This window comes from Dromiciops gliroides, chromosome 4 (genome assembly GCF_019393635.1).
Source record: "Dromiciops gliroides isolate mDroGli1 chromosome 4, mDroGli1.pri, whole genome shotgun sequence".
Taxonomy (NCBI): Eukaryota; Metazoa; Chordata; class Mammalia; order Microbiotheria; family Microbiotheriidae; genus Dromiciops; species Dromiciops gliroides.
In genome coordinates this window covers 155,686,845-155,758,933 of record NC_057864.1, presented here as the reverse complement: position 1 = coordinate 155,758,933, position 72,089 = coordinate 155,686,845, and the positions used below count along the sequence as shown (strand labels likewise).

Sequence of the window (72,089 nt, the reverse complement as noted above, 5' to 3'; positions counted from 1 at the left end):
CATTCTCCAACTCTTTTTACAGATGAGGAAACTGAGGCAAACAGGCTTAAGTGATTTGCCCAGGGTCACACAGCTAATAAGTATCTGAGGATGGATTAGAACTCATCTTCCTCATTCTATGCCCAGCACTCTATCCATTGTGACACTTAGCTGGGCCCTGTATTGGTATACTTATTATTATATATCTCAAGCCTTCTCTGTCTGAGTTCTTAACCTCCCTGCTTCTTCTACTAGCCCTTTGACTTTTTTTATTAATTTTTATTCCCAGAATTATGTGGTGACCTTTTTTTTTGCGGGGCAAAGGGGGTTAAGTGTTAAGTGTCTGAGGTCGGATTTGAACTCAGGTACTCCTGAATCCAGGGCCAGTGCTTTATCCACTGCACCACCTAGCTGCTCCCCCAGAATTATCTGAACAAGCTGGAGACATGTCTTTCACTTAAGAAACCTCCCAAACTGACCTTCCTTTGGGGTACTCATCCATTCCCCATTTCATAGGAACAGAGTAGTTCACATATTCCTTTATTCCTATTGCCATTTAGAGACCCTTGTTATAGCCAATAGCAATTGTTCTTCCTTTGAAGTTAATAGTATTTAATGATACCACCCTCTCCTTATCCTTTACACTGTCATACATTTAATTACTTCCAGGACACTCTCCCATACAGTACTTGGGATATTGCCTGAGCATGCCAACATTTAAAAGGCATTGGCAGTACTGGTGCTCAGAGACTAGAAGCAGAGTTGTAGTGTGGATTCTTTTTCAAGTAGGGCCACTGAAGTTATTTTCAGCTCCGAAATTCTGTGATTCTGTCTATTACTAGGGGCAGCTAGGTAGTACAGTGGATAGAGTGTATGGTTTAGATTCAGAAAGATTCATCTTCCCGTGTTCAAATCTGGCCTCAGACTTTTAATGGCTGTGTGACCTTGGGCAAGTCACTGAACCTTGTTTTCTTCAGTTTCCTCATCTGTAAAATGAGCTGGAGAAGAAATGGCAAAGTATTCCAGTGTTTTTTCCAAGGAAACCCTGAATGGTGTCATAAAGAGTCAGACACAACTGAAAAATTACTAAACAACAGAATATATTACTAACAAAAACTAGGAAGGTCCCCATTTCAATGAAATCACATGGCAAGGCTAAAATAAAATAGATAAGACAACAGCTCTAATTAAATAAACAAACAAAAAGTTAGGGAACAAAGGAAAGGGAATAAGCATTTATTAAGCATCTCCTATGTACCAGACATTGTCCCAAGCACTTTACAGATGGTGTCTCATTTGATCTTTACGATAATCCTGTGAAGTAGATGCTATTCTGACCCTCCACTTTACAATTCAGGACATTGAAGCTGAATGAAGTTAAATGACTTTCCCATGATCACACAGATAGTAAGAATCTGAAGTCACATTTGAATTTAGGTCTTCCTGACTCCAGGCCACGCACTCTAACAAAAGCACCACTTAGCGTCTTCTAAAAAGGTTTTCCCCAAAGTAAAAATGATGCATTGGTAATAAGAAAAAAAGATAGACTCAGATATATTAAATATTTGCATCAAATATTTTTAAAGCTCCCCTCACAAATACTCCAGCGAAATTATCTAAGAAGAATGTCAGGCCCAGAAGTAAGTTAGAAACACAAGGAGAAAATATAGTGGCCCATTTTTCCCAGGCTAAGATCACAGATTCAACCTAAAGGCAGGAATTATAGAACAAAGGTGAACTGGAATCAAAGACTTAGAAAACAGAACTCCAAGGGAGGACAACAGTGCAGGGGTACTCAGAGTTGATTGCAAATCCTGCTGTCATTCACAGGGGTACCCAGAATTCTAAGGTCAGCTGGCTAGAACATATAATGGAACCAGTACCCTGCCAAAGCCAGCAGCTTGGACTGGGAGCACCCAGTGCACAGAGTTCTAATTTAGTCTAGCAGCCTAGGAATGCCCAGAATTGATCAATCACTCCCATACTCAAGCCAGTAGTGAGGGGTCTCCTAGAAGGACCTAGAGTCAAAACTTAGGTTTCAGAGAACTCATCTTCTTCTTCCCAAAGCTGAGTTTTGACTTATCCTCATCCCAGGTAAACTGCTTGGAGTTTGAAACATGGACTCAAGCTGAATTTAGCCACTAGAGCTCTCTGAGGGAAGAAAGAGATTACTCAGAGCATATCTTGGACGCAGTCCTCCATAATCCCCACCACAATCATCAAAAGCACAGACAAATGGGTCTCTCAGAGAGGCACAGGCTCAGCCCTGAAACAGCTCATTATTAGGTCAGTAACTCTAGGTTGCCGAGAGAAGATCTCTGGAAGAATAACTAAATAAACAAACAAAAAAGATAAAGAGTTATGAAGTGAGAGATACCTAAGACACAAATCCAAAAAAGGAAAATAACTCCAAAATAGCTACAAGCAAAGCTTCACAGAAAAACACAGTCTGGTCACAATTAGAAATACTGGAAGAAATGAACAAAAGTTTAAAATATTATAAATTAAATGAGAGTTACAGGAAAGAATTAGAAATATAAGAGCTATTGTGAAAAGAGTTGGAAAGAGAATAGGTTAACAGGTTATTAAAGAGGTATTGAATCTTATATAAGTAACAGATTTTTCAGAAAATGAGAAGGTACAAAATAAGTTAATGACTCTGTGAGACATGAAATATTAAATTGAAGTAAAAAGATTTTAAAAAGAAGAACTTTATGGTATTTCATGTCAAAAGTAACTTACTTGGAAAATTGATCAATGAGAAACAATTTAAGAATTATGGACTATTGGGGGCAGCTAGGTGGTGCAGTGGATAAAGCACTGGTCCTGGATTCAGGAGGATCTGAGTTCAAATATGGCCTCAGACACTTGACACTTACTAGCCGTGTGACCCTGGTCAAGTCACTTAACCCAAATTATCTCACCCCCCAAAAAAAAAGATAGATTTAGGAACTCTGATCAATGAAATTATTAACCATGATGCAGAGGGCTGATGATTTAGGATGCTGTCCACCTCCTGACAGATAGGTGATAGAATAGATATAGAGTCCAGAGAAAAACATTTTCAGATATGGCCAATGTGGGAATATATTTTGCTAGTCTATGAGTATTTATTTCAGGTGATTTGTTTTTCTTTTTCTTTTTCTCTGTTGAGGTAGGAGGGCAGTCAAAGAGGAATATACTTGTTAAGTGCATTGTCTCATTTGATCCTCACAGCACTACAGAGCAGGTTCCTGGAACCTCCATATAATGAAAAGACCCAGCTCAGATGTTTCCATGTTCTACTTCCATCCAGCTCCGCCTCCAGTCTGTTCCACCTCCATTTTGGCTGGAAAGGTACACTGTTTTCTCCTTCCCCTTTCCAGATTCCTTTTTGGTTGTCTTCCTTTATTAAGCTGTACATTTCTTTTTTTGTATGTTTGTTTTTTGTTTATTTTTTTTGCAGGGCAATGAGGGTTAAGTGACTTGCCCAGGGTCACACAGCCAGTAAGTGTTAAGTTTATCCACTATACCACCTAGCTGCCCCCACTGTGCCACCTTGCTGCCCCTTGTACATTTCTTTGGATAAAGAACTATTTTTTTTTACCTTTGTGTGCCTAGTGCTTAGCATGGTTCCTGACACAGTACTTACTGAATTCTTTATTTATTATCTATCTATATCTATACATAATTTTTTCTGATTACAATGTAATCTCGAGGGCAGAGACATTTTGCCTTTCTTTGTATTCTCTGAGTTTAGGACAGTGCCTAACACACAGTATACACTCTATAAATGTCCTTGATTGGTTGAGTTGGGAATGAGAGTAAGGAGGTAGAACTGAAAGTACAGAGACAAACTGGGAGGGGAAATGGGGGAGGGCAGTGAGGATGGCATGTCTGTTGTATGAGTGAATCTTTTGCCACCCTTGCCTTTAACCCCTATGAGAGATGTGGTAGTCTGAAGTCAATGTGGGGACAACGATGAAGCTTAGAGTCCCAAAGCCATAAAGGGAGTGGATATCATCTAGGCCAAACCCCTCACTTTACATAAGAAGATACTGAGGATTGGAGAGCTTAAGTGAATTATTCAAAGTCATTCAGTGTCTTGAATATTTTAAAAAAATGTCTTTCATTGTGGCTTCTTGAAGGGCAGCTGGAGACATTGCTGATTCACACCATTTATGACATACTGAGCTCAGTTCCAACTGCCACATTTTGATAAGGATGAGCTGCAGAGTTCCCAAAGGAGGACAAGCAGGATGATGAAGAGTCTGAAATCAATGCCAAATGAGGACTGATTGAAGGAACTCAAGATGTTTAGCCTGGAGAAGAGATTTATGAGGGACATAACCATTTTCATGTTCACAGAGCTGCCATATGTAAGGGAGTTCAGATTGACTCTGTTCAGTCCCAGAAGGCAAAATTAGGAGCAATGAGTTGAAGTTGCAAAGTGGCTATTTTAGGTTTGATGTCAGTGAGGGGGAAGAAATGTTTCTATCAACTGAAGCTGTTTAGAGCAGAATGGTCTGCCTCAGAAGGTAGACCCTCAGTGGGTCTGTGTACTTTTAAAAATTATTTTTAAAAATTTTTATATTTTGATTCATATATTTATGAAAGTATTTAAATATTTTGATCCATGTGTTTTAATGGGATTGGTTTTCCCTGTGATCCTAATTGCTTTATTGTATTCATTTTAAGCCATTATTCTGAGAAAAAGGTCAACAGGCATCACCAGACACCAGATCACCATCATGGGCACAGTGTGGTTTATGACACAGAAAAGGTTAAGAAAACCTGGACATGTGATCTATGAGAAAGTGAGGAACAAGGGAAGCAGCACTGAATTTAGAGTGCTGAATGAACTTGGACTTGGGTTTGAATCTTGACTCTTGGCTTTTGCTCGTGGGCTACTCTTTAATATGCTACATTGCCACTCCTTGGACATGACACTCTTTCCCTTATCTCTGTGTCTTTGGACTGGTTGACCCTCATGTCTGAAATGTTTTACCTCCTTGCTTCTGGGTCTTAGAATCTGTCTTCTTTTGAGACACAGCTCAAATCTTACAGGCTGCAGGAAACCTTTTCCTTGATCCTATAGCTGCTAAAGTAATCTCTTGTAATGTCCCTGTCCATCCACTCTGCAGGCATCTTGTACATTGTTGTTGAGTCTTCAGTTCCTGTCCCACTCATTATGACCCCATTTGGAGTTTTCCTGGCAAAGACACTAGATGGCTTTTCCATTTTCTTTCCAGTTTACTTTACAAATTAAGAAGCTGATGAAAACATGGTTAAGTGACTTGCTCAGGGTCATACAACTAGCAAGTCTGTGAGGCTGGATTTAAACTTAGGTGTTCCTGACTTTAAGTGCATCTTCTATGCTATCTAGCTGCCCCTTATATGTGCCTGTTCATTTACATGTTGCATCATCTATTAGAATATAAGCCTCTCTAGGGCAAGGACTATTTTTGCCTTTCTTTGTCAGGACAATGCTTGGCACATAATAAACACCTAAAAATTATTTAACCATTTATAGATCGATTTTATGACTAAGACAAGTCACTTCATCTCTGAGGCCTTATTGTACTCATTTATAAAATGAAAGGTTTGGCCTAGATGACTTATGAGGTTTCTTCTAGCTTGATTCCATGATCCTTTTCATCACTGAGATTTTGTCATTGCATCTTTACTCTTCTCAGTGCTGACCAGAGATCAACAATTCCACAATAGAATATAGGTCATGGTTAGTGGCCTGAACTTTTTTTTCTTCTAAACATTAACAGCTTCAATTGGTGAAGAATGATAGCTAGTCCTCTCATTCCCCTCATCTGGTGTTCACTGTGTAAGCAAATTCCCCTTCTGAGATATGGAGGAGACCAGGAGGGAGGGGAAGAGTTCAATTTTATTTCTGCCCTTCAGGATTTCCTGGATTTAATGGAGAGAAAAAGAACACACCCACAGGACACATGCAGATGTACATGCAATGAAAGTCAGAGACAGATGGAGTAAAGTAATGTAGAACAAATTCTGGAGTCTGTGTAATATAGCACTTATGAGAGTCATATGCAATACACACACATAGATATGCATATATATGCACACACATATACACATAGATGTGTTTGTGTATAATTATATAGAATTTGATATATCTACATAACTACATTTATTATATTATTTTATATTCATATTATATATAATTATGTATTATATATATATATATATATATATTTATATCTGCTCCTGTAAATGTTATTAGTCTAAGGGACATAGTTTTGTAAAGAATTAATTGTTTGAGGTTTTTATGACCCCATCTTTTCGCTAGAATTTAAAAAGCCCAGGCGTGTGCACTGGCCTGAGGTTCAGGTGCAGTGCCTCTGCAAATGGCACGGGGCTCCACCCACTGGTTGTAGCTGTTTCCATGTTGCTGGCACCTAACGTCAAAACCACTCACCAACGCCTACATGGGCCTAGCAAAATTATAATAACTGGAAGCCCAGTGAGGGCAGTCATGTGACTGTCAGTTAGAGCTGCCAGCCAACTGGCTTGGGGCTGTGTGGTCAGCCTGGGGTCTGCTGGCAAAAAGAGAGGTTTTTTGCCATTGTAGCTTGAAGCTGGAAGGTGACAGGATGCAGCCGTGTGTGTTCTCAGCTGATTCCTGGGTGGTGTGTTTATTCAGGTTGTATCATTTTCTGTACCCCATTTTATTTCCTTTCCCTTACTGATCTTGGTTGTGTTTTTTTAAGTTCATTCTTGTTAATAAATCCTGTTCTGTTTTGAGGGAGGCTGTCCGTCTCCTTCCTTGCCCTAATATTGCCGCAAGCTGCATAGCTAACACTCCCCAATTAAAAATTGGTCCCTACAGTTTTCAAGTACAAGCTAAATTTCTGATCACTGTTTATTAATGAAGAAAGAATGATGCAATTTTTATATCCAAGGGTTAACTCCCTTCCCAGGAAATACCAGTTCTACAATGAGCACAAATAGTAGGTAGCCAGGAAACTCATTTATCCAAGCTGACAACAAAACAGAAAATCAGAGAGAGTACACACAGGAGAATATGCACCAGACACAACAGAGTGAAGAAACTCTCCAATTGCAAGTGAAGAAACAGTCAAGAGAGAGGAGTCCCAGATCTCACACAAAGGGGAAATTCCCCAAAGTCTCCAGTGTAGCAAGCTGGAATAGGTACAAAATGGTGACTACTTGGTCTTCTCATGTTGGTTTCTTCCCAGAGTCTTATTTTCCCTTCAGCAGCCTGAAGTGGAATTGGCATTGTCCATCTTTTCTATTGAAGATGGAAGGCAGAAGTGCTCCCCAAAACTTCAGAGTCTGAAGAGACTGACTAAAATCAAGAGACTGGAGTGCTCCTTTCTCTTGTTCTCACCAACTCACTAGAGGCATTGATCTCCATCAATAAATAGAGTCCCAAACCAATGAACTTTGGGGCTTCTGTTACAATAATAAGAGATTGATTGGAGCTGACTGTGCCTCTCATTTTTTGCTGAAATAAACTATCTTGATTTTTGGGGGCCTTTTAAAAATATTACCTTTTTAATAAATATGGTAGGGAAGCAGAGCCAAGATGGCAGAGGAGAGGCTATGACTCCCACAAGCTAGCAATAAACCTATCCACTCACTCCCAAATAATACCATAAAAAAACCAAAGCAGCTTAGTAGTAGTAGTAGTAGTAGTAGTAGTAGTAGTAGTAGTAGTAGTAGTAGGCCTCCACCAGTTGCATATGACCATGGATCAGCACCTTGAAGAGCCACAGACCACAGTGTGGTTGTGCAGTCCTATATGGGAGCCACAGCTCCTGAGTGACTTATAACCGGTAACTGCTGCATCCCGTGTGGTATCTATCCCATAAGGAGGAGCTGGAGTATCCTCTCCAGGGTGCTGGCCTGGGCAGATCAATATGGAAAACAATCTGTTGCCCATGCAGCAGGTTTTCCCTCTCCATGACATTGGTGGATCCAAAGGAGAGGCAGAGCCAATACAGTTTGGCACCAGTGCTGCCACAGGAGTTGCCAGAAAGATGTGATGTCCAATATCCAACTGCCTAAGGGACTCTAAGAATATTTTCTAGAAAAAACAGCAATTGAGATCACCTGCTTATCAGGCTGAAAGAGGAGTTCAGTGTGTGGCCTGGACCCACCCAGGAATAGACACCTACAGTGACCTTTTCTGAGGCTTGGCTCCTGGACCAGTGAGGGGGTTCATTGGTTGGCTAGGGTGAAGTGGCCATAGTCTCTGCTGGAGTACTGGTGGTCCAGTGTGGGAGGGGCACAGGTATGCCAAGTTTCTGACCATAGAGAATCATATTTCAATCAGACATCTACTCATGGCTTCAGATGAGTCGGCAAAGAAAACATCAGAAAATAGCTTCTTTGGAGGATGGGGAAGACCAGAATCCACCCTCAGAAGAAGGTAATAACAAAGTCAAACCTCCAACATCCAAAGGTTCCAAGAAAAATATGAATTGGTGTCAGGCTTTGTAAGCACACAAAAGGGACTTTGAAGAGAAAGTAGGAGAGATAGAAGGAAGATTTAGAGAGGTGGAAGAAAGAATGGAAAGAGAAATGAGAGCAATTTAGGAGAGTCATGAAAAAAAAGTCAACAGCTTGAAAAGCCAAATGGAAAAGGAGATATAAAAGCTCTCAGAAGAAAATAATTGCCTAAGAATTAGGATTAAACAAATGAGAAAACAAGACACAGTAAAGCAAATTCAATTGAATGAAAAAATAGAGGACAATATGAAATATCTCCTTGGAAAAACAGCTCACCTGGAAAATAGATACAGGAGAGATCATTTGAAAATCATTGGTCTACCTGAAAATCATGACCAAAATAAGAACTTAGATATCATCCTCCAAGAGATTGTCAAGGAAAATTGCCTTGATATTCTAGAAGCAGAAGGTAAAATAAAAATTGAAAGAATGCACCAATCACCTCCTGAAATAGATCGAAAAAGGAAAACTTCCAGGAATATTATAGCCACATTCCAGAGATCCCAGGTCACAGAGAATATACTACAAGCAGCTAGAAAAAAAAAAGAATTCAAATACTATGGAGCCACAGTCAAGATAACACAAGATTTAGCATCCTCAACTTTAAAGGACCAGAGTGCATGGAATATGATATTCCAGAGGGCAAAGGAATTGGGACTAAAAACTAGAATAACCTATCCCACAAAACTGATTATAATGTTTCAGAGGGAAAATGGGACTTAAATGAAAAAGAGGAGTTTCAGGCATTTGTGATGAAAAGACCTGAACTGGATAGAAAATTTGACTTTCAAACACAAGAGCCTAGAGAAGCATAAAAAGCTCAAACATTCAGGTCTCTAAGCCATTATAAGCAGATGGTTATTTGGAGAAGATACTAAAGCCATTGTCTGTTGTGGGCATTATAAAGGCTATCAAGTTTTCAAAAATAAATAAATAGATGGATAGATAGATAAATGAGTAAATAAGTTAATAAATAAATGATCGAATAAATAAATAAGTGAATGAATATTGTATAATCTAATATACAAATAAATGAATGAATAAATAAATAAATGGATGAATAAACAAAGAAAAAATAATTAAATAAATAAATAAATAAATAAACAAAGAAATGAATATGTAAAAAAATAAAAAAATAAATGTGGTATGAATCAGGAGAGACCTCAATTCAGATTCCAAATAGACTTTTCCTCACTTTGTCACCAAGTTCCCTAAATGCCTCAGTTTTCTCTCATCTATAAAATGGGTATAATAGTATTTGCACTGTAAATTGAAGACACTCCCAATCATCCCCATTCTAGAGATGGGAGGTCCATAGGTATTATACACTTAAAGAGACTTCTGGGGGCAAAGCCAAGATGGCGGAGAGAAGCTAGGAATGTTCCTGAGCTTTCCCATATTTCCCTCAAAAACAACATTAAATCAAGCCTCTAAACAGATTCTGGAACTACAGAACCTACAAAAAGAGAGACAAAATCCTGCTATGTGAGATAATTCAGAAGACTTTAGAAAAGGTCTGTCTCACCTGGGGTAAAAGGGGAGGGTGGCTCACCTCAGTAAAGCTCAGCTCAGTGTGGCTTAGCACTTTTCATCTCAGCTGGAAGATCACCTTAGCAAAGATTGGCTCAGTGGCAGCTCAACACTGTTGCAACTTGACACAGCTGAGAGTGGGGCAGCTGAGAGAAGGGCAGCTGAGAGCAGTAAGAAACTTTGTAAGTTTAAAAATAGCCTACAACATGAGCAAGAAACTATAAAGGAACCTTACAATTGACAACTTCTATGGTGAAAAGGAAAACCAAATTCAAACACAGATGAGTTAGTCAAAACACCCACAAGTGAAGACTCAAGAGTGAAGATGATCTTGTCTCAAGACCAAAAAGACATCTTTGAAGAGCTCAAAAAGGCTTTTAAAAATCAAATAAGAGAAGTACAAAAAAATGGACAAAGAAGTAAGAGAAATGAGAGTTACACTGCAAAAAGAAGCACAAAAAATTACGGAGAAAAACAATTCCTTAAAAAATATTATTGGCCAAATGAGAAAAAAAAAATTAGCCAAACAGAAAAAGAAGTGCAAAAGATTACTGTGGAAAATAAGGCCTTAAAAATTAAAATTGAGCAGATGGAAGTGGATAACTCCATGAGACAACAAGAATCTGAAAAACAGAATCAAAAGACTGAAAAAATAGAAGAAAATGTAAAATACCTCATTGGAAAAACAACTGACCTGGAAAATAGGTCCTGGAGAGATAATCTGAGAATTATTGGACTACCTGAAAGCCATGATCAAGAAAAGAGTCTAGATATCATATTCCAGGAAATTATTATGGAGAACTGCCCTGAAATTGTAGAATCAGAAGATAAAATCATCGTTGATAGAATCCACCAAACACCTCCTGAAAGAGACCCCAAAAGCAACACTTCAAGGAATATAGTAGCCAAACTCCAGAATTATCAGGTGAAGGAGAAAATAACCCAAGCAGCCAGAAAAAAAGCCATTTAAATACCATGGAGCAACAGTCAGGATTGCACAGGACCTGGCAGCTTCAACATTAAAGGACCACAGTGTTTAGAATATGATATACAGGAAGGCAAAGGAGCTTGGATTACAACCCAGGATCAACTACCCAGTAAAACTGATCATTCTCTTTCAGAGGAAAAGATGGACATCCAATGAACTAGGGGACTTCCAAGGCTTCCTGAGAAAAAGAAAAGAAATGAACAGAAAATTTGATCTCCAAATAGAAGACTAAAGAGGAATATAAAGAGGTAAACAAGGGGGAGAAAAGGGATGTTCAATGATGTTAAACTGTTTGAGTCCATATGAGGGAGGATAATACTTTTAATGCTTGAGATCTGTATCTCTGTAAAGGTATTGTTATTAAATCAACTTTGATGTGATGATATAAAGAAACTTAAGGGACAGAATAAAAGAAGACTAGGGGGAGGAGAGGAAGGGAGAGGTGGAATGGGGTTAATTATATCAAAGGAAGAGGCACAAAAAGAACCCATTACAACACAGGGAAAGAAGGGAGGGGCGGGCATTGCTGTAACCTTACTCTCATCATACTTGGTTCAGGGAGGTAATAAAATAGACTCCCATTTGCATAAAGAAACTTAGCTTACTCTTTAAGGAAATAAAAGGGGAAGGGTAAAAAGGGTGGTATTGACAGAAGTGAGGGAACAATTGGGGTAAAAGGGGCAAGAAAGAGGACAGCTGATGAAGGGGAGGGCAGATGGAGGGAGGCAGTGGTCAGAAGCAAAACACTGGTCAAGTGGAGTAGGGGGAAAGAAGGGGAATAGAGAGTACAAAGGGGAAAAGAAGATGGAGGGAAATAAACAGTTAATAATTTTAACTGTGAATGTGAATGGGATGAACTCTCCCATAAAATGGAAGCAAATTGCAGAGTGGATTAAAAACCAGAATCCTACAATATGCTGTTTACAAGAAACACATTTGAAGCAGAGAGATACACGCAGAGTAAAGGTAAAAGGCTGGAGCAGAATATATTATACATCAGATAAAATCAAAAAAGCAGGGGTAGCAATCCTTATCTCAGTCAAAGCAAAGGCGAAAATAGATCTCATTAAAAGAGATAAGGAAAGAAACTGCATGTTGCTAAAAGGTACTATAGATAATGAAGTAATATCACTATTAAACATGTATGTACCAAGTGGTATAGCATCCAAATTCTTAGAGGAGAAGTTAAATGAGTTACAAGATGAAATAGACAGTAACACTATACTAGTGGGGGATCTGAATCTTCCCCTCTCAGAATTAGATAAATCTAGCCACAAAAGAAATAAGAAGTGAAAGAGTTGAATAGAATACTAGAAAAGTTAGGCATGATAGATATCTTGAGAAAATTGAATGGGAATAGAAAGGAATTTACCTTTTCTCAGCAGTACATGGCACATTTTCAAAAATTGAACATATATTAGGGCACAAAAACATCATAGTCAAATGTAGAAAGGCAGAAATAGTAAATTCATCCTTCCCAGATCATGATGCAATAAAAATTACATGTAATAAAGAGCCATGGAAAGGTAGACTGAAAATCAATTGGAAACTAAATAATTTCATCCTAAAAAATGAGCGGGTCAAACAACAAATCATAGAAACAATCAGTAACTTTATCCAAGAGAATGACAATAATGAGACAAGATACCAAAATCTATGGGATACAGCAAAAGCAGTGCTTAGGGACAATTTTATAGCTCTAACTGCTTACATGTATAAAAAAAGAGAAAGAGGAGATCAATGAAATGGGCATGCAAAATAAAAATGTAGAAAAAGAACAAATAAGAAACCCCCAATTAAATAGTAAATTAGAAATCCTGAAAATTAAAGGAGAAATTAATAAAATTGAAAGTAAGAAAACTATAGAATTAATCAATAAAACAAAGAGCTGTTTTTTATGAAAAAAACAATAAAATAGATAAAATATTGGTGAATTTGATTAAAAAAAAGAAAGAAGAAAACCAAATTACCAGTATCAAAAATGAAAAGGGTGATCTTAACACCAATGAAGTGGAAATTAAAGAAATAATTAGGAACTATTTTTCCCAAATGTATGCCAATAAATTTAACAATCTAAATGAAATGGATAAATATTTACAAAAATACAAACTGCCCAGGTTAACTGAAGAGGAAATAAAATCCTTAAATAAGCCAATATTAGAAAAATAAATTGAACAAGCCATTAATGAACTCCCTAAGAAAAAATCCCCAGGGCCAGATGGGTTTACAGGTGAATTTTACCAAATAATTGGAAAGATATCAATTGTTCATGGATAGGCCAAGCTAATATAATAAAAATGACAATTCTACCTAAATTAATGTACTTATTCAGTGCCAAACCAGTCAGACTACCTAAAAATTATTTTATAGAGCTAGAAAAAATAATAACAAAATTCATCTGGAAAAACAAAAACTCAAGAATATCAAGGGAAATAATGAAAAAATGCACAGGAAGGTGGGTTAGCTGTACCAAATCTGGAGCAATATTATAAAGTGGCAGTCATCAAAACTATCTGGTACTGACTAAGAAATAGAGTGGAGGATCAGTGGAATAGGCTAGACACAGGAGACTCAGTAGTAAATGACATTAGTAATGTACTGTTTGATAAACCCAAAGACCCCAGCTTCTGGGATAGGAATTCAATATTTGACAAAAATTGCTGGGAAGACTGGAAGATAGTATGGCAGAAATTAGTCATAGACCAACATCTGACACCTTATACTAAAATAAGGTCAAAATGGGATAGAGAATATTATAAAATGCAAAATGGATGATTTTGTTTACATTAAATTAAAAAATTTTTGTATAAACAGAAGCAATGCATCCAAAATTAGAAGGGAGGCAGAAAACTGGGAAACAATCTTATGGCCAGTACCACTGATAAAGGCCTCATTTCTAAAATATATAGGGATCTAAATCAAATTTATAAGAATCCAAGTCATTCCCCAATTGAGAAATGGTCAAAGGATATGAACAGGCAGTTTTCTGATAAAGAAATCAAAGCTACCTATTGTCATATGAAAAAATGCTCTAAATCACTACTGATTAGAGAGATGCAAATTAAAACAACTCTAATATACCACCTGACACCTATCATATTGGCTAATATGACAAAAAAGAAAATAATATATGTTGGAGAAGCTGTGGAAAAATTGGAACACTAATGCATTGTTGGTGGAACTGTGAACTGATCCAACCATTCTGGAGAGCAATTTGGAATTATGCCCAAAGGGCTATAAAGCTGTGCGTACCCTTTGACCCAGCAGTACCACTCTTGGGTCTTTTTCCCAAAGAGAAAATAAAAAAGGGAATAAGGACCCACATGTACAAAAATATTTATAGCTGCTCTTTTTGTGGTGGCATGGAATTGGAAATTGGGGGGATGTCCATCGATTGGGGAATGGCTGAACAAGTTGTGGTATATGAATGTCATGGAATTCTATTGTGCTGTAAGAAACAATGAGCAGGTGGAGTTCAGAGAAATCTGGAAGGACTTGGATGAACTGATGATGAGTGAGATGAGCAGAACCTGAAGAACATTATACACAGTATCATCAACATTGTGTGTTGATCAACTGTGATAGACTAGATTCTTCTCACAAATCCAACTGAACAAGAATGCTCCAAAAGACTCATGATGGAAAAGGCTCTCCAAATCTAGGAAAAAAAAGGAACTGTGGAATATGGATGCTGATTAGACCATACTGTTTCTTTTGTTTTTGATGCGGTTGGTTTTCTGATTTAAGGTTTTTCCTTTGTGCTCTGATCCTTCTCATATAACATGACTAATGAAGAAATATGTTTAATGTTATTATATATATATGTATATATATATGTATATATATATATATATATATATATAACCTATATCAGATTGCCTGCTGTCTAGTGGATGGGGGGAGGGGGGGAGGGAGGGGAGGGAGGGAGAAAAATTTGAAATTGGAAATCTTATATAAAAAAATGTTGAAAACTATTTCCATATGTAACTGGAAAATAATAAAATATTTTTATTTACAAAAGAAAAAGAAAAAAATTTATTCATAGATTTTATTTCCAACTTTTATCTCTCCTTTCCTCCCTTTCCTTCCCCCCACCATGAGGTGGTAAGTAATCAGCAGGCTTTTAAAATATATCTATCAGTTATGCTGACTTTTTTCTTCTAAAATAATATTATTTGTTAAATGGGATAACTCTCCTGGAAGAGGAGAGAGTGATACTAAGTATAACTATCATGATCTAAGACAGAGGTATCAAAGTCAAGTAGAAATAGAAACCACTAAACTGTTCATAAGGATTCCTATGGATGACATATTGACGTTGAAAACCACATATGTACAGGTGGTGGTGTGGTTAGAATTCCAGGCCTGGAAACAGGAGGACCTGAGTTCAAATCTAACATCAGCCACTTTTTGCTATGTGACCTTGAATAAGTCACTTACCTTCTGTTTGCCTCAGTTTCCTCATCTGAAAAGTGAGGATAATAATTGGACCTTTCTCCCAGGCTTGTTGTGAGTTTCAAATGAGATTATTATTGTAAAGCACTTAGCACAGTACCTAATACATAGTGGGTACTGTATAAATGTTAGCTACTATTACCATTATGCTATTAATACATCAACACATTAAAATCATATAGGAACTACATTTTAATTTGGTTTTTACATCACCTAAGAGTATTGTGGGTTGCTTGTAATTTTTTAAGCAATGTAATTTTATATTTCTGATCTAAGAAACAGAAGGCATCAGTAAAACTATGAAAAATAATATTTGTAGTACCTGGTTACATATGTGAGGAAAAATACTATATACATCTTAAAGTATTACATATGTATGAGGTATTTTTACTATTAACCTTAATAGATGAGCTACCTTTTTCTGACAATAAGAGCTGAATAATCTGTTTCACATAGTATAAACAGAGGCAGAATGATACAGAGTCAGGAAGTGCTGGGTTCAAGTTTCTCCTCTGACACAAATTAGTTGTAAGATCCTGGGCAAATGATGATTTCTTAGCTTCCCCAGACTATAAGATGCAGAACAGTTGCCTATCTGCATTGGTGGAAATAATTTTTTTCACCTAAAATTCTCTTTACAATGAAATCACAGATTCTAGATTAAAAAACAAAGAAGTAAAAAACAAAAAAAGGGCAACTAGAATGATCCCAATAAGTACCACAGGGAGAAATTTTGCACTAATAAGGACAAAGGAAAAAATGTTGTTTTTAGTTATACCCAACTCTTCATGACCCAGTTTGGCATTTTTTTGGCAAAGGATACTGGCATGATTTACCATTTCTCCACCTCATTTGACAGATGAGGAAACTGAGGCAAATAAGGTTAAGTGTCTTGCTCAAGGTCACACAACTAATAAGTGTCTGAGGCCAGATTGAAACTCAGAAAGATGTCTTCCTGATATCAAGCCCAGTATGGTATCCACTGTGCCACTTAGCTACTCATAAGAACACATAAAAACAGAACTTTGGGCTGCTTAGGTACTGGATTTCTCAAATATCCCATAATTCTTTTTAAAATTTTATTGAAATTTTTTTTCCAGTTACATGTAAAGATATTTTTTGAGTTCCAAATTTTCTCACACTCTGCCCTCCCTCCCCCTCCCAAGGCCAGCAAGCAATCTGATATAGATTATACATTACAATAATGTTAAACATACTTCTACATTAGTTATGTCACAGAAGGATCAGAAAAAAAAGAAAAAAAACACGAGAAAGAATAAACAAGAACAAAAACAAAAAAATCAGCAACAAAAGTGAAAGTAGCGTGCTTCAATCTGCATTCAATTTCTACAGTTCTTTTTCTGGATGTGAAGAGGATTTTCCACCATAATTCTTTTGACATTATCTCGTATTGATGAGAAGAGTTAAGTATCACAGTTGATCATTCCACAAAGTTGTTCGTACTGTGTACCATGTTCTCTTGGTTCTGCTCATTTCATTCGGCATCAATTCATGTAAATCCTTCTAGGTTTTTCTGAAATCCATCTGCTTATCATTTCTTACAGCACAATAGCATTCCATTACATTCATATACCACAACTTGTTTCGCCATTCCCCAATTGATAGGTATCCCCTGAATTTCTAATTCTTTGCTACCACAAAAAGAGCTGCTATAAATATTTTTGTACGTGTGGGTCCTTTTCCCTTTTTTATGATCTCTTTATGATATAGACCTAGTAGTGGTATTGCTAGGTTAAAGAGTATGCTTTTTTTTGGTTGTTATTTTGTGGGGCAATGAGGGTTAAGTGACTTGTCCAAGGTCACTCAGCTAGTGTCAAGTGTCTAAGGCTGGATTTGAACTCAGGTCCTCCTGAATTCAGGGCCAGAGCTTTATCCAACGTGACACCTAGCTGTCCCCATAAGCATAGTTTTAAAGTCTTTTGGGCATAGTTCCAAATTGCTCTTCAGAATGGTTGGATCAGTTCACAGCTACCCCAATTGTGCATTAGTGTTCCAATTTTACTACAGCTTCTCCAACATTTATCATTTTCCTTTTTTTGTCATATTAGCCAATTGGATAGGTGTGATGTGGTACCTCAGAATTGTTTTAATTTGCATTTCTCTAATCAGTAGTAATTGAGAATATCAAATACCCCATCATTCTTTCAATCCCAACAATCCTTTCAAGATATGCTCTTACATTCTGTCCTTTGCTAATCCACTGGTGGTGGAGTTCTGAAAGGATCCAACCATTCTGGAGAGGAATTTGGAATTATGCCAAAGGGCTATAAAATTGTACAAACCCTTCAATTCAGCAATACCATTGCTATGTTTATATCCCAAAGACATCTCCCAAAAGAGAAAAAGGCCTATAGGTACAAAAATATTTTTAACAGCTCTTTTTGTGGTGGCTAAGAATTGGAAATCAAAGGAATGCCCATTAAATGGAAAATGGCTAAGCAAGCTCTAGTATATGATTGTGATGCAATATTATTGTGCTATAAGAAATGACAAATAGGATGATTTCAAAAAGGCCTGGAAAGACTTATATGAGCTGATGTATGGTGAATTGAGCAGAACCAGGAGAATGTTATTCACTGAGACAGCAATATTGTTTGATGAATTGTAAATGACTTAACCATTCTCAGCAATACAATGATCCAAGACAATCCCAAACAACGAATGATAAAGCATATTATCTACCTCTGAAGAAAGAACTGATATTGATTTGAACACAGACTGAAGCATGCCATTTCTACTTTCTTTTATTTTTCCTTTATTCAAGTTTTCTTATACAAAAGGACTAATAGGTAAAGTTTTTCATAATCATGCATGTATAACCTATATCTGATTGCTTACTGTCTCATGGAGGGTGGAGGGGAAGAAGGTAGGAGGGATAGAATTTGAAACTCAAAACTTTAAATAAGAATGTTTGTTATTATTTTAAAAAAAGAGACAGGGGGGCCAACTAGGTGGTACAGTGGATAGAACACTGGCCCTGGAGTCAGGAGGACCTGAGTTCAAATCTGGCCTCAGATACTTGACACTTACTAGCTGTGTGATCCTGGGCAAGTCACTTAACCCCCAATTGCCTCAACAAAGAGAGAGAGAGAGAGAGAGAGAGAGAGAGAGAGAGAGAGAGAGAGAGAGAGAGAGAGAATATAATTTAATGTTAAAAATATATATCCTTAATAGGATATTGGAAATGTGCATACCATTAGACTTGGCTGATATGGTCATTGGTTATACCAAACCTGTTGAATTCCTTTTGGAAATCTTTATCTGTTTCACTGAGTGGCTCAATGAGTAGGGGAGGAAAGGTCTATTCAGAAATGGAGGTGATATAAAAAAAAGTATAGTTTTTTTTTTTAAAGTAACATAATTAGGTTTTAAATACACATATACGGACAGCAAAACCAATGCCCTTTCCCCCACAACAAATGGATTTTCATGCCCTAGAGCTCCCAGGTCAGCATTTCTGCTTTCCCTTAATAGATTTCAAGCCCTAAATTATTCAATATTCAACTTGGTTTTTGGAAACATCAGTCTGAACAATGGCTTGCCTCAGTGTCTAGAGATGGTAAGCAGTTCCATTCATAGCCCATGAGATGAGTTTGCAGCAGTGTTATTAGAAGCAGGAATGGGGATAGTGGCACAGGGGTCCTTCTCCTCTGGGCTCTGGGATTCTATACTTCCTCCCTCTTGCCCATCTGGTCCTCCCTTTGTTGTAGGTCTCCAAGGTGACCATGCGCTAGCTTGGGCGGGCCATGATGGTGAGCCTTGGGAATCATATTCCCAATGGAGTAGCTAAGAGTACTGGCAGTCCCCTCATCTAACACAATTTCCAATAGACTATGACCCAAATGACTGGGACAAAGGAGATGAAGTTCTAAGGGCTGGAGCCAATCACAGCAATACAAGGGTATATGGCCAAGAGCTTCCCAAAGGCAGAATATAGGGTAAGTGGGAAGAAGAGCCAATCTAAGGAAGGGCATGGGCGTCAGATGATGCATTTTTTTTATTGGCACAAGCAGTGGCAGGGAGTATGAAGAAAAATACAGGTATAGTATGGAGTGTGATGGAGCTAAGGACCTTCTTAGGCAAAAAATAATTACCTGTTAGGGCCCTTATGGAAAAGGGATGAGAGAAAAAAAGACCCTGAGAGAAGGGGAAACAGATCTAGAAGGAGAGAAGGGAGAGGAAGAGAGGAAACTAAGGAAAGAGAGGAAGAGAGGGAGGAAGAAGCAAGCAGAAGGAAGGGAAGGTGGAAAGGAGAAAGGAAGAAAGAGGAAGGCAGGTAAGGAAAAAGGAAAATAAGGAGAGGAAGGTGGTAATTAGTAGTTTAAGGAATTACTGAAGAACTGGGAAGAAGAAGGGTCCCTTCTTCCCCTCTTTCCTGAAGTTCCATATCAAATGATCAGCTGGTGAGTTTGCCCTCATCCCCATACCCAGAGTCACAACCAAATCCTTTATTTAAACAGCATCTACACAGCCCAAAGCTAAATGGAGTTCTGACCATTTGACCAGGTAAGACTGCATCAAGAAATATTTTACGAAGATAGTAAGAGGAATATCATTCCATATTTTTCCCTAGATCACTCAATGGATCAGGAAGAATCAGAGAGGGTTCAAAAGCAATAGCCGTAACAACAGCTCTAGGACTGTGAGAATCTGATCTTAAACTTTCTCATATTGTTTTGCTTCTTGTTTCTTCCCCCCTTGATTTCTTAAGGAATTGTTTTGTTGCTATTGCTACTTCTTTTTGTCTTATATATGCACTCTTTTGTGTGTGTGTGTGTGTGTGTGTGTGTGTGTGTGTGTGTGAACTGTAATTCAGAAGAGGGAATTGCATTTCACAAATGTGCTAGGACAGCTGGAGGAATCTCTGTTAATGAGGTAAGACAGCAACTGCTGATGGTCAAGATAGAAGAACCATCACCAGCAGCAGACCTGGGGTTTGCATTCATTATAGAGTAAAGAAAGTACAGAGAGAAGGAGACTGGAATTCGGGTGGGGCACTACAGTTCCTTTCCTTTGAGGGTCATTTATTTTTAGACTTGTCAATCCATTTATAAAAGTGGATGTCTTCCTACCAAATTGTCCAAACTGGAATCACTATAGATAGTAAATGACATTTGTATAGCATTTAAAAGTTTGTATCTTTAGATACAATACCTTATTTGACTTCCAAGGTAACTTTGGAAGGCAAGTACTGATAGTAATTTTCATGATTTTACAGGTAAGCTAAGGACAAGAAATCAATAAATGTCATAGGTAGGATTTGAACCTATAACTACCCAAGTCCAAACCTATCAACTGGATCATTCTGATTCACAAATATCATCTCTTCATTGTCAAATATTTATTTAGAGTAGTGAGTTTGGAGTTGTAAGACTTGGGCTCAAACAAACCAAAAGAAGCATCAGTTTCCTCAGGTGAATGGGAGGAAAATAACAGCCACATTACCTCCCTTGAAAGCTTTTTCTGAATATTAATAAAATAATGTTAACATATATGATTAAATGCAATAGAAAAACCAGCTTTCAGATCCAACCTAAGACCCTATCTACAAAACCAACTGACCATGTTGGAGTTTTTCAATCTATGCTCAGTACCCTCTATGCCAATTATGCATACACACACAAATACTCATGAATCTTGGAGTTGGAAGGGATCTCACAGTTCACCTAGCCCCACTCGTACCTGAATAAGTATTCCTTCTTCTACATACCTGAAAAGTGGCCACATTATCTTCATTTGAAGCCCAGTATTGAGGAGTAACTTTACCCTCTAAGACTGGTTATTCCCCTTTTGGTAGTCTACCTTCACATCAAGTTTAAATATTACCCTTTAAAACTTCTATTCATTGTTCCCAGTTATGTGATTTCTGGCCACAGTTTGCTCACTGAATTGGGACCTTCCAAACTGAAAACATAATTAAAACAGGGGCTAAAGGGCTTTTTGAGTCATCATTGGGTAAGATTGAATGTGAAGTTTGGTGAACGTGACCTTACTGTAGCTGTCACTTTAGAAGCTTATTCCTAGGGAGATATGTCTGAGGAGGTAAGCAATATTGAAATTAGTTCATGTCTATAGACCATGAAATGAAATGGAAATTGACCATCACAATAGGGGAGCTGGTCTATGTAGACCACAAATCTGAACTTAGGGACCTCAATGACCTAGTTCAGTCTGCACCAATCTCAACCAGCAAATCTAAGTAGTAAAATATGATCAGGCCTCCTTGTGCTATGTAGATGCAGTCTAGAGGGAGAAGGGAAGAGTCTGTTTCCAGCTGTCTACTTTATCTGCTGGAACTAAAATTAGAGCCTCCAAGGTGAGAGAGAGGATTAAGTTACTTGCTCTAGTAAAAAAAGATGAAATTGTGTATCAGGCCACTACACCCTAATGGTGAAGCTCAGTTCTGCTGGCATCTGGGAGAAAGCAATTAGAAGAAGAAGGCAGCATGCTACTGACCTAGAGACAAAATTGGGCTGGGGGCTTCGAGAGACTACTGTTAAATTTTCAGTGTGAGCATTTACACTTTGGAAATCAGCAAATGTTACAAATAAAGGCTTGGATTATTATTTTGTTAAATATCTAGATTTAAGAAAGTGATGGAGAAAAATGTTAATACTAGAGATTAAACTTAAAAGTGTGCCCTGATTTCCAGAGATATGTTTATTAAACATTTACCAGAATACCCCTGCCTGGAGACATGTAGTAGTAACAGAACCTTCCTTAAAATCAGGAAACATGGGTTGAAGCTTCATCTGTGACATTTGTGATCCTCATCAATTTCACTTCTCATGTCTCTATGCATAAATGTCATATAATCTATTAGATTAAGAAAGAAGTTTGGTTTGTGCTTGGGGGATAGATGGTTCTTAACCAGCTGATTCCAACCCGTCTCCCAATGCTCCTAAGTGATATAGTCACAGGAAGTAAAGGGAGGGAATCACCTGGTTTAAAGCCCTATTATCCCGGGGGCAGCTAGGTGGCACAGTGAATAAAGCACCTGCCCTTGATTCAGGAGGACCTGTGTTCAAATCCACCGTCAGATATTTGACACTTACTAGCTGTGTGACCCTGGACAATTCACTTAACCCTCATTGCCCCACAAACAAAACAAAACAAAATATTATCCCCCTACACATGAAAATCCAAAAGATGCATTAAATGACCAAATATTATTAAGCACTTGTATGCACAGGAACTAAGACATGTTTATTATTCTTGAGAAATTATCATCTCAAGGGATATTGGAGACAAAAATGAAATAACTGGAGAAGATTGCAAAGAAATAATCTTCTATAATCAGATACTGATTCTTGTGGTCCAAGCAAGAGAAGATAGAACTTCACATTAGGGAAAGAGAGATAGTGTGGTGTAGGGATTTGGAGTCCCAGGAATTGAATTCGAATCCTTTTGTCTACAGTGAAAACTAAAATTTGGCAGGGAAGTTCCATGGTCAGTCTTGCCCCTTTGTGATTGGCAACTGTATAAAGGATAGATTAGAGGCTGAAAGCAAGGAAATCAATTAGAATATTTCAGTAGTCTAGGAGAGAGGTGATGAGAACCTGCACTAAGTTAATAGCTGCATGAGTGGGAGAGAAGAGTAGGAATGTGAGAGATATTATGGAGGCATAACTAAAGATACTTGATAACTTGGATGATGAAGGAGAGGAACATGTCAAGCAGGATTCTAAGGTTACAGTTTTGGGTGCTTAGGAGGATGTTGGGGACTTGGACAGAAACAGACAAGTGCGAATAAGTGAATTGCATATTGGTGGTGGGGGGTAGGAGAAGAAGAAGAGTGAATAATAGCTAGCATTTATAGAGCACTTTAAAGTCTGCAAAATACTTTACAAATATAATCTCCTTTAATTTTCACAACAACCCCAGGAGGTAGATGCTATTACACCCATTTTATAGATGGGGCAAACAGAGGTGAAGTGACTTGCTCATGGGCAATTGAACTTAGGTCTTCCTGACTCCAGGTACAGGAGTCTATTCATACACCACCCAGGTTCCCCTGATGAATTCTGTCTTTGACATATTGAGTTCTAGATGACTATGAGACATCTATAGAAATACCAAGTGCTCAGCTGGTGACTTTGTCTTCATTTCTATATCTAGTCATAAACACATTATTTTTTTTAAACAGCATCTGCACAGCCCAAACCAAATGGAATTCTGACCATTTCTAGCAAGTAAGACCACATCAAGAAATATCTTAAGAAGACAGTAACAAGAGCAGCTTTCTATATTTTTCCTTAGACTGCTCAATTGGACCAGATACAATCAGAAAATATATATAAAAAAAGAACCACAGCACCAGGATTGTGTTAATCTGATCTTAAATGTTCTTATTTTATTTTTCTTCTTGTTTCTTTTCTCCTTAATTACCCAGGGAATCATTTTGTTGTTGTTGTTGTTGCTGCTACTGGGGTGTGTGTGTGTGTGTGTGTGTGTGTGTGTGTGTGTGTGTGTGTGTGTGAACTTTCATTCAGGAGAGGGGATTGAATCTTACAAATGTGCTAGGAGAGCTGGGAGAATCCCTGTTAAGCCCCAGGAATGATAGGTACTGATGTGTAAATACCCAGCCTGAAATAATTTATGTAGAACTAGAATTCAAGAGAGAGACTGATTGGATAAATACATATTTCAGTCATCTGTGAGAAGATTTTATTTGACTCTATATTCACTATGAGCTAGTGAAGAAAATAATAACTATTATTATAATAAATAGCATTTTGAAAGGTTTTTACTTATGTTATCACATTTGATACTCACAGAAACCCTGCAGAAGTAGATGCCATTATTATCCCTATTGTCAGATCAGGAAACTGAGGCAAATTACTTACCCAGGGTCACATCACTAGAGAGTATCTGAGGCTAGATTTGAACTTATATCCAGCTTTCTATCCACTGTGCCTCCTTGCTAAATGCAAATTGAAAGAGGATGACAGAATGGATTAGAAAGCAAAATCCAACAATCTGTTGTTTACAAGAAAGTGTCTAAGGCATATTCAAATTCAGGTCCTTTGGTTCTAAGTTGTCACTATATCCATTACACCATGTGGCTGCCTAGCAAGGAGGGTTCCCCATAGAAGAAGGTATTCTAATTTGCAGTGGGTAAGATTTCAGAAGTAGGGGTATAGAAAGGGAGGGAGGTTCAGATAGTTGTAGGAGAAAAGACTTGGCAATGGAAAGTGCAGAACACATATACATATATGCATATACATATATACACATATACATATGCATAGTACACTTATATGTATGCATTCATATGTACATGCATACATATGATGAGGAAGTTCCCTCTGTCAACAAAGATAAGTGAGTGACCTCCAACTTGAAAGACCTACCAAGTTGCACTGAGAAATGAAGTTACTTGCCCATGGTGTGTCAGTCTGTGTCAGGCGTAGGAGTTTCTGCTTTAGAGTCAAATGCTGGACCTAGTACACCATGCAAAGCATTTTGTAAAGCCTAAATACGACTTATTATTGCCACTTGAGGTCTTGGTTTTGGTTGTTTAATTTTTCTCTGAAGACTTAGAAAAGAGGAATAAGGAAGATAAGAGGAACAGGGAACGAATTTAGGGGAAAGAGATAAATACAGAGAAGTAAAAGTGGAAAAGAAAGTTTAGGGAAAACCTTCCTACCAGGAATCAAATTTGTTCTGATTTCTTGGCTCATTTCATGTTCAACCTGTGTATCAAATCAGATACTGTGTCTCTACCCATGCTCCTTCTTCCTTATGTAGTCGTTTTCCTCTACATGTTTCCCTCTGGAAAGCCTCTGTAGTCATAACAATCCAAGGGCCAAAAACTATTGCTCCCCCCACCTCGAAATAAATACAAGCTTAGAGACAGACACAATCTATAGATACTTTGAAATACATTTATATAGGCAGGGATGTGCTGGAGTCAGCTCAAATCCCTCACAAGAGTGATTCTTAAATTTTCAGGGTGAGCATTTACACTTCAGAAGTTATATACAATATACTAACATATATATAATATATGGTATAAAATATATATATTATATTTATATTAATACTGACCCTCTGAGCATGACCCCCCAGGTCCATCTTATTCTTATTTTAGATCCATTTTCAGGCACATAGTAGGATCCTATTGGAGCAGTAATAGAATGTGGGTCACTACATATAACCTACATCAAGGACAATAGACAGAATAACTACTATTAGTCTGGTAGTTTTCCCTGCACACCCCCTTGATGTTTATCTTTGGAAAGCATCAGATAATCTCTCTGTTTACCTGTTTTTCCTTTTACCTTTCCCAGTAACATTCAAGGTGAGGACCATGGGAAATTGGAGTGAGACCCATGTAGAGAAATTCATCCTGGTGGGCTTTCCTACATCACAGCCCCTCCAGCTATTTCTCTTTGTCCTCTTTCTGACCTTCTACCTGATGACTGTGTTAGAAAATGCTCTCATTGTGTCTACTATATGGCTCACTCCTGCCCTCCACCGCCCTATGTATTTTTTCTTGGGCCACCTGTCCTTCCTGGAAATGTGGTACATCAATGTTACTGTTCCTCGGCTATTGGGAGCCTTTCTTACCCAGGACCTTTGGATCTCCTTTCTGGGCTGCATGACTCAACTCTATTTCTTCATTGCATTGGCCTGTACTGAGTGTGTACTCTTAGCTGTCATGGCTTATGATCGGTACCTGGCCATCTGTGAGCCTCTCCGATACTCCAGCCTCATGCCCCCAACTCTAGCTACCCGCCTTGCCACAGCTTCCTGGGGCAGTGGCTTCTTCAGCTCCATGATGAAACTCTTGTTCATTGCTCGGTTATCCTACTGTGGGCCCAATGTCATCAACCACTTCTTCTGTGACATCTCTCCGCTCCTCAACCTTACCTGTACAGACAAGGAACAGGCTGAACTAGTGGATTTCCTCCTGGCCTTGGTAATGATCTTGCTCCCCTTGCTAGCAGTGGCCTCCTCCTATGCTGCCATCATTGTGGCCATCCTGAGGATCCCAACAGCCCAGGGAAGGAAGAAGGCTTTTTCAACCTGTGCCTCCCACTTGGCAGTGGTTGTTATCTTCTACTCCTCCACCCTCTTCACATATGCTCGACCTCGTGCTATGTATGCCTTTAACTACAATAAAGTCATATCTGTATTATATACTGTTATTGTGCCTCTCCTCAACCCTGCCATCTACTGCCTGAGGAACAAGGAAGTAAAGGATGCCTTGAAGAAGACAGTGCTGGGATGGTGTCACCATTTTGGAGAGTCCCAAGATTGAAAGTAAACAGTTTATGGGGAGGAGTGCGAAGCAGGAATGGATTAAATGGGAGAAGCTCCCTAAAACAGGCAGAGATTCCCATTGTCAGGTAGTGTTCTCAGGGGCTTGGACAATTGCTTTTCCTTCTGTCCTGAAAAGGTGTAAAACCAGACTATACTTCAGATTTCTGGATGCATCCTTGTCTAGCTATATCCACTAAGCAAGCAAGTCCACTCCCCCACTGTAAGTGAAGGGAAAGGAAATATTGAAAGAAAGGAAAATGCCTCAAGAGGGACATATGTGTGGCAGGGTAGGGAATGCCTCACTGCCTGCTGAATGAGGTGTCAGACAAAGAATGAAAGTAGCAATTCCTAATTTTTGTCTAGTGTCCTGGTATGCTGAAAATTCCCCCCACCCCCCATTTAGCAGAAGATGGCCTATTCTTCTAGCCCCATTTACCTTAAGTTCCCTTCTCCTAGTACCAGGAAGAATTAAGACACATGTCTTTCAGAGGCAAGAGATATAGTAAACAGTTAATTCCTAGGTTGGTATAAGAGTGGCAGTCTCAAGTTCACATGGTATTTCTGCATTTCTGGTGTTGACATAAATAAAGCTATAATTTGCTTGAGAAATCTTCTCTTCTTTAGGTTAAACATTTCCAATTCCTTCAACACATCCTCATATCACACAATCTCAAGATTCTTTCAGCATCCTGGTCAATTTTCTCTGTGTGACTCCAGGTTCTCCATGTCCTTCCTAAATTGGGATGCTTTTGAAAGAACATTGTATTCCAGATATGGCCTGGTCAGGATGGTGTATATAGGAAATTTCACTACCTTCCTGGTCCTGGAACTCCCCAGGATTGAGATCATCCTTTCTAAATATGGACACTGAGTATGACCAAGGAAAATGTGGAGAACAAAGTTTAAAGTGAAATGGGTAGGCCCATCTGAAGGCATCCAAGTTTTGCCATTAACCATTCTGATCCTTAGTGAGCACCTCCTAACTAGCCAGGACGAATCAAAGGGGCATGCCAGTTAGCTGTCTCTTAATGCTTTTCCAAGGTGGAAATTTGGGTTTAGGGAGATAAGAAACCTATCAAGAAATCAACTGAACAGTCAGACTATCAATGAAGCAGAAGTACACCATTTCAAGTAGAACTATTTGTGGACCTAGAAAGGATAATTTTATAAGATGTGTTTAATAGGAAATGCAAATTCAAAATAAGAAGGGGTAGAAAGGGGGCATGACATTATACCAAATGAGCTCAAGTCACCAGACTCAAAAAAATACACCCTAGATTTTGGAAAATATATTACCTATAGCTACTTCTGGGTCATAGTTCAATGGTGGAGAGGAATACTTTTGCTCAAGAGATATCTGGGGCCCTGAGAAGCAGTATTGCTTCTGGTGCCAAAGGAGCACGTATCCTAAGGAGTGGTATTAATTGAAATCCCAAGAGACCAGGGACACTTCCTGGTTAAGGACCAGAGCACAGACCACAAAAGAAATGACCATAAATCTCCCTAGATCACACCACCTTGAAAGCACTGAAAACTCCCAAGCTTACAGAACTAGCTCTGAAAACAGCAATGCAAAACGGCTGAAGCTTGGAACAGTTTGGAACAGGTAGGGGTAGCAATCATAATTTCAGACAAAGCCAAAACAAAAATAGACATAATTAAAAGACATAATCAAGGAAACTACATTGTGCAGAAAGGTACCTTAGAAAATAAAGTTATATCAATATTAACGAATATGCACCAAATTCTTAAAGGAAAAGTTAAATGAATTACACTAGGAAATAGAGTGAGGAAACTCATCTTTTCCCTCTCAGAGCTAGACAAATACATAAAATAAATAAGAAAGATGTTAAGGAAATTAATAGAATCTTAGAAAAGTTAAATATGATACAACTCTGGAGAAAATTGAATGGGAATAGAAAGGAGTATACCCTTTTTCTATTTTCTATTTTTTGCAGGGCAGTGAGGGTTAAGTGACTTGACCAGGGTCACACAGCTAGTAAGTGTCAAGTTTCTGTGGCCAGATTTGAACTCAGGTCCTCCTGAATCCAGGGCTGGTGCTTTATCCACTGCACCACCTAGCTACCCCTGAGTAAACCCTTTTTCAACCATACATAGCTCCTTCACAAAAATCAACCATTAGGGCATAAAAAGCTCACAACCAAATGCAGAAAAAGCAGAAATATTGATTGCAACCTTTTTCAGACCATAATGCTATAAAAATTACATTTAATTAAGGAACTTGGAAACATAGATTAAAAATTAATTGGAAACTAAAGAATATCATCCTAAATAATGAGGTCAAAGGACATAGAAGCAATAAATAATTTTAATAAAGAGAAAGAAAACAATGAAACAACACTCCAAAATTTATGGGATGTAGCCAAAGCAGTACTTAGGGGAAAATTTATTTCTTGAAATCTGTACACCAATTAAATAGAAAACGTGAAGATCAATAAATTGAGCATGCAACTAAAGGAACAAATTAAAAATCACTAATTAAACACCAAAATGAAAATCCTGAAAATAAAAAAAAGATTAATAAAATTAGAAGTAAAAAAGAACCATTGAAATAATAAAATAAAATTAGGAGCTTGTTTAATTAAAAAAATAAGTTGATAAACCATTGGTTAATTTAAATATAAACAAGAAAGAAGAAAACCAAATTAAAATAAAAAATGAAAAGGGTGAATGTACACCAATGAAGATGAAATTAAAGCAATTATTAGGAATTATTTTACCCAATTCCATGCCAGTAAAACTGACCCACAATTTGAAAAGGTAAGCAACATGATATCAAATATATATATATGAGTCATGTACATTTCCATATTAACTATGTTGCAAAAGAGAGCACACATGTGCACACAATAATATAAGTGAAAAAATATGCTCCAATCAGCACTGTATTCATCAGTTCTCAGGAAGTAGATAGTATTTTTCTTCATGGGTCCTTTTGAATTGGCTCGAATCATTGTCTTGATCAGAGTAGTTAAGTCTTTCTTTTTTTATTTGGTACGAAAGTGAGGGTTAAGTGACTTGCCCAGGGTCATACAGCTAGTGTCAAGTGTCTGAGGCTGGATTTGAACTCAGGTCCTCCTGAATCCAAGGCCAGTGTTTTATCCACTGTGCCACCCAGCTGCCCCAAGAGTAGTGAAGTCTTTCAAAGTTGATCATCATTCTAACATTGATATTATTACGTACAATATTCTCTGGTTACATTCACTTTGTTTTTCATCAGTTCATATGAGAATTCCAAGGGTTTTCTGAAACAATTGGACTCGTCATTTCTTATACCACAATGGCATTCCATCAAATAATATACCAAAATTTGTTCCACCATTCCTCAATTGATGAGTACCCTCTCAATTTCCAATACTTTGCTACCGCAAAAAGAACTGTTAAAAATATTTTTGTACAGATAGGTCCTTTTCCAGTTTCTTTGATCTATTTGTTATATAAACCTTGTAGTAGTATTGCTGGATCAAAGGGTACACACATTTTAATAGCCCTATGGATGTATTTCCAAATTGCTCTCTAGAATGGTTGGAGCATTTCAAAACTCCATTGATAGTGTATGTGCCCCTATTTTTCTGTATCTCTTCCAATATTTATAATTTTCCTTTTCTGTCATATTAGCCAATTAGATAAATGTGAAGTGACATGTCACAGCTATTTTAATTTGTATTTCTCTCATCAATATTGATTTAGAGAATCTTTTCATATAACTATTGATAGTTTGATTTCTTTTTCTAAAAATTGTCTGTTCATATCTTTTGACCATTTATCAATTGGGAATGCCTCTTAGTTTTATAAATTTGTCTCAGTTCTCTATATATTTGAGAAATGAGGCCTTTATTAGAGAAACTTGCTCTAAATTTTTTCCCAGTTTCCTATTTTCCTTCTAATTTTGGCCGCATTCATTTTGTTTGTGCAAAACCTTTTAAATTTTTTGTAATCAAAAGATTTCATTTTAATTCCTATGATCTTCTGTTTGTTCATAAAATCTTCCCTTTTCCAGATAGATTTCTGCCTTCAAGTTTTACTAAAAGTTTTTGTCAAATGGTGAGCTCTTGCCCTCCAAACTTGAATGTTTCAGTTTATCAAACATTACATTGCTACAATCATTATTATTTTGTACTATGTGCCTAATCTTTTCCACATATTCATCACTTTATTTCTTAGCTGGTATGATTGTTTTGATGATTAGTACTTTGTAATAGAGATTGAAATCTGCTGCTGATAGGCCACATTTCTTCACATTTTTTCTTTACTGATTCTATAAATATTCTTGACGATTTGTTCTTCCATATTAATTTTGTTATTATTTTTTCTTACTCTATAAATAATTCTTTGGCAGATTGATTGGCATGACACTGAATAAGTAAATTAACTTTGGTAGAATTGTCATTTTTATTATATTGGCTTGAGAAATCAATGTTTCTCCAATTGTTTAGCTCTGTCTTTATTTGTGCAAAGAATGTTTTGTAATTGTGTTCATGTAGTCCCAAGTATTTTATATTGTCTGCAGTTATTTTGAATGGAATTTCTCTTTTTATATCTCCCTACTGGATTTTGTTATTAATATATGGAAATGCTGAAAACTTCTGTGGGTTTCCTTTTTATCCTGCAACTTTGCTTTAGTTGTTTATTGTTTCAATTAATTTTTAGTTGATTTTCTAGAGTTTTCTAAGTATATCATCATATCACTTTTAAAGAATGATAGTTTTGTTTCCTTATTGCGTATTTTTATTAATCAAATTTCTTTTCCTTCTCTTATTGCTATAGCTAGCATTTCTAGCACAATATTGAATAATAGTGGTAATAATGGACATCCTCGCATCACCTTTGATCTTATTTGGAAGGCTTCTAGTTTTGTTTTGTTTTTTCCCATTGTGGATAAAGCTTGCTCTTGGTTTTAGATAGATATTACTTATCATTTGAAGAAAGTTTCCATTGAATACTATGATTTCTAGTGTTTTTAATAATAATGTTTTGTATTTTTTCAAAAAAAATGTTCTGCTTGTATTGAGATAAGCATACTTTTTTTGTTGGTTTTGTTATTAATATGTTTAATTATGCTGATTGTTTTTTGAAATATTGAACCAGCCCTACATTTCTGGTATAAATATCACCTGATTAGATTGTATGGTATTTTGCTATAATCTCCTTGCTACTATTAAAAAAAAATTTTTTTTTGCATCAGTATTCATTAAGGACATTGATCTATCACTTTGTTTTTGCTCTCCCTGTGTTAGGTATCAAAATCACATTTGTGAGCCAAGATGGCAGAGGAAAGGCAGTGAGCTCCTGAACTCATGACACTATCACTCCAAAAAAACATCCAAATACCACCATAGGAAAATGCCCGGAGCAGCAAACCTCACAGAAGAATGTGCTTAAATCATCTTCTAACCAAGAATGGCTTGGAAGGTCAGAAGGAGGGAGCTGCTGTGCTAATACAGGAGTCAAGCCCAACCCCACAGTCACCCTGACACAGATCCAGTCCCAGGAAGGCCTCACCAGAGAAGTAGACCCCCAGAGCCTCTGAAGCATCTGAAGCGCTAGTGCTATCTGAAACTAAGCTCACAGTCTGGTGAATGGGCTGAACCCTGAGCAGGGGGGAGACTACAGGGGTCTATGCTGGTGCTAAGGCAGAACTTGGATTTTACACCCCTGCTGCGAACCAGGAGGTAGGCTCCAGTAGCAGTGGCCCAGGTGGGGGAGCGTCACAGGCTCGTCAGAGCTGACAACCACAACACACAAAGCTGGTTGATTAGCAAGTTGGTCTGGGGTCATCTAAGGACCACGGAACAGGCCAGGCAACGGAAGAACCTGATTCTCCTTAAATCATACCACCTGGGACTTCTGAAGCTTGGGATACTGCAGCCTGGAAACAGTGTCCCATTTTAAGGAGTTAAAAGTCAAGTAAAAGATAGGCAAGATGAGCCGACAGAGAAAGGTGAGGACCATAGAAAGTTTCTTAAGTAACAAGGAAGACCAAGGGGAACCCTCAGAGGAAGATGTCAACATCAGGGCCCCTATATCTAAAGCTTCCAAGAAAAATATGAATTGGTCTCAGGTCACAGAGGTGCTCAAAAAGGACTTTGAAGATAAAGTTAGAGAGGTAGAGGAAAAAATGGAAAGAAAAATGAGGGAGATGCAGGAAAGACATGAGAAAAAAGTCAACAGCTTGAAAAGTCAAATTGGCCAAATGGAAAAGGAGGTACAAGAGCTCTCTGATGAAAATAATTGCCTAAGAATTAGGGCTGAATAAATGGAATCCAGTGACTTTATGATAAACCAAGACACAATAAAGCAAATCCAAATGAATTAAAAAAAAGATAGAGGGCAATGTCAAATATCTTCTGGGAAAAACTGCTGACCTGGAAAATAGGTCCAGGAGAGATCATTTGAAAATTATTGGTCTACCTGAAAACCATGATCAAGGAAAGACCTTAAACACCATCTTCCAAGATATTCTCAGAGAAAATTGCCCTGAAATTCTAGAAGAAGAAGCTAAAATAGAAATTGAAAGAATCCACCAACCCCCTCCAGAAAGAGATCCCAAAAGAAAACTCCTAGGAATATTATAGCCAAATTCCAGAACTCTCAGGTCAAGGAGAAAATATTGCAAGGTGCCAAAAAGAAAGAATTCAAGTACTGTGGAGCCCCAGTCAGGATAGCACAAGATCTAGCAGCTTCTACATCAAAGGACTGGAGGGCATGGAATATGATATTCCAGAGGGCAAAGGAAATGGGATTACAACCAAGAATAACCTACCCAGAAAAACTCAGCATTATCTTTCAGTGGAAAAAATGGGAATTTAATGAAAAAGAAGACTTTCAGATATTTGTGATGAAAAGACCTGAACTGAATGGCAAATTTGACTTTCAAATACAAGACCCTAGAGAACCATAAAAAAAAAAATTGGAGCTGGGGGACATACCTGGGGTCATACAGTAGGTGACTGTCTTGTGTCTGAGGCCAGGTTTTGGCTGGGTTCCCCCTGGGTCCAGGGGTGATGCTTTGTCCACTGTGTCACTTAGCTAGGTGATGACATCTTTAGAGTTAAATTGAGGGGTGAAGGGAATGAACTGGAGGAGGGGGAAGGACAGAGGTGAAATCCTACATGAAAGAAATAGGAAAAGGCTTATGGAGTGGGAGAGGAGATGGGAGAGGAGCAGGGCAGTAAATGAATTTTACACTCATCAGAAAAGGCTCAAAGACCTTAAACTCATTAGAGCTGCCTCAAGGAGGGACTAACACACACACCCAACTGGATGGAGTAATCCATTTAATCTGGGCAGTAAATGAGCCTAAAACTCATCAGAATTGACTCAAAGACCTCAATCTCATTAGAATTGGCTCAAGGACGGAATAATGTACACACTCAATTGGGTGGAGTAATCTCTCTAGGCCTGCAGGAAAATAAGAGGGGAAGGGGATAGAGAGGGGCAAAAGAAGGAAGGGCAGAATGGGGTAGGGGAAAGGCAGAAGCAAATCCCTTTTGAAGAGTGATAGGATGAAAGAAGATGGATAATAGAATAAATATCATTGGGAAGGGAATAGGATGGAAGGGAAACAGTTAACAATAGTAATCATGAAAAAAGAGAAAAGGGGGACAATTGTACAAAAAAATATATTTATAGTAACTATTGGTGGAGGCTAAGAATGGAGAATGAAGGGAATGTCCATCAATTGAGGAATGATGGGAAAAGCTGTGCTATATGATTGTAGTGGAATGGTCTTGTGCTACAGGAAATGACAAACAGGATGATCCCCCCAAAACCTGGAGAGACTAACGAACATCAATGTATAGTGAAGTGAGCAGAGCTGGGAGGACATTGTGTGTAGTGACAGCTGTATTGTTCAATGAGCAATTGTGAATGATTTAACTACTCTCAGCAGTGCAATGATCCAAGACAATCCCAAAGAACTAATGAGGAAGCTTACTATGCACCTCTATAGAAAGTACTGATAAAAAAAGAACACTTGTGGATTGTACATTTATAATCTGGTTGTGATCTTGTGGAGGGGGGAGGAAAGGGAGGGAGGGAGGGAGAAAAATTTGGAGCTCTAAATCTTATGAAAATGAATGTTGAAAACTATCCTTACATGTAACTGGAAAATAAAATAAATGTTTTTTGCTGAAAGAAACAAAAAAACATGAAAACAAAAAACCCACATTTGTATCATAAAAGCAATTTTTGTAGCACTATATATATATATGTATATATATATACACACACACATATACATACATACATGTATGTATATATTGCACATATACATATATAACACATATATTTTTTAAGTAGTTTATGTAGAATTGGGATTAATTGTTCCACAAATGCTCAGTAGAATTCAGTTTTTAATCCATCAAATCCTGGGAATTTTTCCTTAGGGAGAAAATTTATGGATTGTTTTATTTATTTTTCTAAGATAGGCTTATTCCTCTTCTTTTGATCTGGGCAGTTTACATTTTTGTAAATATTCATCCATTTTACTTAGCTTGTCAGTTTTACTAGCAGATAATTAGGTAAAACAACTCCTAATAATTGCTCTAATTTTGTCTTCATTGGTGGCACATTCACTAATTTCATTTTTCATGCTTGTAATTTGGTTTTTTATTTCTTTTTATAATTAATATATTTTTATAGTTAAATTAACCAATGGTTTATAAATTCTATTGGTTTTAGCATAAAACCAGCTCCCACCTTTATTTATTATTTCAATGGATTTTTAAACTTTCTATTCTATTTATCCATTCTTTTCTTTTTTTTTCATCTCTGTGGTACAGACTTAGTGGTATTGCTGGATGAAAGAGTATACACAATTTTCTAGCTATTTGTGCATAATTTCATATTGTTCTCCAGTACACTTTGACTAGTTCACTACTCCACTAGTTCACTAATATATCTATTTTCTCCCATCCCTTCTAGCAGTTGTCATTTCTGATGAATGTGAGGTGGTACCTCAGAACCTCCTAGTTGTTTTAATTTTTTTTAATTGTCTTATGAGAGTGATTTAAAGCATTTTATATAACTATAGATCGGGAGCAGCTAGGTGGCACAGTGGATAAAGCACCAGTCCTGGATTCAGGAGGACCTGAGTTCAAATCTGACCTCAGACACTTGATACTTACCAGCTGTGTGACCCTGGGAAAGTCACAACCCTCATTGCCCTGCAAAAAAATAAAATAACTATACATAGCTTTGATTTCTTCTAAAAACCATTCATTCATATCCTTTGATCATTTATCAATTTGAGAATAGCTTATTTTTATAAATTTAACTCAGTTACTTTTGTATTTGAGAAGTGGGGCCTTTATCAGAGAAACTTGCTTTAAAATCCTTGATAATTTTTTGAAATATGATGTCTAAGCTCTTTCTTTGATCTTGACTTTGAAATAGTTTAATAATTCTTAAATTATCTTTCCTCAATCTATTTTCTTTTTGTTTGTTTGTTTGTTTGTTTTGGGTTTATTATTTTTTTTCCAGGCAATGGGGGTTAAATGACTTGCCCAGGGTCACACAGCTAGTAAGTGTCAAGTGTCTGAGGTTGGATTTGAACTCAGGTACTCCTGAATCCAGGGCCGGTGCTTTAACCACTGCGCCATCTAGCTGCCCCCTCAATCTATTTTCAAGGTATTATGTTTTTCAAATGATATATTTCACATTTTCTTGTATTTTTTTCATTTGTTGACTTTGATTTATTGTTTCTTGGTTCTTCACAGAGTCATTAACTTCCATTTGTCCAATTCTAATTTTTTAAGGAACTATTTTCTTCAGTGAGCTTTTGTACCTCTTTTTCATTTTACCAATTCTGCTTTTCAAGGAGTTATTTTCACCAGTGAATTTTTTTAACCTCTTTTTCTATTTGGCCAATTTGTGTGTGTGTGTGTGTGTGTGTGTGTGTGTGTGTGTGTTTTGTAGGGCAATAAGGTTTAAGTGACTTGCCCAGGGTCACACAGCTAGTAAGTGTGTCAAGTGTCTGAGGCCACATTTGAACTCAGGTCCTCCTGAATCCAAGGCTGGTGCTTTATCCACTGCACCACCTAGCTGCCCCCTATTTGGCCAAGTTGTTATTTTTTTCATATTTGCTCCTTTGACCTCATTTCTTAATTTCTCCTTCTACTTTTCTTATTTGATTTTGAAAACAATTTTTAGTTCTTTCAGGAATTCTTGTTGGACTTTTCTCCCTTTACAATTTTCTTTGTCATTGTTTTTATTTCATTGTGTTCTTCTGAATTTGTGTCTTGATCTTCCCTGTTACCATGGTCAAGTTCTTTTTTTGTTGCTTTCCCATTTTTTCATGCTACTTCTTGATTTTTGAACTTCAGGTTAAAGTTGGGCTGTGTTCTTGACACTGGGAGTGGAGAGGCATCACCTCAAACTTCAGGCTTTACCCCCACTGCTATTTTCAGAGATTGTTCTGGGATTTTGGAAGTTTTCAGTGCTTTCAAGGTAGTATGATCTGGGGAGAGGTGTGGTCACTGCTCTCATAGTCTGGGCTCTGGTCCTTACTGTGATGAAATAATGGGATTTCACAGATACTAAAAGACCCACCTGGAGATTAATCTAAACTGATTGTATCAAGTGAGAATGATTAACTGCTGATTAGTCTACTTCAAAATTAACTAGATTGTAATCACACCTGGCTAGCCCTTAAGAAGGTATGGTTCTCAGAAGCTAGACTGTGCACTCCATTTGAGAACACCTTCAAAACCAATGGATTTGGAGGACAGCAACCAATCAGTTTGAAGCAGTGTGTAAGGACCACCTCTGTTCCAGACCTATAAAAAGCTTCCACAATCAGCTTGTTGGGGAGTTCCTGATTAAAGCAGGCTCTTGGAGAGGGACTTGAGGAAGAACCCAACCAGGCTGGAACTCTAGGCTAGGTAGGACTTCTTTTTTCTTAACTTTCTGAACTCTTTGTGAATATCTGTATGCTTTAATAAATGTTTAATGCCCCAAAACTGGTGCTGAAGCTTCTAATTTAAGGCGATCACAGAATATAGATTTTAAATATCACATTACCCAGGAAGGGTCCTTCATTCCTTGGGGTTTCAATCAGTACTGCTTTTCTAGGTCCATGCTCCTTTGGTGTTAAAAGAAATCTGTTCCTTTGGGTCCCTGAACTTTTTTCCTCTGGGTTTCCATTCCTCCTCCTCCTCCTTCCTCTTCTTCCTCTTCCTCCTCCTCCTCCTCCTTCCTCTTCTTCCTCTTCCTCTTCCTCCTCCTCTTCCTCCTCCTCCTCTTCCTCTTCCTCCTCCTCCTTCAATGGGACAATGTTTATTAAGTTAATGCCTGTTACCATCCAGAGTGAGAGACATGGAGCTTCCCCAAGAATCTGAGATAGAAGAGGCTAACAGCCATCTGAAATGGATCAGCAAAGGCCAGAGGTCTCCCAGACACAAAGAACCTTCTTCCCTCCAGCTTCCAAAGAGCAGCAAGACCCAGACTGGGGGACACTGAGAGCTGGCCTATCCTGCCTTGAAGAACACCAAAATTAAACAAGGAGAGGACTCTCCATTTAACTTACAAGACCTAGATAGTCATCCATCAAAGAGCCAATAGCAAAAATATTGTTCTTATCTGCCTAGGTTCCCACAAACTTTAGGCGGATTTCATCATTCTGTCCTCATCCACTGTTTTATAACATGAAGGGTTAGAGTTGGGATCAAATTCCATCTTGGAGGGGATAGAATGATTATAGATGAAGCAAGACATGGGTCCAATCTCCATGAAGAGTACCACCTTGTTGACCTGGGTGAAAACAGCATCCACAACCTCCCCCTTGAAGGGATGTAAGACAATAGCTCTGTACTTGACAGGATACAGCACAAATACTAGGCCAGGCTGGATGACCCCAGCCCCAGTGTTGTCAATGGTTGTGATGGTAATCACAGAATCATACTTGACGGTGCACATGCCCTCCACCTTGGTGAACAGCTTGACCTTGTTGAGCAGGTTGGGCATAAAGTAGCGTTGGTGCAGCAGGATCTTGTGCTCCAGGGAGATATGGTAAAACATCATCTCTAGGACTGGGGGTGGAGGGGAGTACGCCACTGGGAATCTGTGGGACTTTTCCACCGGAAGCCATGGAGCTTCTGGGGCAACAAGACTCTCTCCATCCCATGACGTTCCTGCCCCTCCTCTACATTCATTCTTTACCAAAAATGTTCCCCTCTGTCTTTGAAGTATGACCCAGAAGTAGGAATAGACAATAGATTTTCCAAAAGCAACTGGTCTTGTGTCCACTGTAATCTCTTTCTGATCAGTTTACAGTTTCCTTTACTATCTCTGGTTTGAGATCTCTTGAAACTGATGTTTCTTCTGTCAATATCACACAGTTCCACCAATCATGTTTCATCCATGTGGACTCCAGGACAAAGTCTAACCATGTGTTACATAGCTCTCTTTCCAACCTCATGTTGTCTTAGTGTGGAAGAATGTCTCATTCTGACCTTTTGTTGGCTCTGTAATTTTAGAAATCAATTTGAGGTTTTATTTAAATTTGTTTGGAGGGGGATATTGGGAAAGCCTGGCTGAGTGCTTTCTCTACCCTTCTATCTTGTCTCCACCATTGGAAAACTTGGGTTCATCATCAGTAAAATGAGGAAGTTGGACTTGATGCTTTCTGAGTTTCCTTGCAACTCTAGGTCTATGATTCTATATATGTAGAGATGAAAGTTAAACTTATGAGAAGTAATATAATCACCAAAAGAGAAAGTAGATAAAGAAGAAACCCCAGACAGTGCCCTGGGGTTGATTCATACACAAGGGTCAGGATATTAAAGACATTCTCACACAAGGCTGAGAAGGAACAGTCAGACAACTAGGACAACCAGATAGAGAAAATCTTTTGTCATAGGCCAGGATTGACTCAGTCTGATCCAGTGGTTCAGATTATTTCAGATTAGAATAAAATGTGATTCTCATAAACCATTCTAGCAATTAGCAAAAGAAGGTACTTAAAAAGGATATCCGCCAAGGAGAAATCATTAATTTAGTTTGGCTTAATTTCTCTGCCTTAATTTCTCTGTTAATACTAGTGACAAGTCTGTGGGAAGAGATGATCATTCCTTTTGTACTTAATCCACCAGGAAACTACAATGATCCAAGCCTTAGTCTCAAGACTGGTTCCTGCACCTTTTGAAACAAGGGAAGAGAAAGTATCCAGGAGGAGGGTATGGTCAACAATATACAATGAAGTAGATAGATAAGACCAGAGAAAAGGCTATTGGATTTATCAATTAAGAGATATTACTGTCCTTGAAGAGAGAGGTTTTAGGTAAGTGGTATTCTAAAGCAGAAACATGGGAAGTGGCAAGTGAGAAAGTGGAAATGAGGAACATATGCAGTTTTTTTTTCTTTCTAGGAATTTGACTATCAATGAAGGTAAGATATAAGACAATTACTTGAGAAGAAAAATCATATGAAGGCTTTTTATATTTATAGGAAAATTTGGGATTTTTTTGTAGACATAAGGATAAAATAGTAGATAAAGAGAGATTTAAAATTAGGGTGTTAAGAGAATATGATTAAATGGGCAAGCTCCCAGAGGAGACAAGAAATGATAACATTAAAGGCCCAAGGAGAGCAATTGGTTTTGGCAAGGACTTCTTCATTCTCAGAGATTGGAGCAAAGGAGTAATGGGGAAATGGTGTTGAGGGGTTATGAGATATAGACCTGGGAGAAGAAAGCTCCTGACAGATGGCCAGGCTAGTTCAGCTTGACATCACAAGTGCCAAGCTAATGCTTTTTATTTTTAACAATTCACCCGGCTTTCTCTGGGGATATGGTGGCTCATCCTATTTTTTTGTTTCCCCTTCTTTTAACCTTAGGAAAATGTAGTCTCCCTCCATCCCGATGGCTACACAAGCACTTGGATTTCCCTTCACTGATATTTGTGTCCAGACCTCTTCAAAGCCTAGCTGCACTTGCCCATATTTCTCCCAAGCCCTGCTCCTTGGCTCAGAGGATTAATTAGCTTACTAGGAGAGGGCTGGAGCTAAGTAGGCTGCTTATCTGAATCCACACTTGGGCAGATGGCCCCTGTAGGCCTTCAGTTTCACCAGGCCCTTTAGAGCCTAAAGGAAGCAGCATAATGAACACTTTTATTTTGTACTTCTGATTTGTACTTATCATGTATCTTTTGCAGTTATCCATATTTTATCATAATCCTTTCTAAACCATGATTTTTATGAGGACAAGAGTCCTTCTATTTTCTAAATTTTGCATCTCCCCAGTACCTAGCCCAGAGCTCTGCACATAATAAATGCTTCATAAATCTTTGTTGGATTGAGCTAGATCAAATTAAATGACTATCTATAGGGTTCCTGATTTGAAAATGTTTTTGAATTTCTACTTTATTTCATGCAATGCAGACAATCTTTCAGCCTGTTCCTTTGACTGCATAGAAATTTGTATCTTACATAGGGATTATGTCTACATGTGAATGAACATGTACTCATGTGTCTGCTTGTTGCCATACAGTCAGCCTAACTGCATGCTTGTAAGGGCATAGGTGCTGGTCTCCTTCCTCTCCAAGCTATCATAGCACAGATTTCTTTAACTTCTTTTGCTATATGCTGCATGTTTTTTTGTTTTGTTTTGTTTTTTTAGTGAGGCAATTGGGGTTAAGTGACTTGCCCAGGGTCACACAGCTATTAAGTGTTAAGTGTCTGAGGCCGGATTTGAATTTAGGTACTCCTGACTCCAGGACTGGTGCTCTATCCACTGCGCCACCTAGCTGCCCCCTATGCTGCATATTTTATGTTTACTGTCTTTACCTGGAGGTCCTTGCTATGTATGGAGACCAGCCAGAGAAGGAAAAGATTGTTGGGAGGGGGAGTACTTTTATTCTGTCCACCTCCTATCATCCTCCCCACCCCTACTTGCATTCATAGCCTGGTAGCCTGATTTGGAGGTGGGTCTTGGGCATTGTTCAAAGTGACCTAAGCACTTTCTTTACCCTTTGGTACCACTTAAAGTAGTTCCATTCTTAGCCCTCCTCCCATCAAACTTTTATCCCATCTTCCCCAGGGCCTTTCATTGGCTAAGTCATCAGTTATCTCTCTGGGGCGGGCCTCCCTGAGAAGTCAGGGAATTGGTCCTTAGCCTCTCCCTGGGGACAAAGGGGAAGGAGGCCATACAACACAAAGAGTATCTGCCTCAGTCTTGACTCTAGCTCATGAGAGACAAAGCATAGACCAGCCCAACACTGCTCAGCCCAGCTCTGCTTGTCCAGCCCAATCCAATTCATCAATGTTCAGCCAGAATCAGCAGCCCCTGACCAGGTTTGGAAATTCACTGGTAATGTCAAATATCCAAAGACTTGTTTTCTTTATAGGCTGAAAGCTTAGTTGAATTCCAACTATGCAAAAAGCAAGGAGTAAGGAATTGACCCAACATTTGAGTAATTATTCCCAAACTGCATACTTTGTGTGCAAGGGTTGTCATGAGATACTTCAATTCTTCCAGAACACCAATGTAGCTATTTCTCAATTATTCACACTAACGGTAGGGGCTGGTGACCTGAATAATCCAAAATTATTTTTATTTGGCTTGAGAATGCATTTATTTCGTTGTTGTTGCTTTTTACTTGCTTTAACATGCATTTTTTTTTGTTCCCTAAGCACATAATGACTAAAGTTAGAGGGGTAGGAATGGGAAGTGGTGAACTAGAATTCCTAATACAAAGAGGCATATTTGACCTCATAGATGTCCTTTAGACTTGGTGGGAAAATTCTCATTGTTGTCATATAATTCTGAAAAAATACAAAAAGAACATAAAATTACTGGAACAGTAAGGAAGATTAGCAATTTATATAAAGCTATACTTACTATTGTAAGGAAAGTAAGTAACCTGAGGCAAGAAAGGTCAGAAGCATCTCCATCACGGGTGCTCAATTTGTTCTGTGGAAAGATTTCGGAGACCTCAGAAACTTGGATGGGAAAATTGCATTTTTATGTTCACTAACCTCTAACTGAACTTAAGGATTTTTTTTCAATTATTTAAAAACATTATTCTGACAAAAGGTCTTTAGGTTTCACCAGACCACCAAAGGGGTCCATGTCATAAAATAAAATTGAGAACCCCTTTTTCAGATGAACATCAAGAGAGGAAGAAGAGATATTGTTTAAGTACAATACGGCAAAGATGGGCAGAATGAGAAAATGGAAAAAATAATTTGAGGAACTAGTCATAGGCAACAGGAGCTTAATTTACTCTAGAGTTGCTCTTGATATAAGCAGAGCAGTTAATTATTGTAAAGAAGGTCACCATCTTTAAGTATTTAAAGTGTTATCATGAAGAAGAGGGATTATATTTCTTCTGTTTGGCTACAGAGGCAGGAATCAGGATCTACGGGAGGAAATGGCAAATTTGGATTTCATGTCAGAAAACCTTTCTGAGAATGGAAGCTATCCCAAAACTAAAGGACTGTCTTGGGAGCTAGTAGGTTTGTCTTCCCTCCTCTGGGGTCTTCAAGCAGAGGTTACGACAATTTATCAAATGTCTTGTAGTAGGGATTCTTTTGGGGGTTATGGGTTTGGATAGATAGAGTCTGAGGTTCCTTCCAACTCTAAAATTTCTAATTCTGTGAAATAGGATGCAGATCCACTCCATGTCGATGAGCAAGATTTCACTATAGTGATCCGCCTAGCGTGGGACTCTTGCAGAGAGCAGCTGGGCAGTGTGTGTGTGTGTGTGTGTGTGTGTGTGTGTGTGTGTGTGTGAGAGAGAGAGAGAGAGAGAGAGAGAGAGAGAGAGAGAGAGAGAGAGAGAGAGAGAGAGAGAGAGAATTTTTCATGTAAAGGGTCTGAGCATTGGAAGATTGTGGAGTGCCTCCTGCAGCTATGCCCAGACTGCTAATAATAAACAGATTGATCCTCCTCAGTCCCTACCAGAGTCAGTCAAGGTTCTGCTTTTACATTACATAGGACAACACATAAATGAAGCATACAACTTGGGAGGAAGGTTCTAGTGAATAACAGACCCGTTGTCCCTACAGATAACAAATAGTTAACATTTACATAATAATAGTAGCTAACATTTATATAATGTTTTCTATGTGCCAGTTTAGAGACATCTCCATCCATTCCAAATGTTCACCTGGACTATTTGTGCCCAACTTTTGGTAGAGCCTTCCAAGTTTGTATTGATCTGATCAGCCACAGTTGGATACATTGTGCCATGCTTCTGACCTAGTGATGTGATTTTGATCTGAGAATGAAGCACAGCGACCAACCAAATACATGCCAGACATTGTACTAAGCATTTTTCAAATGTTCCATTTTATCCTCAGAATAATCCTGGGAAGTTGGTCCCATTATTATTTCCCTTTTATAGGTGATGAACCTGAGGTAGATAGAGGTGAAAACGCTTGCCCAGAGTCACATAGCTAGTAAGCGCCTAAGGCTGAATTTGAACTAATGTCTTCCTAAGATCCCTCTGTCTCACTCGTTTATACCTAAAGAATGTTAGAGCTCGCAGAAATCTTAAAGATCACCGAGTATTAATTTCCTCATTATTTAGGAATTTGAGAACCAGAGAAACAAAGTGAACTAGTTAAAATTATATTGTGGAAGAGCCAGAAAAAAAAGCCCAGGTCTTTTGATTTCCAATGAAGTATTCTTTCTCCTACCATCATTTTGTCTTAGTATCTAAGTTTCACCTATGCCATATGCCATCATATGACTTCCTTTTTTATGGTTCAGAATTTTAGAGAAAAAGGTACAACAGAGCTAAAATTCAGGCAAATTAAGCATTTTATTCAAAGTTATGCTGTAATTTAAGGGCAAAGCTGGAATGAAAATTTGATTCTCCTTACCCCAGCACCTGAGTTTAGTGGGGTTGTTCTAATGGGGGATCAGGATAACAAAAGTGATACAATTGGATTTTCTATCATGGATACTTTTCTAGTAAGCTGAGGGGATTGAAATGTGAATTCTAAGGTATCTCCACCTCTAGATTTCTCTGATCAAAAATTCTTTGATTCAATAGATTTTTCCTGACCTCTACAATACCTCCAGTGAAAGAAAGTTTAGAGTGGAGAAAGTATACCTAAGAAAGGAGATGATTACACTCCAGAGAGAGGAATATATAAATAAATCCCACCACAAACTGTTTTATAGAAAACAGTTATCATAAGGGTTCCTGTTGTCTTTTGGGCAAGTGTTCCTTGAACACTCAGAAACAGGAGAACAGACAAATTCCAAAGAATCATGGAGTTTCAGAGTAAGAAGGGACCTCAGCTACTTTCTAGTACAAGCTGCATAAGTGAATGGAGAGCCCATTACATCCTAAAGCAACTTGATCCAATTTTTGGATGTTTCCCTCTTTATTAAGCCCTAGAGTTAAGTATCTTATCCCTAGTTATGGCTCTCTCTCCTTCCATCTAGGACTTTGAATAAGTCCCTATCTATTAAACAGAGTAGTAGTCCTGTTCCCATTCTCCAACCTCCTAATGATAGATTGAATGAGATACTTGACTGAGTCTGAAGACTAACTTCATTGGTTTTCATGTTGTCTCAAGTCTCTCTTTCAAGAATTCCTTTCAGGGGTGGGAGAAACAGGAAAAATAAATCCTCCTCAGAGTAGGCTGGAAAAATCCTGAGGGTGATAGTAAGTAAACAAGACTTTGAAGATCTAAGGCAATATCTTGAACCTCCTCCCTGGAAAAGTCAGGCAGTATGTTCCCACATAGGTCACCAGTATTCACCTTACTGTCCTCTGGAGACATAGTTCTCTATTTCCAGTTTTCACTGCTTTTTAGAATATTTTTCTCCATCTCTTGTTGACTCCTTATTGCATTTCCCATTATTAATGTCCCAAATCTTTCCAAATCTCCTAAATTCCATCCTATCCTTCCTCACTCTTAAGAGATGAACAGTATCCTACTTATGAACAAGTAGATGGTACAGTGGCTATAACACTGAACTTGTAGTCAGAAAGAGCAGAGCCTTAGACACTGGTTGTGTGATGCTAGGCAAGTCACTTAATGTCTATGTGACTCAATTTCATCATCGGCAAAATGGAGATAATAATAGTACCTCCCTCCCAAGGTTGTTGTGAGGCTCAAACAAGATAATATTTGTAAAGCACTTTACAAACTTTAAAACACAGTATCAATGCTATTGTCATTTTTTTTGCTGAATTCAAGACTATCCAACATGAGATTCCACACCTTCCTCATCTCTGTCATAATCTTTCTTTTCTTCTTTCTCCTTTCCTCCTGTTTCTTTGACTATATCTTCCTTCATCTTTGCTAAGGTTTACTCTCTCTTTGTGTCTTCAATCCCATTCTCACCTACCATCACTTGGCCTTACTTCATAATTATCTATTTTTCTTCTGTATATTCAATTTCTCTCCATAGATTCCTTGTCTTTTGCCTACAAACACAATTTGGTCTATTTATCCTAATAATGAAACAAAACAAAATTCTCCCTCCTTACTAACACTTATACTATAATCTTGTTTCTCATACCACTTTGTCTCTAAACTTCTTTTTATAATGTCTATAATTGTTGTTTCCATTTCCTTACCACTCATTTATACCTCACTCTCTACTATCTATCTCCTGTCCTCAGTCCACTGAAATATATTCTTTCAAATGTTATCAATACTCTCTCTCTCTCTCTCTTTTTTTAGTGAGGCAATTGGGGTTAAGTGACTTGCTCAGGATCACACAGCTATTAAGTGTCAATTGTTCGAGGCCGCATTTGAACTCAGGTCCTCCTGAATCCAGGGCCAGCACTCTATGCACTGAGCCACCTAACTGCCCCATCAATAATCTCTTTATCAAAAACTCTCCCCCCCTTCAAATTCTCTCCACCTTTCATTCCCATGGCACTGTGCTCTACTGGTTCATTTATTCATCTAGAATTTCATGAAAAAAAAATTAAAGATCAATTAGATCAATCAAGAAGCATTTAATAAGTACACATTATGCAGAGAGCACTGTGTTAGGCTCTAGGGGGTACACAAGGAGAAATTAGGTACTTGACCCCAAGGAGTTTATGATCTAATGAGAATAATAGAAATAATAATAGCCTACTCCTCTGTCACCTTTTTCTTTCCCTCCTCTGATCATTATTCATTTATTGCTACTTCTTAAACATAGATATTCCATAAAGTCTTACCACTAGTTGTCTATGGCCATTCCTTCCATAAAGAAACTAGATATATTTTGATTACCTCATCAATGCTTCAAATTTAAGATGCCGCAAACTTACATATCATCTTACCCTTAAACCAACGATTTTTTTCTACTTCCTTATTTTTTCCTTAGCTGTGCCTGACTCTTTGTGACCTCATTTAGGGTTTTCTTGGCACAGATACTGGAGTGGTTTGCCATTCCCTTCTCCAGTTCATTTTGCAGATGAGGAAACTGAGGCAAACAGGGTTAAATGACTTGTCTGTGTCACAAAGCTAGGAAGTGTGTGAGGCCAGTTTTGAATTTAGGGAGATGAATCTTCCTGACACCAGGCTCAACACTCTATCCATTGGGCCACCTAGCTACCTTTTTTTTTTTCTTAATGGCACCACTACTCTCCTGGTCAACTAAACTAGAAACCTTGAAGTCGTATTTGACTTCTCCCTCTCTCTGTATCCCCCTTGCCTCATAATCATTTGCAGACTCCACTGTTCTATATTTTCACTCTTTCTCAGCTTGTTCTTTCTTTCAAATTGTCAATACCTAGTTCAGCCTCTTATTACCACTCATATGGACTCAAGTACTCTTTCTACTTCCAGTCTCTTTATCTTTCAATCCCTACTATTTCAATTTCTGCTATTATTACCATAGGAATCTTCCACAGAACACCTCAGATCCATGCCCTCTCCCTTAAAAACTTTCAGCAGTTTTCTACTGCATACATAAGTAAGTAGAACTCCCCATTCAGGACCCTCCTTGATCTAGCTCTTACCTACCTCTCTAGAGCATCTCATCTCCAATTACTCTGCTACATCCACTCTGTGATATAAGCAAATGGAATTATTAATTGTTCTATGGACATATGCTCTGCTTCTCTATTTAGTTGTACTTTTCTCATGCTCCTACACCTAGAGAGTAGGGATGATGCAAAATATTGTATTTACCAGAAATGGCTGGTTCTTGGCTTTGATTTTTCCAGAGTAGAGAAACTCAAGATTCAATTCTGCCCCTTCCTCTAAATTGTTTTGCGACCTTGGGCAAAGTGATTTTCATATATCATTTATTAAATGGTTTTTATAATATAATAAGTTACTTATTCACCTTGGGGATTATAAGATTCAAATAAAAGCCCCCCATCCCAACCTCTGACATTCCTCTTTTTGAAGATAAATGGGGTGTTTTCTTTTATCAGCTTTCAAATAGGCTTCAAGCAGCCTTCCTTTGTGCTTTGACACCTGCCAACAGTCAGAGAACAGGTTATCTTGTCTCCCAATGATATGCTAAAGGATCCATAACTAAGGTATGTGCTGGGAGTTAGCTGAATTTTCAGAAGTAGTAATAATGGCTCCCACTGATATATTCAAGAAACATTTTTTAAGTGGCTATTGCTTGTGATATGTATGAAAGAAATGTAATCCTGCATAAGATGAAACTGCCAAAGAGAACTATAATACTTGCTTTTATAACATTTCACTCTACTTGATGCATCTGTTAGGTAGGTTAACACAAGTATTATTTTTTTCCATTTTGGATGAGTTTGAACTGGACCTGTACTTTCTTTGGTAAAGGGAATTCTTGATAAGGAAACTCTATCTATCAGTTCAGATTGGTACCTACTCTGCAATTTATAGTCTATGGAGAATTGCCTGGGGGAACTGAGAAATTAAGTAATTTACCCAAAGTCAAAGAGACAAAAGATATATGAAATGGAACTTGAACCCATGTCTTCCTGACTCAAAGGTGACAACTTGTTGCTACTGCCCTATTATATATATACATACATACATACATACATACATATATATATGTATATATATACATTTACATATACACATATACAAAGTATGTATATACATACATACATACATGCACACACAACATGCTATACTTATTTATGTATATAAAATACATACATATACACACATATGTGTGTATATATGTGTATATATATATATATTTACTATTCTATAGTCATATGGTTAATAAATGACAGTGACAGTAATCCTACCCAGGTTTTTTTATTCCAAGTCAAGTGCACTTTCTACTCTATCGATACTTTTCCCTTGGTGCCACACTGCCTCCTTATTTTCTCATCTGTAAAATTAGAAGATTACACTAGATTAATAATAAGGACATCATTTATATAGCACTTTTAAGTGATTTGTAGATATCGACTCATTTGGTTCTCATAACAATTATGGGAAGTAGGTGCTATTATTATGTCCATTTTGCAGATGAGGATACTGAGGCTGAGAAAATTTTGTTACTTGCCAAGAGTCATACAGCTAGTAAGTATCTCATAACAGATATGAATTCAAGTGTCTGTGACATCAGGACCAGTTGTCTATCCACTGTACCAGGTAGTTATCTCTGACTTCTATTGTCCCTTTCAATTCTAAGTCTTATTAACTTTAATCTGGGCAGGCAAAATTGATGTCACCATCAACAGGATGGACAAGCAGAAATGAGTACTCAGGGAATGGCATGAATTGACCCAATTTGTTCCCACAGATAACTATGAATGCCAGGCCCCAAAGGGAGGACAACCGGACAGCCACCACCCAATTTATCCTCCTGGGATTCCCCACACAGCCTTCCATCCAGCTACTCCTCTTCTCCCTCTTTCTAATAGCTTACCTGCTGACCTTGCTGGAGAACTTCATGATCATCCTTGCCATCCGTAGTGATGGGCAACTCCACAAACCCATGTACTTTTTCTTGAGTCACCTCTCCTTCCTAGAGATGTGGTATGTCACTGTCATCAGTCCCAAGATGCTGGTGGATTTCCTTAGCCATGACAAGAGCATATCATTTGCAGGCTGCATGACCCAGCTCTACTTTTTTGTGACCTTTGTCTGTACTGAATACATCCTCCTTGCTGTAATGGCTTTTGATCGCTATGTGGCCATTTGCAACCCACTCCGCTACCCAGCAATTATGAGCAACCAGCTCTGCTGTGCCCTTGCTGGGGGCTGCTGGCTCTGTGGCCTGATGACTGCCATGATAAAGATGGTTTTCATTGCTAGACTCCGCTATTGTGGCATGCCCCACATCAATCACTACTTTTGTGACATCTCCCCACTCCTCAATGTCTCCTGTGAGGACTCCTCCCAGGCTGAGCTGGTGGACTTCTTTTTGGCTCTGATGGTTATTGCTGTCCCACTCTGTGTGGTGGTGGCATCTTATGTTGCTATCATCACCACCATCTTAAAGATTCCTTCTGCCCAGGGCCGATACAAAGCCTTTTCCACCTGTGCCTCTCACCTCACAGTAGTTACTCTCTTCTATTCCACTACCCTCTTCACATATGCTCGGCCCAAGCTCATGTATGCCTACAATTCCAACAAGGTGGTATCTGTGCTCTACACAGTCATTGTCCCCCTCCTGAACCCAGTCATCTACTGCCTGAGGAACCGAGAAGTAAAGGTGGCCTTAAAGAAGACCATTCTTTGTAAATCTGGGGGGACTGGGGAGGACAGGGCTTTGAATGCTTGACTGTCAGAAAGGCTTTCTGGGTCAGTCATAGAACTGAAGCTCTGCCTTATATATTTCTGCTTGTTCCACAGGCCAGGAAGAAGTCTTTTGTGTTTCCCATAAATTTCTAGTTCTTAGTTTGTAATTCTCAAGAATTAGGGCCAACCATGAAGAATCAGAGAATATAAGCATTAGAAGAAACCCCTAAAGATGCCTACTCCTTCTTTCCTCTTTAGAAAATGTGGGATAGTGAAGAAGCACTAGCCTTGGAATGAGAAGATTGGTGTTTGAAATCTGACTCTACCTCTTCCTTTGAAGGTCACTTAATCTCTCTGACTCTATGTTTATTCATATATAAAATGGGTAATAGGATAATAAAGTGTTCTATCTACTTACAGAGACTTCTTTTTTTGGTTCCATAGCAAGTTTATTTCTGTAATTTGATTTTTTAAAAATATTATTTAATTTTTTTCCCAATTACATATACATTTTTTAACATTCACTTAAAAATTTTTGAGTTCCCAATTTTCTCTCTCCCCACCCCATCTCCCTCTTCCCTAAGTCAGTAAGTAATTTGATGTAGATTATATATGTGTAATTACATAAAATGTATTTCAATATTAGTCATGTTCACAGATATGTGTAAGAATCAAAAGAGAAAATATATATAAAGTACTTTGCAACTCTGAAATAATATAAAAATGTAAGTTTTTTTTTTATCATTATTACTATTTTTGAGTCCCTAGAAAGTTCCAAAGAAATCAGACTGGATATTTGAATAATCTCCAGCACTGGAATTATTCACTCCACTCTGCTATTTCTGCTGTATCTTCCTATATCTCCTCAGAATTTAGTCTCTGTCTGTAAAACCTTGGCCACATTTCAGGAGAAATCCTGTGGCCAAAGATACTGAAGAGCTTGAGAGGTGGGCAATAGAATGGTTTCTTTGGCTGATCCCTTGGGGATCAAGATCATCTATCATTAAGCCTTTTCATTATTAGCACTATGGTCAAGGGCCCCTCAAAGGACAAATCCTCCTTAGCATAGGATCTTATGGGAGAAATGGAACTTTAACTTTTCCTGAAAAGTGAAAACAGCTGTGTGTTAGGGAAACTGGGAAAGCATATTCACCGATAATTTCTAAGGGAAACTGAACTAAAATAAAAGTTTCAGTTATTTTCAATCCCACTTCAACACTCTGTCTTTTTATTAAGAGAGACAAAGTGCTATAGTGGCATAATTTAAAGTCAGAGAGCCTAGCCTTGAACTCTAGCTCTGCTATCTTACTAGCAGTGTGATTTTGGGTAAGACTTTCACCCTCTTTCCTTAGGCAAGTTCCTAAACTTTATAAATCAAATTAATTTCCTTATCTTTAAAATTGGGACAAATGTATACTATCTACATTTTAAAAGCATTGTGAGGAACAAGTGATCCATCCTTACATCAATTTATCCTTTTAACTATCAATGAACAAGAATATATTAATCATCTACCACGTACAGGTCTCTAGGGATAGAACAACAAAACTGAGCCAGTCCCTAAAATCAAGTAGCTGACATTTGGCTAGGAAGATACAGCATGATCACAGATGAGTAAATATAAGATCTTTATAAAGATATAGCAATTTTAAGTTGAAGCACTAACAACAAGGGTAATAAGGAAAGACCTTTTAAAAATGTAACACTTGAGGGGGCAGCTAGGTGGCGCAGTGGATAAAGCACTGGCCCTGAATTGAGGAGGACCTGAGTTCAAATCCGACCTCAGACACTTGACACTAGCTGTGTGACCCTGGGCAAGTCACTTAACCCTCATTGCCCTGCAAAAATAAAATAAAATAAAATAAAATAAAATAAAATAAAATAAAATAAAATAAAATAAAATAAAATAAAATAAAGAATGTAACACTTGAGTTGAACCTTAGGAAATAGGATTTCCAAGAAGCAAAGGTGAGTGAGGAAAACATTCTGGGTATGGTGGTCAGCCTGTACAAAGACATGAAGGTGAAGTGTCATGTATAGGGACCATTAAATACTCTAGCTTGTATGGAATCTATATGTCTAAAGAACTAGAAAAATGTGAGCTCTTTTATTGTTTTGCACATGAGAAATCAAGAGATAGTTCAGCTCCTTAACTTACTCCTATGAATAGATTAAAATGATGCCAAATTATAATAAATTTATTAAACAGGGAATGAAGGAAAATGGACCACATAAGACCTTTAAAAGAGAATAGTCTATCAGAAAAAGAGAAAAAAGTGCAAGGAGATAATAGTGCAGGGGAAAAAGACAAAAGCAAAAACAAAACATTGACACTATGAACAAATGTTTTGTATTTTAAAATCTCAAATGAAGTCAAAGGTATAAAAGCATGTACATGTGTTATATTTATAGATGTTTAGGTATAGATATATCTATAGCTATACATATATGTGCATATACATATATACATTATATAAATTATGCATATGTATATGTAGATTATATATTTTTAATAACAGAAAAATTATAGCTAAGCATATAGAGAGAAAAAAATCAAATTTGGCAATCATAACTTTGAATTTTGACCCTTTAAAGTTGAATGCCTTTTAAAGGCAACAAGTCATGGGACATGAAAATTATAAACATGTATAATGTATAAATCTATCTATATGCGTGTTTGTGCATACACATAGATCTAAACATATAAACACATAAATGTATATTTGCATGTGTGTATATTATATAAATACATATATTCATACACATAATATATAATACACATATACACATATAAAACTTTAACAACAGCCCAAGCTTTGAAAGAAGGACCTAATACAAAACATATCCAGTTGGATAATAAATATTATGTAGAATTAAGGAGAATGTGGTTTTGGTAAAGAAAGTTCTAATGTTAGTAAAGCAAAATCTGGCATCTGTAATGAAAAATCTATCAACAGTGAAAATGGAACAATATTAACAAATAACAAATGTCAACAATAGAGAAAGTGATGAAAATTAGAACAAAGTCATGGAATGATTTGGAAAATTCAACTTTAAAGCTCAAATCAAAAGAGCAGAGGTTGTAGGTGTCAAGAATTAATTGTTATTTGAGGTTTTTATGCCTCGGCGCGCACTGGCCTGGGGTTCCGCAAACCTCACGGTGCTCCACCCACTGGTTGTAGCCATTGCCAGGGCTCTGGCACCTCAAGTCATCACCACTCGTCAACTCCTACATGGGCCTGGCAAAATTATAATGATTGGAAGCCTAGCAAGGGCAGTCATGTGACTGTCGGAGCGGCCATCCCATTGGCTGGGGCTGTGTTGGGTGTTTCTAGGTTTGGGGGAGGAGAATTGGGCATTCTCGGTGGAAGCTGACAGAATGACAGGCATTCTGCTGCGTATTTTCAGCTGATTCCTGGGTGGTGGTATTTTTTCAGGTATTATAATTTCCCTTTCCCCATTTTTTTTCCTTTCCCTTGTTCCTACTGATCCTGTTTGTGTTTTGTTTTGTTTTTTTTAAGTTTGTTCTTGTTAAAGTAAATCTTGTTCTGTTTTGAGGGAGGCTGCCGGTCTCCTCCCTTGCCCCAATATTGCGGCAAGCTGCTTAGCTAGCACTCCCCAATTAAAAATTGGTCCCCACATAGGAAAATATAGCTAAATCTCCCACCCAATTGAACTAGGCAAAATACACAAAGGTTCTCATTCAATCTATACAATGCTAGTTAGCAAAGTAATTTTGATTGACAATAGTAACAAATAGCCTAAGGGTATGTATCATTAAATGGATAGAGAAATAGCATTTATATACTTAATAAAACCACCAAAGCAATAATCTTTTTTTTAATGGAAGCATAGAAATGAGTGATTATTTGATGGCATGACAATTTTTTTTTATTGATAGTGTTTTATTTTTTCCCTAATTACATGTAAATGTATTTTTTCAACATTCATTTTTGTAAGATTTTGAGTTCCAAATGTTTTATCCTCTCCCCCTTTCTACTCCCCTCCCCAATACAGGAAGCAATGAATCATGTTAAACATTTCCACATTAGTCATACTGTGAAAGAAAAATCAGAACAAAAGGGGAAAACCACAAGAAAGAAAAAACAAAAAGAAACAGAAATAGTACTTGACAAGTATGAAACAATAAAAGTGGGACATTGAAGAGTTGAGTAGGAAATCTTAAAAATGGTACTCCTCTCTTGTGTGAGGAGAAAGAGAGGATAAACACTAAAACATATTTAAACAAAAACTGCAGATTCATTGAACCCATTCAGATATTTGGATTAGTATTGGTGTATAACCATTATGAGTGTTATCTATATTTATTTTTAAGGGAAACAAAAGAAAGGGAAAGCTTAAACAATTTTTTAAAACTACATAAGAAATTTGACTAATAAAGAAACTGACAGAGCTATGGTCATTTTTAGGGTAAATGTATATATTTATTAAAACTAGGATCAGAATTGTGAAATGTGAGAGTATGTCAACAGGTAGGTTAGGGCTTGATAAATAGATTTGAAAACAATCAGTGTAGAGATCATAATTTAATCTCTGGAAGTTGGTGAGATCACTAAGTGAAATGGTCTACAGAGAGAAGAAAAGATCCCCATAGGATACTTGCTGTTAGCAGGAGTGTCCTGAATGAAGAAAAGGAAACTGAGGAGTGGTCAGATAAGAACTCTAAGAGATGAGTGTCACAGAAACCTAGAGAGAAGAGAGTATCATGTGGAAGAGCTTGCTTACCCAGGTCAAAAGCTGCAGAAAATTCAAAAGGAATAAGGATTGAGAGAAGGCCATTAGATATGGCAATGAAGAGATCATTGGTACCCTTCAGAGAGCAGTTTAGTCAGAATGATGAGGTAGGAATAACCATGGTACAAGGTGAAAAAAGGAAACATATAAAAGAGGAATTATAAAGGTAGATAAGACTTGGAAACAGATTTAATATGTAGTGTGATTAAGAATGAGGAGTCAAGGGGCAGCTAGGTGGCACAGTGGATAAAGCACCAGCCCTGGACTTAGGAGTACCTGAGTTCAAATCCAGCCTCAGACACTTGATACTAGCTGTGTGACCCTGGGCAAGTCACTTAACCCCCATTGCCCCGCAAGGGAAAAAAAAAAAAAAGAATGAGGAGTCACGGATGACAAAAGTTGAGAGCTTGGTCAACTGGGAGGATGATGGGAGAGTTTTAAGGGGAAAGATAATGAGTTCTGTTTTGACCACATTAAGTTTGAGATGTCTGTAGGACATCCAGTTCCAAATGTCTAATAGATAGTCATGATGCTAGACTGGAGTTGAGAGAAGAGAATTCTTTGGTCATGACACCCATTATATTAAAATCAATGATATATTATTTACAACAATTTAATATGATACACATTATATTAAAATGAGTATTGGATAAAAAATTAAAAATAGATCATCAAAAAGGTTTAGACAATAAAGGTGTTCATCCTCCTATTTCAAAAAGGACCAATGACATCACAAGATGCTGTCTTGACTTGTGTGTGAATTAGATTTAAATGAGGCAGAGTTGCACAAAGTTGGCAGCTTCTCTCTCTTCCAGAGTCATTAATATTCAGGGGCAAAACAAGACAGGACAGCTGGTGATAACCTGGGATGCAATGAATGGCCTTGGGGTCTTTGGTGTTTGACCAAACTGCATAGCATCTTCTTCAGCCTTTGTCATGGCCATTGGAACAAATTGTTCTCATCTACTGTGGAAGTTTTCACATGCTTGGGGTAGACATCTCCCTTACTCACTGATGGGCTCCAGACCTGTCAGTTACCCTTAAGCTAAATGGAATATTCAGGAAGAACTAGTAATTCAGGTGTGAGGGCTTTCCAAACACTTTTCAGGGCTGCTCTTCCACCCTTGGTATCCACCTTTCACCCAACTCTTACTTGTGACTCCCTAAAGCTTTGGCATGTGCAACAGCCACACCCTGGTGGCATCTCCACAGACTGGCTTAAACCAGAAAGTAAAGTACTAGAACTACTGTAGTGTAGTTGAGCTGTAACCCTTGTGCATTGTGCCTAGTTCAATTGGGTGGGAGATTTTGCTGTATTTCCTACAACTTCTGCTCTTTTGACTGGAGCTTTAAAGTTGAGTTTTCCAAATCATTCCCTGACTCTTTTCTTATTTTCCTCACTTTCTCTAGTGTAGATGTTTGTTATTTATTAATATTGTTCCATTGTCACTGATGATAGATTGTTCATTACAGATGCCAGATTTTGCTTTGCTAAGATTAGAACTTTACCAACCAAATTCTCCTTCATTTCATTTAATGTGTTTATTATTCAACAAAAATAAGATCAGAAAAAATGATAGGCAAATTATTTATTATTTGACAAATATTGTTTTTTTAATTGATTACAGTTTGGTAAAATTGTAAATAGATCAACATTACATTCCATACACAATAATAAATTTCAAATGTGTCAACATATTAATTATAAAAACAAACTAAACAAACAACATGTGTTTACTATGTCTTTCACAACTTTAAAGAAAGGATAAATTCTTAAGTTGTGAGTGGGAATTTTTTTTTAAATAATAAACATTTTTATTTATAGTTTTGAGTCCCAATTCTTATCCCTCCTTCCCTCCCTCCCCTCTCCCCTCCCTGAGGCAGTAAGCAATCACATATGGGTCATATATGTGTGGTTATATAAACTATTACCATATTTAAATGGGAAATTTCCAAGAAAATTTCTAAATAGATATCTGCTGTTTTTAAAAATTAAGCATTGTATCCTCAATAAAAATCAATGCAACATTAAAAAAAACACAGTTTGGAATAAGAAGGATAAAAGTTGAACTGTGGGATTTTTGTTTTTGGTATCAAGTACCTCCAGTAATTGTTTGATAAACAAAATGTACTAACATAAATGTATATGACTTAAAGCCATTCTCTAATAAATTAATGGTTAAAAGATCTGAGCATTTTTCCAAAGAATATAAATTATCATCTTATTTTAATGCTTTGACAAGATCTGTAATTTGTGGTTTCATAAATGTGCCTACTCTCCTTTGCTGATATAGATAAAACCATTCATGCTGGAGTCTTGGTAAATGTTTAACAACTTGATCTCTGAAAAAATATGTACTTATGAAATATTTAAATTTAACTTCCATTAGTGATTTTTTTCTGCACTTTCTTAAGTCTATTCAATCAACAAAACACTAAATCATTCCTTTATTTTACTTTTTGCTGATTTCTAAGGAATAAATGATTACATGAAAATTTGACAATTGATTCTTACCAGATAATACAAGATAGCTTCAGTACAGCCCTATTTCATGTTCTCTCATTATATGAGACTCTTGTTTATGTCCTCTCATATTTATCAGAGTGGATCTACTCAATATATCAGGGGTCTTCTTCTAGCTATCTTGATATGGTGTACACTGGTATACATGAGTTTAATATTTTCTCTGAGCCCATTGCCACTCTACATTCTTTTTCCAGATACACATTTTGGTGATAACTTTTATATCTCTTCCATGATTCTTATATAGGACATCTTCAGTGCCATTGTATAGGGTGTCATTCAGTGCCTCTTCCAGAAACTAAGAAGGACCAGACTCATGACCACTAGACATAGTCTAGATCCTTTCAAATGGAATGTTTTCTAGTTTTCCCTGGTTTGGGGAGTAATAGATCCTCCTACTTCTCTAAGCATTGGAGTTGAGAATTTGACATTGAAGAATGAGAAGGGCAGAGGTTTGGCACTTTCTGAGAATTCTAACTAGGATGCTTATGCTTAACTTTTCTAGCATTGGATTTAGTGACAGACTAATTATCTTTTATCAAATGAGCTAATAATCACAAAATGTTTAGCACAGTTCCTGGCACATAGCATGTTAGTAATATACATGTTAGCAAAGAAAATAATTATTATTCCCTCTGCCCCAACTTTTAGCTCATTCTAGAAAAACTAAAAACTAAAACAAAACAAAACAAAATAAAAATAAATCCAAAAAAGGGACTGCAGAAAAGATAGTTTAGGGAATGCTACAGCCAATATGTCATTATGTTATGAAATCTCATTGGTCTGTGGGTAATAGTAGCTTTGGTGAAAGTTAGGGGGTGAGTCTCTTTCTAGGAACGGAAACCCACTCCTCCCCTTTATCTGACACTATTTATTTCATGTCTTTTACTTGTATCAAATGAGACTAGCATGAGGGGAGAAAAAGAATTTCTTAGCTGTATACTGAGCAGTTAGCATTAGATCATTTAGACAGTGAAAAAGTATCAATACTTAATTTTCATACACTTAATTATATAGCATGTAAGTTCTTAAAGAAAAATCTAATTGAACTACAGGGAGAAATAGGTAACAAGACAATAATTGTTAAGGACTTCAGTCTATGCTTTTCAAACTTAGATAAATCTGACAGAAGAATAACCAGAAAATAAATTAAGCACTCAAATAGAATTTTTATAAAGTTGAATTATTATTGTCTTCTGGTGATTACAGAATTGGAGTCTTAAGAAGTTTATATATTTTTCTGTCTTGAATGTCACTTTTATTTTAAAAAATCAGCCTTGCAGGGTATAAACATCTTATAAAGAAATGCAGAAAACAAAAACATTTTCTCTCTTTTCTTTTAATATTGCCTACATTTTCTGATTTTTCCAATTCTCACCCAGAGAGCCAAACATTATAAAAAGGAAAAAAATAATTTTATTAAAACTAAGCAGAATATTGAACATCTGATACTATATGCAGTATTTTACATCAAAGTCCCCTTTTGCTACAAAGAAGGGATGGTGTGCTTTTTGGTATCTCTTCTTTGGGGCCAACTTTAGTCATTACAATTTTCAGGAATTGGCTTCAATTATTCATTGTTTCTTTGATTTATATCATTGTGTAATTTTTTGTTATTTTCTTGATTCCGCTTTATTTTTATGAGTGCATATGTCTTCCCATTATCCTATGCATTTATCATATTCATCATTTATTATAGCACAGTGATATTTCATTACATTCAGGGACAATCAAATGTTTAACCATATCCAAGTCATGGGCATCTACTTCCAGTTCTTTGCTACCAAAATAACATAAGTACCACTACAAATATTCTGGCATATATGAGGATTTTCTCAATGATCATTGACTTTCTTTGACTGTTGCTACTCCTACATCTATATTCCCAAAAGGTAAAAGACAAGAAAAAGGGAAAAGGCTGATACATGATACATATAAACATATTTACAGCAGAACATGTTCTTTATGTTGTTGTAAGAAAAGAATACTTGTCAGTTGGAGAGTGGCTAAACAAAATATGACATATGAATGTAATAGAATATTATTGTCCCATAGGAAATGAGACCTGAAAAATTCAGAGAAACCTTGAGTACTTTTGTGATAATACAGAATGAAATGAATACAAGGAGGAAAATAATTTATTCAGTGACTATCATTATATAAGGGAAATTAACTTTGATAGACTAAAAAAATTCTGATATACTGTTACTAATCATGATTTCAGAAAACCGAGGAGGAAGCATGCCACTCAGTTCTTAGCAGAGAGGTGATGGAATAGAGGTCTCAAATTGGACACACATTTTTAAATATGGCCATTCTATAAAGTTATTTTACTTGAGAATGTTTACATTTTATAATGGAGGGACTCTGGAAGTACGGAAGCTTAATAGTGAGAAAAAGTCAAAAAGAAAAGAATATCAATGAAACTTTTAAAGTAAGTATACACAGTGGAGGAAAAAATATTAATAAAGAACACAATGAAGTTTTTCCAACTATTTAATATATTAAATGGAATATACTTAACAACTGTATATAACAGAAGTTCAGTTTCATATTCAGTCTTTTTGGTTATGCATTATGAAATATTGATGTTTGCTGATGTTTAAGTATATTTTTTGGGGTTTTTTTTGGGGGTTTTTTATGTATGAGGTATTTTATTTTTTCCATTACATGTAAAGATAGTTCTCAACTTTTTTTTATACATGCTTTACAATTTCAGATTTTTCTCCCTCCCACCCCTCCCTCCCCTAGACAGCAGGTAATCTGATATAGGTTATATCTATATATCTCTATAAATATACATATAGATATATATATATACACACACACACATATATATACACATAATAACATTAATCCTATTTCTGCATTAATCCTGTTACAAGAGAAAGAATCAGAGCAGTGATGCAAAACCTCAAAATAGAAAGAAAAAAAAAAACCAACAGCACCCAAAACAAAAGAAATAATATGGTTCAATAAGCATCTATACTCCACAGTTCTTTCTTTCTTTTTTTTTCTTGGATTTGGAGATCCTCTTCTATCATGAGTTCCCTGGAACTCTTCTGTACCATTGCATTGGTGAGAAGAATATCGTCCATCACAGTAGGTCAACACTCAATGTTGATGATACTGTGTACAATGTTCTTCTGGTTCTGCTCAACTCACTCATCATCAGCTCACGTAAGACCCTCCAGGTTTCTCTGAACTCTTCCTGCTCATCATTTCTTACAGCATAATAGTATTCCATTGTATTCATATACCACAACTTGTCCAGCCATCCCCCAATTGATGGGCACCCCCTCAACTTCCAATTCCTTGCTACGACGTAAAGAGCAGCTATAAATATTTTTGTACATGTGGGTCCCTTTCCCCCTTCCATGATTTCTTTGGGCAAAAGACCTAAAAGTGGGATTGCTGGGTCAAAGGGTATGTACAGCTTTATTGCCCTTTGGGCATAATTCCAAATTGCTCTCCAGAATGGTTGGAGCAGTTCACAGCTCCACCAACAATGCATTAGTGTTCCAATTTTCCCACAGCCTCTCCAACATTTATTATCTTCCTTTTTTGTCATTTTAGCCAATCTGATAGGTGTCAGGTGGTACCTCAGAGTTCTTTTAATTTGCATCTCTCTAATCATTAGAGATTTAGAGCATTTTTTCATATGGGAATAGATAGCTTTGGTTTCTTCATCAGAAAACTGCCTGTTCATATCCTTTGACCATTTCTCAATTGGGGAATGACTTGGATTCTTATAAATTTGATTTAATTCCCTATATATTTTAGAGATGAGGCCTTTATCAGAAGCACTGGCCTCAAAAATTGTTTCCCAGCTTTCTACCTCCCTTCCAATTTTGGATGCATTGCTTCTGTTTGTACAATTTTTTTTTAATTTAATATAATCAAAATCATCCATTTTGCTTTTTATAATATACTCTATCTCTTGTTTGGTCAAAAACTGTTTTCCTTTTCAAAGATCTGATAGGTACACTATTCCTTTCTCTCCTAATTTACCTATGGTATCACCTCTTATGTCTAAATCATGTATCCATTTTGACCTTATTTTAGTATAAGGTGTAAGATGTTGGTCTATGCCTAATTTCTGCCATACTATCTTCCAGTTTTCCCAGCAGTTTTTGTCAAATACTGAGTTCCTATTCCAGAAGCTGGAGTCTTTGGGTTTATCAAACACTACATTACTAGTGTCATTTACTACTGCATTTCCTGAGCCTAGCCTATTCCATTGATGTACCATTCTATTTTTTAGCCAGTACCAGATAGTTTTGATGACTGCCGCTTTATAGTAAAGCTCCAGGTTTGGTACCGCTAACCCACCTTCCTGTGAATTTTTTTTTCATTATTTCCCTGGATATTCTTGATTTTTTGTTTTTCCAGATGAATTTTGTTATTATTTTTTCTAGCTGTATAAAATAATTTTTAGGTAGTCTGATTGGTATGGCACTGAATAAGTAAATTAATTTAGGCACTATTGTCATTTTTACTATATTAGCTCTGCCTATCCATGAGCAATTGATATCTTTCCAATTATTTAGATCTGATTTGATTTGTGTGAAGAGTGTTTGGTAGTTGTGTTCATAGAGTTCCTGGGTTTGTCTTGGCAAGTAGACTCCCAAGTATTTTATATTATCTACCATTACTTTAAATGGAATTTCTCTTTCTATCTCTTGCTGCTGGACTATTGTTGGTCATGTATAGAAATGCTGATGATTTATGTGGATTTATTTTATATCCTGCTACTTTGCTAAAGTTGTTAATTGTTTCAAGTAATTTTTGACTTGATTCTCAAGGATTCCTTAAGTATACCATCATATCATCTGCAAAGAGTGATAGTTTTGTTTCCTCCTTGCCTATTCTAATTCCTTTAATTCCCTTCTCTTCTCTGATTGCTAAAGCTAACATTTCTAGAACAATATTAAATAATAGGGGGGGATAATGGACATCCCTGTTTCACCCCTGATCTTATTGGGAAGGCCTCTAATTTATCTCCATTGCATATAATACTTGCTGATGGCTTTAGGTAGATACTGTTTATTATTCTAAGGAAAGCTCCCCCTATTCCTAAACTCTCTAGTGTTTTTATTAGGAATGGGTGCTGTACTTTGTCAAAAGCTTTCTCTGCATCTATTGAGATAATCATATGATTTTGGTTGGTTTTCTTATTGATGTGGTTGATTATGTTAATAGTTTTCCTAATGTTGAACCAGCCCTGCATTCCTGGTATAAATCCTACCTGGTCATAGTGTATTATCCTGGTGATCACTTGCTGTAATCTCCTTGCTAATATCTTATTTAAGATTTTAGCATCAATATTCATTAGGGAGATTGGTCTATAATTTTCTTTCTCTGTTTTTGCTTTGGCTGGTTTTGGTATCACCACCATATTTGTGTCATAAAACGAATTTGGAAGAACTCCTTCTTTCCCTATTTTTCCAAATAATTTGTATAATATTGGAATTAATTGTTCTTTAAATGTTTGGTAAAATTCACCCGTAAACCCATCTGGCCCTGGGGATTTTTTCTTAGGGAGTTCATTAATAGCTTGTTCAATTTCTTTTTCTAATATGGGTTTATTTAAGGATTTTATTTCCTCTTCAGTTAACCTGGGCAGTTGTATCTTTGTAAATATTCATCCATTTCATTTAGATTGTCAAATTTATTGGCATACAGTTGGGCAAAATATTTCCTAATTATTGCTTTAATTTCCACTTCATTGGTGGTAACATCACGCTTTTCATTTTTGATACTGGTAATTTGGTTTTCTTCTTTCTTTTTTTTAATCAAATTAACCAATATTTTATCTATTTTATTGGTTTTTTCATAAAACCAGCTCTTAGTTTTATTGATTAATTCTATAGTTTTTTTGCTTTCAATCTTATTAATTTCTCCTTTAATTTTCAGGATCTCTAGTTTAGTATCTAATTGGGAATTGCTAATTTGTTCTTTCTCTAACTTTTTAAATTGCATGCCCAATTCATTAATCTCCTCTTTCTCTTTTTTATTCATGTAAGCATTTAGAGCTATAAATTTTCCCCTAAGCACTGCTTTGGCTGCATCCCATAGATTTTGGTATGTTGTCTCATTATTGTCATTCTCTTGGATAAAGTTATTGATTGTTTCTATGATTTCTTGTTTGGCCCATTCATTCTTTAGAATGAAATTATTTAGTTTCCAATTGATTTTCATTCTACTTTTCCCTGGCTCTTTCTTACATGTAATTTTTATTGCATCATGATCTGAGAAGGATGCATTTACTATTTCTGCCTTTCTACATTTGACTATGATGTTTTTGTGCCCTAATACATGGTCAATTTTTGAAAATGTGCCATGTACTGCTGAGAAAAAGGTATATTCCTTTCTATCCCCATTCAATTTTCTCCAGACATCTATCATGTCTAACTTTTCTAGTAATCTATTCACCTCTTTCACTTCTTTCTTATTTATTTTTTGGCTAGATTTATCTAATTCTGAGAGGGGGAGATTCAGATCCCCCACTAGCATAGTATTACTATCTAATTCCTCTTGTAACTCATTTAACTTCTCCTCTAAGAACTTGGATGCTATACCACTTGGGGCATACATATTTAATATTGATATTACTTCATTATCCATAGTACCTTTAAGTAAGATGTAATTTCCTTCCTTATCTCTTTTAATGAGATCTATTTTTGCCTGCACTTTGTCTGAGATAAGGATTGCTACCCCTGCCTTTTTTACTTTAGCTGAGGCATAATATATTCTGCTCCAGCCTTTTACCTTTACTCTGTGTGTATCTCTCTGCTTCAAATGTGTTTCTTGTAAACAGCATATTGTAGGGTTCTGGTTTTTAATCCACTCTGCAATTCGCTTCCGTTTTATAGCAGAGTTCATCCCATTCACATTCACAGTTATTATTACTGACTGTCTATTCCCCTCCATTCTATTTACCCCCTTTGTACTTTTCCCCCCTTCTTTCACCCTATTCCTCCTCACCGACATTTTACTTCTTACCCCTGCCTCCCCCGATCTGCCCTCCCTTTTTATCACCCCCCTCTCTTTTCTTTACCCTTTTCTCCCTTGCTTTTGTCCTCCCTTCTATCAGTCCCCCCCTTTCCCTTCCCCTTTTGTTTCCCTAAAGAATGAGTTAAGTTTCTTTATCCCAATGAACGTATATGTTATTCCCTCTTTGAGTCAAATCTAATGAGAATAGGGTTGAAACCATGTTCCCCCCTCCTTTCTTTCCCTCTAATGTAATAGGTTTTTTTCCACCTCTTCCTATGATATAATTCATCCCATTCCACCTCCCCTTTCCTCTCCTCCCCATAGACTCCCTTTTTATCCCCTTAATTCTTTTGTATCATCACATCAAAGACAATTTATATTTATACCCTCTATATAAAGTCCTTCTCTCTGCCCAAATACATTTACAGTTCTTAAGAGTTATGAGTATTATCTTCCTGTGTAGAGATATAAACAGTTTAACCTAATAGGGTAACTTTTTTTTTTCCCCTCTGTTTACCTTTTTAAACTTCTCTTGAGTCTTGTATGTTGAGATCAAATTTTCTATTCAGTTCTGGTGTTTTCACCAGGAAAGATTGAAAGTCCCCAATGTCATTAAATGTCCATCTTTTCCCCTGAAAGAAAATGCACATTTTTGCTGGGTAATAGATTCTCGGCTGCAATCCAAGCTCCTTTGCTTTCCGGAGTATCATATTCCAAGCCTTGCGGTCCTTTAATGTTGAAGCTGCCAGGTCCTGAGCAATCCTGACTGTGGCTCCATGATATTTAAATTGCTTCTTTCTGGCTGCTTGGAGTATTTTCTCCTTCACCTGATAATTCTGGAATTTGGCTACAATATTCCTTGGAGTTTTCCTTTTGGGGTCTCTTTCAGGAGGTGATTGATGGATTCTTTCAATGATGATTTTATCCTCTGATTCTATGATATCAGGGCAGTTCTCCTTAATAATTTCCTGGAATATGGTGTCTAGATTCTTTTTCTGGTCATGGCTTTCAGGCAGTCCAATGATTCTCAAATTGTCTCTCCTCGATCTGTTTTCCAGATCAGTTGTCTTTCCAATGAGGTATTTCACATTTTCTTCTATTTTTTCATTTTTTTTATTCTGCTTGACTGATTCTTGGTGTCTCATGGATTCCTTATCTTCCAACTGTCCCACTTTAATTTTTAAGGCATTGTTTTCTTCAGTGAGATTATGCACCTTTTTTTCCATTTGGCTAAGTGAATTTTTTAAGGTATTGTTTTCTTCAGTGAGATTATGCACTTTTTTTTCCATTTGGCCAAATGAATTTTTTAAGGCTTTGTTTTCTTCAGCTTCCTTTTCCAAGCTGCTGATTCTTTTTTCATAGTTTTTTTGTTTTGCTTTCATTTCTCTCCCCATTTTTTCTTCTACCTCTTGCAATTGATTTTTAAAATCCTTTTTGAGCTCTTCCCGGAAGGCTTTTTGTTCTTGGGACCAATTCACCTTCCCTTGTGAGGCTTCAGATGTAGACAATTTGAGGCTATTGTCCTCATCTGAGTTTGTGTTGGCTTCTTCCCTATTGATACAGAAGCTCTCAATGGAGAGGGCTCTTTTTTGCTTCTTACTCATTATTGCAGCCTATTTATTTTTTCTTTAAGTTGAGGTCTTCTCTGGGGGCACCAGGGTCCCTGTTTTGGGCTTTTTGTGCAGGTGTATAGGTGCTGTGTGACCGGGCTTTTACTCTGAGGCCTTTATGGTGTGTGCAGTTCACCCCCCTGCACTTCCTGTCTGATTGTGCTAGGCCAGCCAGGCGCCAGACCCTGGCGTCTGATCCCGCCGTTCATGGCCCTCTCAGCCGGTGCAGGTAGGTTTTTCCACTGTCCTTCTTGGCCACCAGATTTTTGAACCAGGTTCCGGGAGCCTCAGTTGTTCAGCTGTGGCCCGCAGCTCCTGCTGACTTGCCCCGACCCCCTCGGCGCTGGGTTGCTGCCCTGCGCTGGGCCTCCCTTTTGCCCGAGTCAGACCGACCTTTTCCTGAAGTCTTCTAAATTATCTCTGGTTGGAGGACTGTGTCTCTCTGTCTCTTTGCAGGTTCTGTAGTTTCAGAATCCGTCCAGAGGCTTGATTTAATATTCATTTTGAGGGAACAGAAGGTGAGCTCAGGCAGCTTGCTGCTTCCTCTCCGCCATCTTGGCTCCGCCCCTAAGTATATTTTTTTTAATTAAAAGGGAAAAGTAGGGACAGCTAGGTGGCAAAGTGGATAGAGCACTGGCCCTGGATTCAGGAGGACCTGAGTTCAAATGTGACCTCAGACACTTGACACTTATTAGCTTTGTGACTCTGGGTAAGTCACTTAAACTCAATCATCTCAACAAAAATAAACAAATAAACAAACAACTAACTAACTAAATGAATGAATGAATAAATGAATAAATAAATAAATAAATTAATTAATTAATTAATTAATTAATTAATAAGGGAAAGTAATTGCAAGAAGGTATACTGCCTCATCTAAAAATGAGGCCAGGTCCAGAAGGCTCCTTCTAGCTTTCCCCAGTAACTTTGAGAATATCCCCATTCCAGCCAACAGTATTGACAATCTGCTCCCTACCCCAAATAACTGATACAGAGATGCTTAGGTAGCATAATTAGGTGGTGGAAAGATTATCCACAACAGAAAAAGGAATATAGAATGGGTTCTACAGGGTGAATTGAAGTCTCCAGGGAATGATGAGGCATAAAATTGAGAGGCAAACCTTGAGGATGCTCACATTTGAAGTTCCTCAGTCCCACAGTGTGGTTATTATATAAAACTGATATTGCCCTTCTGGTTGAAGATGCAACTGCAGCAATAGTGCTTACTTTGGGGGTCAGTTTTTGCAAAATCACCTGGGAAAAGTGAAAAAAAATAATGATGTCAGCTTTGTTTTCCAGGGTAGTGATTACAGCCTTTAGGCTCACAGTTTCTCAGGGTTGGTAGTTCTTCACTATTTATATAAGATCCACAGAATTTTGAATCTTTCTTCCTTTGAGGCCCTAAACCAGTGTAAAGACAAAGAAAAGGAAAATGGTGATAATAGATCTAGGTCAATGTGTATATTGGATATGAAAGGAAAAGAATGAGAGAAGAAACAAAAAAGTGAGAAAGAGGAGAGAGGGAGATGGTACTTTCCACATACATGGTTAGCATTGAGTTGAATAAAATTTGCTTGAATGTTATACAGAATCATGTAGAAAGGAAAACCTTAATTTGTCTGTTTCCTTTTTTGGGGAGAAGGAGATGGCAATGAGAGTTGAGTGACTTGCCCAGGGTCACACAGCTAGTGTCAAGTATTTGAGGTCAGATTTGAACTCAGGTCCTCCTGAATCCAGAACCAGTACTTTATTCACTGTGCCACCTAGCTGCCCCAGCCTGTTTCCTTTTTGAAAAAAAAATGCCTCAAGTTGACTGCTAACTGAGGAGGTTTATTGTTGGGATTCATAGAGAGTTTCACATTGTATTTAAACTTTGAAGGAAGTTATGGATTCTAAGATGTGGAAGAACTCATTTAGGGTGTGGAGGTCACCTTGTGAATAGGCCAATAAAGGCAGGATGATAGAATTTTGTGTGGAAAATAGCAAGAAAGTCAATTTGTCCAGAGTCTGGGAAAAGAAAGTAATGGGAGTGATATTAATAAGTTCTGTGTGGCATGTCTTGAGTTTGATATATTGATGAGAATAGAGTTTGAGAGTAATGAGAGCTGGATATGTAGATTAGACACAATTCACAAAGACATGCTATCTGAACCTTGGGAGTTGATGAGATTACCCAACAGACAGAATGTAGAAAAAAGGGCCTACACAGAGCCATAAGAAACCCTCAGAAGTATGTGGGTATGAATAATGAATTAGCAAAAGAGAAGATGCAGTTTCTTGACAGGTAGAAGGAAAGCCAAGAGACATCCATGTAATTACAGAAACTCAGAGAGGAGAGATTCTTTAGAAGGAAAGACTGGTCAACAGTGCAATGCTGCAAGAGGTAAAATAATGATGTCATTGGATTTGACAATTAAGTGGGGGCCTTTCTTAAGTTTCTGGAAAGTTTTAGTTGAGTGTTGAGATCAGAAGCTACATTATAAGCAGTTGAGGAATGAACCAATGCAGACAGCTTTATACTCCTAGGGGATTTGACTAACAAAACGTATTGGTATATCTAAAGTGAGGCTTTTTGCTGAGAGAAGACATGGTTGTATGGAAGAGGAATGACAGAGTTGTAAATTAGCATCTATTCTTGCTCTCTGTATAGCATCAGGTCTTTAAGTTCTGGAGAGAAAATTTTTTCTTGCCCTACTTCACAGCAGCAGGTCCCAGTCATCAGTCTTCTTATATCTTATACTCCTTCATGTATTCTGTGATCCAGTGACACTGGCCTCTTTGCTCTTCCATAAACACAACATTCTGTCTCTTTACTCTAACATTTTTATTGTTTCCCATGCCTGGAACTCTTTCCATTCTCATCTCCACCACCGGGCTCCCCTGGTTTCCTTTAAATTTCAACAAAAGTTCTACTCTCTAGCAGAAGTATTCCCTGATCCTCCTCAATGTGTCTTTCCTCACTTGATTTTTGCAATTCATCCTGTATATATTTTGTTTGTACATAGCAAAACCAGGAGTACAATTTTTATACAATATTAATAATATTGTAAAGAGACACCTTCAAAAGACTGATCAAGGCAATGATCAACCTTGATTCCAGAGGACTAATGATGAAATGAATACAGCTAGGTGGTGCAGTGGATAGAGAGATAGGATTGGGGTTAGGAAAACCTGAGTTCAAATTTGGCCTTAGAGACTTACTAGCTGTGTGACTCTGGGCAAATCACTTACCTTTTTTTGCCTCAATTTCCTCATCTATAAAATGAGCTGGAGAAGAAAATTGCAAGATCCTCCAGTATCTCTGCCAAGAAAACACCAAATGGGGTCATGTAGATTTGGACATGACTGGAATGATTCAACAACAACAGCAAATGATATAACAAAGTACACATCTACAGGTAGAGAAGCTATTGACTCAGAGTGGAAATTGTGACTTTCTTTTTAACATAGTAAATGCAGGGCTTTTTGCCCCTAGACTATATATGTTGTTTTTTTGTTTTTGTTTTTGTTTTTTTGGTGAGGCAATTGGGGTTAAATGACTTGCCCAGGTTCATACAGCTAGTAAGTGTTTAGTTTCTGAGGCTGTATTTGAACTCAAGTCCTCCTGACTCCAGGGCTGGTGCTCTATTCACTGTGCCACCTAGCTGCCCCCACTATATATGTTTCTAACAGGGGTTTTGTTTTTCTTACTTTCTCCATGGGAAGGGAGAGGGAGAAAAGTTGACCTTTTTGATTGAGAAAAAAAACTAAGAAGAAAATAGTGTGGTGAAGAAAATAAAGAATAAAGAACTCCAAGGGGGGAAATATATTATATATGTGTGCATGTGTGTACATACATGGTACATACATATATAGAGACACATACATTCAACATACACATCTATACATACACACATATATGTGTACATACATACACACATACATACATCTATCAGTGAGGGCTAGATTAGTGGAGAAATGCTTTGCTGGAAGCCTTAGATTGACTAGAGAGACTGAGTAAGTTGAGATTACTTCTCAGTTGTAGTGATTAAAGAAAGAACAAACTGCTATGTACAGAATTATTTGAGCGTATTGCTTTTTTAGTACCATTTATAGACTGATAAAGGAAAAGTCACTGCCCTCTGATTTGAGAGAAACAGTGAAGGAAAGAAAGGTCTTGCATCTATTTTGCTGTGATTTATGCTTTCCTCTGTCAAAAGGTTGGAGCTGATCGGACAATGCAGACTCTCTTATTTTCAGACCTGAGAAGCCTGACAGTTCTCTAGCTTAAGGGAACTATTTGTCCTTGAAAAAAAAAGATAACATTATTCTCAGAACCTTTTTAAAAATCTTCTTGTGGGTGTAGCTTGCCTTTCTTTTTTCCAGTGAATCACTAGTCCATAGGCAAACAGTAGTTAAGTGACTTGCCCAAGATCACATAGCTAGGAAGTCTCTGAGGTTGAATTTGAACTCAGGTCTTTCTGACTCTGAATCCAGCACTCTATCCACTGTATCACCTCCCTTAAAAGTGAATGTGAGCAAAGAGTTTGTCACTGTATCATCAACTCCAGAGTAGCTTTGCCTATGAAGACCAGAAGAGGATCAGGTAATGAAGAATAGATTTCTACTCCTGAAGGCATCAGGGAAGGGACATCAAGTCCTGCACTTTAGAGTTTTAAGTCACTCTGGTCACATGGTTTTGCCCATTTATGTGTATCCCTGCTGAATTTTTATGTGTGTGCCCACTCCCCCCTAACCACAGGGAGGAACAAATATTTTATGAACTGTGTAGCTTTATCACAAAATTTTGCAACTTATGAATCCTAATCCTTCTTGTTTTATGACAGACTAATCAACATTCTCTACCCATATCAGGTAATTATGGGACTTCCAAAAGCTTTGTTAGATTATAGCAAACCCTTTAATGTTTTCTGGTAATCCCAGGAAATACCATGGCATTTCCCCCCATAAACTCCTGGGAAATCAGAGTCTTTTCCTCTTTTCCTTTATGCACTGAACAAAAAAAGAAAGAAAACTTGCTTTTTCCTTTGATTTTAAGGAAAGTGTTTTTATAAACCTTAGGCTGTTAAACCAATAAATTACTTTCTTTTTTAGGAATTTGCCAGAATCTCAGAAAGGCTAAATTGCCTAAAGCTCAGAGGCACCCATGGCAGTCATGTTAGATGCAGAACTTATGTCTAGGTATTCCTGACACCATGTCTAGTTCTTAGACAACATAGAATCTCAGTCTCTCTCTCTCTCTCTCTCTCTCTCTCTCTCTCTCTCTCTCTCTCTCTCTCTCTCTGTCTCTCTCCCCCCCCTCTCAGTAGAGTACTAATTGAAAGAATCCAAATATTAACTTGAGGAGAAAAAAATTCCTGTGCTTTAAACTCCAAGATACACAATAGTTAAATTTAATAATTCCAATGATAAACAACAAATTGTGAAAACAAATAGTAGAAAGACATTCAAATGAAAAAGAATGGAAATTTGAGTAGTACAATTCTATGATATACATACTAGGAACTATTGAAAGGGATGCAATATGATTTTCTGAAAAGGAAGGCAGATCAAGCTGCAACTTGAAATGACAGAACCTGCAAACCTGAATCTAATCATCAATGAAAAAATATGAAAATTTATTTAACATGAAGCATTTGAAGCATTCCTGGGAAATGGGGAAGGAAACAAATATAAGTATATTATCTGATTTGAAAACACATCTTATAAAAAACATAGGAAATTTAAATAAATATAACTAAAAAGAAATGAATAAGTAATGGAATAAATTACCCAATCTCTAGAGAATAATAAAAGAAAAATCTAGAAAGAGAAAAAAACTTTTATTGATTTAAACAACAACAATAACAATGGT

General features: G+C 37.3%; 2 protein-coding genes and 1 pseudogene across 2 annotated transcripts; 2 read left to right on the top strand and 1 right to left on the bottom strand.

Annotated features, from left to right (window-relative positions):
• The first annotated feature begins 25,772 nt into the window (after window positions 1–25,772).
• On the top strand, window positions 25,773–26,726 carry LOC122726380 (olfactory receptor 6P1). The gene has a single exon (XM_043964056.1). The coding sequence runs from the start codon at window positions 25,773–25,775 to the stop codon at window positions 26,724–26,726; it is 954 nt and encodes a 317-aa protein (XP_043819991.1).
• An 11,541-nt stretch (window positions 26,727–38,267) lies between these two features.
• LOC122752728 lies at window positions 38,268–38,767 on the bottom strand (annotated as a pseudogene).
• A 10,648-nt stretch (window positions 38,768–49,415) lies between these two features.
• On the top strand, window positions 49,416–50,393 carry LOC122754729 (olfactory receptor 6Y1). The gene has a single exon (XM_044003200.1). It carries the CDS (start codon window positions 49,416–49,418, stop codon window positions 50,391–50,393), a length of 978 nt encoding a protein of 325 aa, XP_043859135.1.
• The last annotated feature ends 21,696 nt before the right edge of the window (window positions 50,394–72,089 follow it).

Bases quoted from the DNA above. Each gene is read 5' to 3' on its own strand.
- LOC122726380 (XM_043964056.1), top strand. From the start codon at position 25,773: ATGGGAAATTGGAGTGAGACCCATGTAGAGAAATTCATCCTGGTGGGC.
- LOC122754729 (XM_044003200.1), top strand. From the start codon at position 49,416: ATGAATGCCAGGCCCCAAAGGGAGGACAACCGGACAGCCACCACCCAA.